Genomic DNA, 70013 nt, shown 5'->3' on the forward strand with positions numbered 1-70013 from the left:
AAACTTTAAATGATACAATAGACCAGTTAGACCTAATTGATATCTATAGGACATTTCATCCCAAAACAATGAATTTCACCTTTTTCTCAAGCGCACATGGAACCTTCTCCAGGATAGATCACATCCTGGGCCATAAAGCTAGCCTTGGTAAATTCAAAAAAATAGAAATCATTCCAAGCATCTTTTCTGACCACAATGCAGTAAGATTAGATCTCAATTACAGGAGAAAAACTATTAAAAATTCCAACATATGGAGGCTGAACAACACGCTGCTGAATAACCAACAAATCACAGAAGAAATCAAAAAAGAAATCAAAATTTGCATAGAAACGAATGAAAATGAAAACACAACAACCCAAAACCTGTGGGACACAGTAAAAGCAGTCCTAAGGGGAAAGTTCATAGCAATACAGGCACACCTCAAGAAACAAGAAAAAAGTCAAATAAATAACCTAACTCTACACCTAAGGCAACTAGAAAAGGAAGAAATGAAGAACCCCAGGGTTAGTAGAAGGAAAGAAATCTTAAAAATTAGAGCAGAAATAAATGCAAAAGAAACAAAAGAGACCATAGCAAAAATCAACAAAGCCAAAAGCTGGTTCTTTGAAAGGATAAATAAAATTGACAAACCATTAGCCAGACTCATCAAGAAACAAAGGGAGAAAAATCAAATCAATAAAATTAGAAACGAAAATGGAGAGATCACAACAGACAACACAGAAATACAAAGGATCATAAGAGACTATTATCAACAATTATATGCCAATAAAATGGACAACGAGGAAGAAATGGACAAATTCTTAGAAAAGTACAACTTTCCAAAACTCGACCAGGAAGAAATAGAAAACCTTAACAGACCCATCACAAGCACGGAAATTGAAACTGTAATCAAAAATCTTCCAGCAAACAAAAGCCCCGGTCCAGACGGCTTCACAGCTGAATTCTATCAAAAAATTTAGAGAAGAGCTAACACCTATCCTGCTCAAACTCTTCCAGAAAATTGCAGAGGAAGGTAAACTTCCAAACTCATTCTATGAGGCCACCATCACCCTAATACCAAAACCTGACAAAGATCCCACAAAAAAAGAAAACTACAGGCCAATATCACTGATGAACATAGATGCAAAAATCCTAAACAAAATTCTAGCAATCAGAATCCAACAACACATTAAAAAGATCATACACCATGACCAAGTGGGCTTTATCCCAGGGATGCAAGGATTCTTCAATATCCGCAAATCAATCAATGTAATACACCACATTAACAAATTGAAAAGCAAAAACCATATGATTATCTCAATAGATGCAGAGAAAGCCTTTGACAAAATTCAACACCCATTTATGATAAAAACTCTCCAGAAAGCAGGAATAGAAGGAACATACCTCAACATAATAAAAGCTATATATGACAAACCCACAGCAAACATTATCCTCAATGGTGAAAAATTGAAAGCATTTCCTCTAAAGTCAGGAACAAGACAAGGGTGCCCACTTTCACCATTACTATTCAACATAGTTTTGGAAGTTTTGGCCACAGCAATCAGAGCAGAAAAAGAAATAAAAGGAATCCAAATTGGAAAAGAAGAAGTAAAACTCTCACTATTTGCAGATGACATGATCCTCTACATAGAAAACCCTAAAGACTCCACCAGAAAATTACTAGAACTAATCAATGATTATAGTAAAGTTGCAGGATATAAAATCAACACACAGAAATCCCTTGCATTCCTATACACTAATAATGAGAAAACAGAAAGAGAAATTAAGGAAACAATTCCATTCACCATTGCAACGAACAGAATAAAATACTTAGGAATATATCTACCTAAAGACACTAAAGACCTATATATAGAAAACTATAAAACACTGGTGAAAGAAATCAAAGAGGACACTAATAGATGGAGAAATATACCATGTTCATGGATTGGAAAAATCAATATAGTGAAAATGAGTATACTACCCAAAGCAATTTATAGATTCAATGCAATCCCTATCAAGCTACCAACAGTATTCTTCACAGAGCTAGAACAAATAATTTCACAATTTGTATGGAAATACAAAAAACCTCGAATAGCCAAAGTGATCTTGAGAAAGAAAAATGGAACTGGAGGAATCAACCTACCTGACTTCAGGCTCTACTACAAAGCCACAGTTATCAAGACAGTATGGTACTGGCACAAAGACAGAAATATAGATCAATGGAACAAAATAGAAAGCCCAGAGATAAATCCACACACATATGGACACCTTATCTTTAACAAAGGAGGCAAGAATATACAATGGATTAAAGACAATCTCTTTAACAAGTGGTGCTGGGAAATCTGGTCAACCACTTGTAAAAGAATGAAACTAGAACACTTTCTAACACCATATACAAAAATAAACTCAAAATGGATTAAAGATCTCAACGTAAGACCAGAAACTATAAAACTCCTAGAGGAGAACTTAGGCAAAACACTCTCTGACATACATCACAGCAGGATCCTCTATGACCCACCTCCCAGAATATTGGAAATAAAAGCAAAAATAAACAAATGGGACCTAATTAAACTTAAAAGCTTCTGCACATCAAAGGAAACTATTAGCAAGGTGAAAAGACAGCCTTCAGAATGGGAGAAAATAATAGCAAATGAAGCAACCGACAAACAACTAATCTCAAAAATATACAAGCAACTCCTACAGCTCAACTCCAGAAAAATAAATGACCCAATCAAAAAATGGGCCAAAGATCTAAATAGACATTTCTCCAAAGAAGACATACAGATGGCTAACAAACACATGAAAAGATGCTCAACATCACTCATTATCAGAGAAATGCAAATCAAAACCACTATAAGGTACCATTTCACACCAGTCAGAATGGCTGCGATCCAAAAGTCTACAAATAATAAATGCTGGAGAGGGTGTGGAGAAAAGGGAACCCTCTTACACTGTTGGTGGGAATGCAAACTAGTACAGCCACTATGGAGAACAGTGTGGAGATTCCTTAAAAAACTGGAAATAGAACTGCCTTATGATCCAGCAATCCCACTGCTGGGCATACACACTGAGGAAACCAGAAGGGAAAGAGACACGTGTACCCCAATGTTCATCGCAGCACTGTTTATAATAGCCAGGACATGGAAGCAACCTAGATGTCCATCAGCAATGAATGGATAAGAAAGCAGTGGTACATATACACAATGGAATATTACTCAGCCATTAAAAAGAATACATTTGAATCAGTTCTAATGAGGTGGATGAAACTGGAGCCTATTATACAGAGTGAAGTAAGCCAGAAGGAAAAACACCAATACAGTATACTAACGCATATATATGGAATTTAGAAAGATGGTAACGATAACCCTGTGTACGAGACAGCAAAAGAGACACTGATGTATAGAACAGTCTTATGGACTCTGTGGGAGAGGGAGAGTGTGGGAAGATTTGGGAGAATGGCATTGAAACATGTAAAATATCATGTATGAAACGAGATGCCAGTCCAGGTTCAATGCACGATACTGGATGCTTGGGGCTGGTGCACTGGGACGACCCAGAGGGATGGTATGGGGAGGGAGGAGGGAGGAGGGTAAATTTAAAATTTAAGAATTGAGAAAAAAAAGAAAAAGAAAAAAAAAAAGAAATTATAATGTGATTCTAAGCCTTGTGAAAAAATAAATGAAAACTTGTTTTAATCTTCCAAAAAAAAGAAAAGTTGTATCAGTCAAGGTTGAGTGAAGGAACTAGAGGTTACTCTAGGTGTGTTAAATAGGAAGGGGTTTTACAAAGGCTGTTAGGAGCTTTTGAAATCTCTGCTGCTGCTAAGTCACTTCAGTCGTGTTCGACTCTGTGCTACCCCATAGACGGCAGCCCACCAGGCTCCCCCATCCCTGGGATTCTCCAGGCAAGAACACTGGAGTGGGTTGCCATTTCCTTCTCCAATGCATGAAAGTGAAAAGTGAAAGTGAAGTAGCTCAGTCGTTTCCGACTCTTCGCAACCCCATGGACTGCAACCTTCGAGGCTCCTCCATCCATGGGATTTTCCAGGCAAGAGTACTGAAGTGGGGTGCCGTTGCCTTCTCCATTTGAAATCTCTAGAAGGACTGAGTGAGCAGATTTCCAGCTAAGCCTGATGAAACTATTACCAGAACAATGTAGATATATTAGATGTTCCTCTGAAGCTTGTCTATAAATTTATCAGTAATTTGTTACCAAATTCTCCTTCAACAGTGTAATTTTCCTCTCCATTTAAATGCATGCTAATCAATCAGTTTCATCTTTTTCTTGGGCATAGCTTTCTGTAGCTAGTAAAAGAATTCTTTTTATTCCTGAGGTTTTGGCCCCAAACTCCTGTTTCAATGTGGACCTGTTGACCCCTGCTTAACATCTGAAAGTGACAAATTATTTCAGATTAGACATTTAAGTATATAAAACAATACTGCTTAACATCTGAAGGTGACAGGAAAACTCTGGAACTTTCTTGACCCAGGACAGAAAAGAAAGGACTGTTGGTTGCTAAGGACACTGTTTCCACTGCATTTTGACTGTCATTATGTGTAGTTTGAAGGATTGTGCTATGGAGAAAAATGTAGTTTTCCTTGATATAACAGTGATCTAAACTAAGGCTGAGCGAAATTACACTCTATTAAGCAGTGGAACTAGATTAGAACCCAGGTTTTCTGGCTGTTTCTTCTCTGGTGTCTATTTTCACTCCATAACTTACCTACACTCAAAAAATGACCGACTCATTTGTGGCAAAAATCATTAGAAATCCTACCCTAGAACAAAAACCCCTGCAGAAGTGGGACACCCGTCACTACTGTAGCCTCAGTGCTGAAGTCAATCCCTGTCCCAGAGCAGGTGCTTAATAACTGTGTATAGATGATTGAATAGGTGAACGAATGAGTGGTGTGGCTGTTTACAAGTGGGAAAGCACAACTCCTGAAATGTTAAGGAACTCGCTGAAAGCCAGTTATATTTTATAAATTATAAGACGTGTGTGAACATATGCTGTGCTCAGTGCCCAGCAAGTGCAAGACAAGGAGGGAGCTGGGGTGCGACCCTGTGAGATGCCAGCCCGCCTCCCCTGAGAGACCACAAAGGTGATGCATTTCCAGGAGAGGCTCCCCTCTCAGAGGATCACTACCAGCCACTGCCACTAGAGGGCGCATCGAGACATTTCATCAGGAAGATACAGGCAGCCCAGGAGCCTCTTTTTGTTCAGGCCTTTTGTTATCATTGGGAGTTTCATTGAAGTTTTTTACCATCCTTGCAGTCCTTCTCCCCCGGCCCCCCGCACCCCCTACCTCCGCCTCTCATTATCTCTTTTCCTATGCTGACTGTATTTTCAAGTTAAATCTTCAATTTAACAATTTTACCACATCGAAATTTCCCTTATGCCAGTTTTTATCATCCTGACATTTATGTATTTGACTTTACTAGTGAGTTCTACTTTTTAAATACTTGCAGGTCTGTGATCCAGTTTCCAACCCTGCATTGTACCTCAGTGCCATTCACAAATCGGGTATCAACTGCAGGCAGCTAAACACAAGCAGTGAATACTAATCAGAACAAGGAAGAATGGATCTGTTATGGTCTCAGCGTGAGAGAAAATGCCTCTGCTCAAGCGTGCGTCCAAGCTCCCCTTGCTTGCTGCCCTTACGGTTACATGACTGATAGTAAATGTCACTGCTGAAGGCTCCATGACTTTTTTAAGGTTCCCAAAGAAGGTGTAGAACATTAAGAAATTTAACAACTTTTGCATCTACCTGATAGCAATGTCCACAAGCTCCCCCCAGGCACCTTGAAGGCAAAAGCTGTTTATATGGCTCTCCACTGTGTCCTCGGAGCCACACAGAGTAACTGGCATATGTGTCCTTAGTCAAGATCCGATGGATGGTTAAATGAATCACCACACGCCATCTCTCTCATGGGTAGAGCATAGGCACTGAAAAACTCTCCTGGGTGGAGAAAGTCATAGTTCCTTGAATCTGCCCTGATTCAGGGCTGCTGCCTTGAAAACTCTTGGGGTGGGGTCCTGAACCAAAAATGGAGCAACTCTACTTGTGTCCAGGCTTCAAATTCTTTCGAGGGTGGAACCTGAGATGCTACAACTATTTTACAAAGCAGAATGCACCTGTCAAGGTAAATAAATGCCCTCAATGTCAAAACTGATGATACATTTCCTATTGTTCATTGCTCACATGGAGATGGGTTTATTTGTATCTGTGTGTCCCAAATTCATTTTCAGGCTGGGGTCTCCCCAAGAATGGGGAAGGTGTCCAGTTTGTCTTGCTTGGCTCAGAATTCAAAATGGGTTAAACGCTAGGTCTGAGGACCTGTCACTGCAAGCCTAAGAAGAAGAGGCTGAAGGAGAAAGGTTTACTGAGGAGGGTGCTGAAGTTCACTTGAGATTCAGCTCTAATGAGGAAAACAGTGAATGAAGACCTGAGTTTTACTCCACCTCTTTCCATCCAACTCTACCACTCACAATTCACGTGTTGTTGTTTAGCCACTGAGTTATGTCCACCTGTTTGCGACCCCCTGGACTATCGTCCGCCAGGCTCCTCTCCTTTGTCCATGGAGTTGTCCCAGGCAAGAATACTGGAGCAGGTTGCCATTTCCTTCTCCAAGAAATCTTCCTGACCTGGGGATGGAACCCAAGTCTCTTGTATCTCCTGTACTGGCAGGTGGATTCTTTACCACTGAGCCACCATTTGGAGACAAATTTATTTAACTCCTCTGAGCCTCAGTCTTTGAATTTCAAAAAGGGGGATGCTTTTCCTACCTCACAGAGCCGATGTAAGGATCAAAAGAGACCAAGTATGTGAAAGTGGCCCAGAGTGCCCATAGACATGTCATAAAGCTCAGGTCAATTACTTACATCCCTTGGGATGATTTCCTGGGTCTGCAGCAGCTGAGGGACCCACCCTAGGCTTTGGGCCCCATCCCCATACATACGTCTATTAAAGCACCTTATAAGGGAATTGTTGGTTTTCTTATCCTCAAAGGCAAGAACTATGTCATTCACTTCTGTTAGTCTGACATCCTTGTTCTCAAAAGAATCTACTGGACACTCATTAAAGGAATTTTAATTTCTTTGTATTTCTGAACAAGACCAAAACTGAAGAAATAGCACCAAAAGCAAGCATGTGTTCATTTGTTTATCCCAAAATATGTTTATTTCATCAACTCTAAAAAGACACTGAGTTAAGATACACTATTACTCATGTTCCACTAAGAAAGAAAAAACGCTGCCAACTGAAGTAGGACATACCGCCAGTGGTAAGACATGTCTCCTACTTCTTTATTTATTTGCACCTCCTTTCCAGTGTTCTATTTTAATGTCAAACTGAAATTTCAATTTAAAATGATTTGTTTTATAATTTTGAGCGCACACACAGATAATAAACCCCCCAAAATGTAGTAAAGAATTAATATGGAAAAGACAATTAGCTAAGTGTTTACTGAAGTTGTTCCACAAGTGGGGAGGAGGGTGGTATATAGATTTTGTATTTTTAGATTCAGGCATTTGTTTATAACAATTGGAAAATTTTTGTTTGCTCAAGACAACCTTGATCTAATGATAATTTCATTTAATAGTTTTTAAAGGAAAACTGTTACCTTAATAGTTTGTTTAGAAGTAGAATAGGGTATTTTTTATTTCATCAAATTTTGGTGGAGATTTTTGGTACTTTTAGCTTCAGCAGTTATGTGTGGTTACAATTTAAAATCTTAAAGCTTCTGCTGTCTCCAATATCTTACTATTTGTTGTAGGAACTTTCATTAATACTAGACAAAGGCAAATACAGCAGTTAAAGGAAAGGGCTTGAATTGAAACATTTTTTTGAATTGAAACTTTTAAGATGAGACTACTCTGTTTTTGGAACTGAGGTATAGTTGAGATACGATATTATATAAGTTTCAAGTGTACAACATAGTGATTCACAATTTTTAAAGGTTAAATCCTGTTTACAGTTATTATAACATATTGGCTATATTCCTGGTGTTGTATAATATATCCTTGTTATTTTATTTTATATATGGTAGTTTGTACCTTTTAATCACTTGCCCCTATCTTTCCTCCCCTCTCCCTTCTCCCTGCTGGTAACCACTGGTTTATTCTCTATATCTGTGAGCTTGTTTTTTTTGTTGTTGTTGTTGTTATTGTTATAGTCACTAATTTGTTTTATTTTTTAGACTCCACATATAAGTCATAGCATATGGTATTTGTCTTTCTCTGTCTGAAATTTCACTTCTTATATTGCAAGTCCATCCATGTTGTTGGAAAAGGCAAAACTTTATTCTTTTTTATGGTTGAGTAATATTCCATTGCATACATATACCACATTTTCTTTTTGCATCCGTCTGTTGATGGATACTTATGGTGCTTCCATATCTTGGCTATTGTAAATGGTGCTGCTATGGACATTGGGGTGCATATATCTTTTTGAATTAGTGTTTTGGGGTTTTTTTTCCAGATATATACCCAGGAGTGAAATTGCTGGGTCATATGACAGTTCTATTTTCAGTTTTTTGAGAAATTTCCATACTGTTTTCCACAAGAGGCTGCACTAATATACATTCCCACCTACACTGTACAAGGGTTCTGTTTTCTTCACATCCTTGCCAACATTGGTTATTTGGTTCTTTTTGATGACAACCATTTAGATTATGTTTAAAATTCTAATGTAATGGGGGAAAATGAAGAAAATGATTATTGAATGCCAACTCTTATTTCTTATATTTCTCTCAAGATCCCTATTCTCAAGGAACTAACATTCTAGTGGAAGGAGATATACAGTGAGCAATGGAAGGAGATATACAGTGAAAGTAAAACAGAGATTCAACTTGCGAACTTCTGTTGGGATGCTCCATAAAGGAAAAATGTATGGTGATGTATAGACTCTAGAGTTAGGGGTTTTAGATAAATCACAGAAAAGGTCATGACTAGATTAGAAAAATAACTATGTGTTATTAAGGTATCAAACAACACCTTCTGTAGGGAGAATGTTGAATCACTACTGCTGGACAACTTCACCAAACATTCTCGTTTGTAAAGACAGGAGACTGGGCTGGAATGTGCACTCACAGACATTTCTGTGAGTGGTGACACACCCAAACGGGCATAAATCCTGTTCAGGCACAATTCTTTAAGGGGTGTGCTTGCTCGATCTCCCTAGTCTGGGCAGCACAGTAACAGCATCTGGCAGTTGGGGTCACCTGGATTTTGTTCTTCTGCGTAACAATACCTAAAGAAAGACTCTCTTGAAATATTGGGCTTTATAAAGAAGGAAGGAGGATTAGCTGAGTGGGGCTGGACTCACACTGGATGAACTGTATGCAGTCACTACAGAGATGACACGCATAGATACGTGTAATAAATTATAGTGTCACAACAAGTATGAGTGTAATACGACGTGGAAGCCACTACCAAGCCTTGTAGGCCAGGGTCCCAGGAGTGGTCAGGGAGGGATTTCCCTGACTCTTTGAGTCTTCCTGTTTGTCCTTCGGGATGTTTCTGCAGCATCTTCACCTTGTCTTTTTCTACCTTCAGTATTATCCAGAGACCAGGTGGCCATGCATCTCTCTGTGGGCCTCCTTCCCAGCAGCACCTTGCAGAGGTGGTCACGTTCTAGAGATGGAGGCTAGATGGTAAGACGAGAGAGGTGGACTTGGCAAAGACCCTGTGCTTTTGGCAGAACTGCTGACCCAGAGGGACATGGGTGTCTTGGGGGTAATTGATATGGGCCAGTTGACTCTAAGAGTTTCCTTTACCCTGCGTATCCTTATGCCATTATCCTATGTAGTGATACAACCCCAGGATCTGTGGAAGCAGCAAAAAGAACGAAAATTGAATTTCCCTCGAGTCCACCTGGTAGTCAGTACATACTTGATGAGTGACTAGTTGGCTTCATCCTGTAGACGACTCTACATCCTTGAATGTGGTGCTCTTGAGAGAACAGAAAGCTGTATCCCTCACCTAGATGGACCGAGATGAACAGACAGAAAGGCATGGAGTGTTTGACCCATGCTGGGCCCTTAATAACTGTTTTGTTAAAATGACTGGATTTAGATACATGATCTAGACAGAAACAAGTATTTGCTTCATTTCTTTGATCAGACTTAATGAATATCTCTTATATTTGAGTTATGTGTATCTTCCTCAAATAGTTTTCACATCCAAACCTGGTAGATAGGTAAAGGTAATTTCCCTGAGGATATAACCATGGCCAGAATTAGGTGACACTCAAAGTGGACAGGCATTCTTCTGAGTGTCCCTAACATGCTTATTCTCAGGGCTGGCCACCTTCCTCATCTGGTGGTTCTGGGACTCTAGACTGGGAGGAGAGTGGAGGCCTGAGAACACACATTCACACTTCGAGGGCTCCTGTAGAGGCTGAGAGGAGTCTCATTTGCTGAAGAACCAACCGTAGGCACTGCTGGGATTCTCCTTATGGTGTACTCCAATCCATGACATGGGGATGATAAACAACTCTGGGGAGTGGATTTAACAGCTGCAGGAAATAATTTTTCTAGGGAGAAAGAAAGTGGTTTGTTTTTAGACTTTGTTCCTCTCTTAATCCTGGTGGTTGTGGTTTATAAAGACCTTCCCACTCATCTCTATGACTCCTTCCTATTTGTCACTTTCTTCAGATACTGGGACTTACTGCAAAAGATGAAGTTTCCAAAAACACTGAAGTCATGTGGCCAAAATAAACTATTTCGATCAGCGAATTTGGGGGAGGTATAGAAACACAGGTGATTCTTGTTTTCTAAACTTTTTGGGTTAAATATTTAAAAGTTAAGAAATCAGTAAGTTTAGGAATACAAACTTTCCTTCTATTTCCTGTACCCTGGGTCTTTGGAATCGTCTCTTGTTTTTAGTCTCTACAAGAGGTTAAGAGGTGCCTTGCTAGTGGTGACTCAGTGCCAGCACTCAGAGGCTGGTCTGGAGGGAGGAAAGGCTCCCCCAGCCTGGAGCGAGAGTATCTGACTTTTCATCGTGAACCACGTGATCAAAAGGCCACTTATTTGTGATTCCAATGAAGTCAAGAAGGGCCTCTATCTACTGATGAATATCGAACGTGATTCATGCATGTGTCAACTACATACGAAGGCTTTCATTCCTGTTTTCCTTTCATTCCTCAGCCATCTTTCAGAACACGCTAGTTTCACGGTGTGCTTTTGGTAGACTTAAACATGAACACCTCAACTGAATAAAGCGTTACGTTTGGCTTAATCACACAAACAGATCCTGTGCTATGAGTTTGCCTCTTGAGGCAGAGGTCCAATGCACACTGGCATCAATGACAAACAGGAATGAATGAGGTTTTAATGACCTGCGTGAGCTGGCTAATCATATAAGCCACCCCTGCTGAGATTCCAATGTGCATTTCATCCCTCAGTCAGGATGGCCCCAAAGGGCTGGGCCTTCTATGTCCAGCAGAGACCACAAGTTGAAGGCTTGGATTTTAGACCAAAGGTCAACAGGAAGTCTCAGGGCTGGCACAGAGTCCCTTTATCTCCTGTTTTAGAAACAAGGCCCCTCAGAGACAGAAAAACACCCAGAGCTCCCCTTGGAGCACTGACACCCATTGTCTCTCCAGGACAGATTAGCCCTGCTCATAAAAACCTACCCAATCTTGGTTTTTAAAAATCTGCAGAATTCCCCAGTGGGTAGCAGTTAATACAAAGTAACATAATTTCTGACATGAAGGATGTCTAAAATGCTTCCATTTTCTCCTCTTCTCTTATCCCTGCCCCACTTTCTCATCTTATAAAAATGTACAAAATTTTGCATCTGTACTTACTTAATAGTTCAAGCCTTACTCCAGCTCACATTATGTTTCAATATATTTGTGCTCCAATGGTCCTCTTTCTGTGCTCTTTTTCTCCCACCACACTTTCTTCCCCTTCCCTCCACTCTCCTTTTCCCTGTCCCTCACACCTTCCTTTCTCTCTCCGTTCTGCCCTCAGTTTTTATGCTTCTTGCTCCTTTTTCTATCTCTGTGTCTCTCTCTATCTTTGCAAAGATACATCTCTTCGCTCTCTGTAGGTTTCCTCACCTCTGACAGTTTTTTGTTTCAGCCCGCCTTGCCCACGTCATCCTCCTCAGATGCTTTCATTCCCATAATGTCCTTCACATTTCAGGGCCAAATACTTACCACTAGGAAGCCAAATCCAACAAAGAGTGCAACAGTGACAGTGGTAGCAGCCAGGGAAATGAGGATGATTTTGCTGGGCGTCAGGGGCCCCAGGGGTTTCGCTGCTGTTACTGAATCTGTTCCCTCCAGTTGAGTGTCTGGATGTTTAGTGGTGTAGTCCTCCGTGATCCCCGGGTCTGGAGTGGTGTAGTCCTCCATGGTCCCCGGGTCTGGAGTGATGTAGTCCTCCGTGATCCCCGGGTCTGGAGTGATGTAGTCCTCCGTGATCCCCGGGTCTGGTGTGGTGTAGTCCTCCGTGATCCCCGGGTCTGGAGTGGTGTAGTCCTCCATGGTCCCCAGGTCTGGAGTGATGTAGTCCTCCGTGATCCCCAGGACTGGAGTGGTGTAGTCCTCTGTGATCCCCAGGACTGGAGTGGTGTAGTCCTCCGTGATCCCCGGGTCTGGAGTGGTGTAGTCCTCCATGGTCCCTGGGTCTGGAGTGATGTAGTCCTCCGTGATCCCCGGGTCTGGAGTGATGTAGTCCTCCGTGATCCCCGGGTCTGGAGTGGTGTAGTCCTCCATGGTCCCTGGGTCTGGAGTGATGTAGTCCTCCGTGATCCCCAGGACTGGAGTGGTGTAGTCCTCTGTGATCCCCAGGACTGGAGTGGTGTAGTCCTCCATGGTCCCTGGGTCTGGAGTGATGTAGTCCTCCGTGATCCCCAGGACTGGAGTGGTGTAGTCCTCTGTGATCCCCAGGACTGGAGTGGTGTAGTCCTCCGTGATCCCCGGGTCTGGAGTGATGTAGTCCTCCGTGATCCCCGGGTCTGGAGTGGTGTAGTCCTCCATGGTCCCCGGGTCTGGAGTGATGTAGTCCTCCGTGATCCCCGGGTCTGGAGTGGTGTAGTCCTCCATGGTCCCTGGGTCTGGAGTGATGTAGTCCTCCGTGATCCCCAGGACTGGAGTGGTGTAGTCCTCCGTGATCCCCAGGTCTGGTGTGGTGTAGTCCTCCATGGTCCCCGGGTCTGGAGTGATGTAGTCCTCCGTGATCCCCGGGTCTGGAGTGGTGTAGTCCTCCATGGTCCCTGGGTCTGGAGTGATGTAGTCCTCCGTGATCCCCAGGACTGGAGTGGTGTAGTCCTCTGTGATCCCCAGGACTGGAGTGATGTAGTCCTCCGTGATCCCCGGGTCTGGAGTGGTGTAATCCTCCATGGTCCCTGGGTCTAGAGTGATGTAGTCCTCCATGATCCCCGGGTCTGGTGTGGTGTAGTCCTCTGTGATCCCCAGGTCTGGAGTGGTGTAGTCCTCCATGGTCCCTGGGTCTGGAGTGGTGTAGTCCTCCATGGTCCCCAGGTCTGGAGTGATGTAGTCCTCCGTGATCCCCAGGTCTGGTGTGGTGTAGTCCTCCATGGTCCCTGGATCTGGTGTGGTGTAGTCTTCCGTGATCCCTGGGTCTGGAGCGGTGTAGTCCTTCATGGTTTCTGGATCTGGTGTAGTGTAGTCCTCCATGGTCACTGGGTCTGGAGTGATGTAGTCCTCTGTCGTGTCTGGATCTGGTGTGGTATAGTCTTCTGTGATCCCTGGGTCTGGACTGGTGTAGTCCTCCGTGATCCCCAGGTCTGGTGTGGTATAGTCCTCCGTGGTCCCAAGGTCTGGTGTGATGTAGTCCTCCGTGATCCCCGGGTCTGGTGTGGTGTAGTCCTCTGTGGTCCCCAGGTCTGGTGTGATGTAGTCCTCCGTGATCCCCGGGTCTGGAGTGGTGTAGTCTTCCGTGATCCCTGGGTCTGGAGTGGTGTAGTCCTCCATGGTTTCTGGATCTGGTGTAGTGTAGTCCTCTGTGATCCCCAGGTCTGGAGTGGTGTAATCCTCCATGGTCCCTGGGTCTGGAGTGATGTAGTCTTCCGTGATCCCTGGGTCTGGTGTGGTGTAGTCCTCTGTGATCCCCAGGTCTGGAGTGGTGTAATCCTCCATGGTCCCTGGGTCTGGAGTGATGTAGTCTTCCGTGATCCCTGGGTCTGGTGTGGTGTAGTCCTCTGTGGTCCCCGGGTCTGGAGTGATGTAGTCCTCCGTGATCCCCGGGTCTGGAGTGGTGTAGTCCTCCGTGATTCCTGGGTCTGGAGTGGTATAGTCCTCCGTGGTCACTGGGTCTGGAGTGATGTAGTCCTCTGTCATGTCTGGGCCCTCAGTGACATGATTCTCAGTGGTCCCTGGGCCAAAAATGACAGAACTTTGGTGGTCCAGTGGTTGAGAATCTGCCTGCCAATACAGGGGACATAGGTTTGATCCCTGAAGATCCCATGTGCTGTGGGGCAGCTAAGCCCATGTGCCACAACCACTGAAACCCTGGCACTCTAGGGCCCATGCTGTGCACCAAGAGAAGCCATCGTACCACAACTAGAGCGTATCCCCCAGTCTCCACAACTAGAGAAAGCCCACACTCCGCAAAGAAGACCCAGGGCAGCCAAAAATTAAATTTAAAAATGATAGAGTTTTGTCTTGTCTTTGAGTCTCCAGGGCTGGTCTCTGGGTCTTTAGTGGAAACATTTTGGCTTGTTCCTACTCAAAAAAAAAAAAAAAAATTCTTCTAATGTGGATCATTGATGGTCCATCATCATCTGCTCTGTTTAATAGTCTCCACGGCTATCTCACCCTTACAAATAACACATCTCCCTATATAATGAGATTAGATTTATTTGAGTTAAAGATCATCTGATATTTTAGATTTAATTCTGATAAAACATGTTCCAACAGCATGCTCGACAATATGGCATATCCAGAGCTGAGTCATGTCCTTGGAGGATCTTCTCGTGCAACCTTTGATTCTGCCCTTTGTGGTTCTGGTCTCTTCCTAAATTTCACTTCTCCTATTGGTGTTTCAGCAATCTGGGTATTCTGACTCCAGGTTTGTATGTGTCTCCACTCATCCAGTTATGCCTGGGTCTCTAGTAAACAAGTGAGACAGGAACCATGATTCCTACTAGAGACAGAATTCTGGTCATGGTTTGGTATATGATTTAGAATGAAGCAGACCCTGGGTCACATCTGGGTCTGAAGTGGCAAGATTGAGGGCAGGTAATATTCAAGGTTGGAGAAGGAAATGGCAACCCACTCCAGTGTTCTTGCCTGGAGAATCCCAGGGACGGCGGAGCCTGGTGGGCTGCTGTCTCTGGGGTTGCACAGAGTCGGACACGACTGAAGTGACTTAGCAGTAGCAGCAATATTCAAGGTGGTTTGAGGTCGTGTGTGTGCGCTCAGTCGCTAAGTCATGTCTGACTCTGTGACCCTATAGACTGTAGCCTGCCAGGCTTCTCTGTCCAGAGAATTTCCCAAACAAGAATACTGGAGTGGATTGCCATTTCCTCCCCCAGGGGATCTTCCTGACCCACAGATAAAACCCGAGTCTCCTGTGTTTCCTGCATTGACAGGCAGATTCTTTACCATTGAGCCACCTGGGAAACCCCATTTTGAGGGTAGGAGGAGTTATAAGGGGCTGTGGATATGGTCTGGTTGGGGTTGACAGCAGCATTAATTTAGGTACAAGTAGATGGAAGAGATGAATCTTTCCACCTCCCACCACCCCCACCTGCAGGATATCAGAACTGGGAGATTATGCAGCCTACATGGCATACATTTTGGAGTTCTGGGTTCCTCTGCTCAAAACAATTCTCTCCTACCTCCTGCCAATTCCTCAAATTCCTCAAAAAGGGCTCAAATGTTTCATTTCTCAAGGCGAGTTGACATACAGAAACATAAAGTCTAAATAATAAAAAAATAGAGCATTTCCTTAAAAGAGGATGTGAGAAAGATAATGAGCAGACCCATTGGAACCTGCTCCTCTGACCAGGAACTGGGGGCAGGTAGCAGGGTCAGGAGCTCCCAAGGTCCTCCCACCTCTTCCACACCCTCCCTCCAGGAGGGCCCTACCTGAGTCCTAAGAGGTTCCTTCTCCAGGGGTCCCGACCCCCAGCTCTCCAGATCCTGGAGAACCTTTGCACTCTTCTCTCCTAAACAGTTCACTCACCCAATTCCAAACACCCGAAGAGAAGCAGCAGCAGGAGAAGGGAGAGAGGGGGGCCCTTTTCTTTTCTTCATCTCAAGAGAATCCACATAGGCTGGAACCCAGGATGCCTTTTCCTCCTCCCTTCTCTCTACGTTTTCTGTCTTCCTTCTCTGTAAGCGCACAGCGGGTGTGGGGTTTATATTTGCTGCTACCAAGGGAATCCAAGATGCCCGGGTCTTCCTTCCTTCTTTCAGGGAGGAACAGCCTGCTCTTTTACTGTCAATCAAAGGAATTTGATTGATGCAGAGGAGTGGCAGGGTGGAAGAGATCTGTCCTAAGTGCGAGGAGACCTTGGTGCTGCCCAGAGCCGAGTTGGGCAGTAACAGGGGATCAAGCTTGTCAGTGTGAGTGGCATCGCTTTCTGACGCAGGGCCCTAGACAGACACCATGAGTTGGTGCTCAGGGAGGGGCTTGGACTCCCTCTTCCACAGGTGGAGTGGTAAAGTTGGGGTGACCATGGAAGGTTAATGGCAGGCCTGCCTGAGGGATAGGGGATAGTGAGAAGGGAGCAGGACATCCAAGGATGTTCATAGAGCACTTGGTCCTTACCAAAAAGGAGGATCACTGATGAAGGGGGAGAAATACCCAATCTCTCTACCTAAGAACTGCCCTCATTTCTCAATCATTCATTCACAAGTCCTTTCCAATAGCTCATCTCCCACCGGCAGATGCATCTCCTTGCTCCTATAACTTGAATGCCCTCAGTCCACCAAGCTTTCCTCAGTAACTAGATGAAATTAGCTCACCTCCGAAAGTTCCAGTTGTCTTTTAATGAGAATGGCCATACTGCTTCCTTTTCTGACTCCCACCCTGCCTTGTTCAGTGTTGTCCAAAAAACTATAGCTGCCCGTCCTCATTCAGAGGCAGGAAGTTTCCTGACATTTGTGGGGCCTATCTCTTTCCCAGTGTCCTCTTACGTGGAAGAGGAACTGGGGAATTACAGGAGGGCTGTAGATTCCTCAGATTCCTCAAAAAGGGCTCAAATGTTTCATTTCAGAGGGCAGCTGATTCCCTGAAAGTCAATTTAATGAATGGTCGGTTTACCAAATTTAATTGATTACTTCAACTACTGATTTTATTTGAATGAATTAAATATTTTCAAAGAGAATACTATTTAGATGAATTAAGAAAGTATTCCTATATGTTAACTATAACTAATGAATATATTTTAAAGGACTATCATAAGGAGTCAATTCAGTTTAGTTGCTCAGTTGTGTCCAACTCTTTGCAACCCCATGGACTGCAACACGCCAGGCTTCCCTGTCCATCACCAACTCCCAGAGTTTGTACCTCTTGACTTATTTTTTAAGTCAAGAGGTACTATTTGCATTTAGTAAGACCCACCTTTTTTCATGTATAGATCTGTGAGGCTTTGTGCTTTATTTAAATTTTTTAAATTTTGAGATAATTCTAGACTTACAGGAGAGTTGCAAAAATAGTAATGAGAAATTTGAAATTAAAAGACTCCTTGGAAGAAAGGCTGTGGCAAATCTAGACAGTGTATTAAAAAACAGAGACATCATTTGCCAATTAAATGTCCTAATAGTCAAAGACATGGTTTTCTCAGTAGTCATGTACAGATGTGAGAGTTGGACCATAAAGAAGGCTGAGCGCCAAAGAATTGATGCTTTTTAACTGTGGTGCTGGAGAAGACTCTTGAGATTTCTTGCAAGGAAATCAAACTGTCAATCCTAAAGGAAATCAATCCTGAATATTCATCATTGGAAGGACTGATGCTGAAGCTGAAGAAGCTCCAGTACTTTGGCCACTGATGCGAAGAGCTGACTCACTGGAAAAGACCCTGATGCTGGGAAAGATTGAGGGCAGGAAGAGAAGTGGGAGACAGAGGATTAGATGGTTGAATGGCATCACCAACTCAATGGACATAAGTTTGAGCAAACTCCAGGAGCTGGTGAAGGACAGAGAAAGCCTGGGGTGTTGCAGTCCCTGGGGTCAAAGAGTCGGACATGACTTAGTGACTGAACAACAAATACAATGATAGAAACTAAGAAATTAATTTTTGTATAACACTACTCACTAAATTACAGAATTTATTCATATTTCACGTGTTTTTCCATTGATGTCATTTTTCTGTTCCAGGATCCAATCCAGAATTCCACATGGCATTTATTTATAGGTCTCCTTAGTCTCTTCTAATCTGTGACAGTTCCTCTGTCTTTGTCTTTCATGATGTTGACACTTTTGAAGAGAATCATCATTTTATAGGATATCCTAAAACTTTTTTATTTTTTATTAGATTATAGTTGATTTACAATGTTGCATTTGTTTCTGCTGTTCAGCAAGGTGTATCAGGTATACATATACATATACCACTCTTTTTTAGATCTTTTTCCACATAGGTCATGTCATTACAGAGTATTGAGAAGAGGTTCCTGTGCTATACAGTAGGCCATTATTAGTTATCTATTATACACACACACACACACACACACACACACACACATAGTAGTGTGTTTATGTCAATCCCAGTCTCCCAATTTATCCCCTACCTTCCTCCCTAGGAACTGTCAGTTTGTGTCTTCCTGTTAAGAAGTCTCCAGCAAAGGTCCAGGCTTTGAGAACCACAGCAAAAGCCAAGTGAAAACATGAAACAAAGGTGAGTGATTCATTGGCATGAGAAAGGGTCAGTGAATGTGTGTGATGAGCAAGTTGCACCAGAATCCTAAACGAGGCCTTGGCTTTCAGCATGGTTGGGTGCTGACACATGGATTTTTTGGCCCTGTTCTGAGACCTGGCTTTGTGGGAAGTGCCAAGAACTTGGCTCCTGGCCGCGGAGGCTGAGCCCACCCTTGCAGAAACTGGGATCACACTTCTCTGCCCAGGACGGCTGCTGGGGCTGCGAGCCCGCAGGCGAGAGAGGTGCCAACTCACACCTGTCTTTCCAGTGAAGAGCAAACCTGTGTGGCCAGGGAACCACGCAATGTGCCACCTCTGGGGGCAGCCCTGTGAGCAACACCTTCTCTGCTTCACTATCTGGGAACTTGTGCTCTGAACTCGCACAGCAACTGTTTTCTGATTGTGCAACACAAACCTGTGAAGCCCAGCACTTTCTCCCCCCACCCTTTCCTGATTCCATTCTTCCATCAGCCTGGAGACCCTCAGGGAATGGGGAAGAAAAGGGGATAAATACACAGTCTGGATTTCACTCTAGGGATTCCTGAGCTGGGAGAACATAGGAAAGGAGGGTCTTTACGAACCTTTATTCACAGCAATGTATAAACACATACCCACAGTGTCTGGTTCCACATATATTAAATGCATTTATTCAACAATTCAGTCACAGCTACAGCCTCCTTTTGTTGGAAGAATCAAGCTGGGAAGGAGGCTGAAGAAAAGTTGGGAGGAGCAGGAACAGGGGGCACTTAACCTCTCGATTCAGGTCAGCAGCCTCTCTGCCCCCGAGGACTGTGTTGCTTCTGCCTTCAGGGACGCTCAGGGCCATGCTTGTCTCCCAGTCAGCTCTCTGGCTGAAGGAGAAGACAGCTCTCCTCTGAAGTCAGTTACGGTCGCCCTGGACCCTTCTGGGACTTCATAACAGCCGTGAAGGGCATAGCAGTGGGGGCGGCAAGAGATCTACGTTGAAGAGGTTTCTTAGGCTTGGAGAGTTTCTCTAGAAGACAAGAAGCTGAGTAGTTTCAGAGTCTTGTCCCCCTCCTCCAGTGCTCGCCCCCTCCTCATATTTCTTTGGCTCCCATCTTCCCCTCATCACTTTCCCCTGAATGTCTTGGCTTTGTGACCCTCTCTTGCTGACTCTAACCTGCTGTTTCTGTCTTTCCTGATTTTCTTATCCCGTTACTCCCGCAGTCACCCTGCTGTCTCTTGCCTAGTTCCTCCCTGACTTCCCTGCTCTCTTTCCCTCAGGAAAAAAAAAAGGAGTTTCTTTTTTTTTTTCAGACACTCACGAAATAGAAGAGAAGCCCAGTGAGGAGAATCACAGCCATTGCAACCGAGGCCAGAGTAACTAGGACGACCTCCCCCGGCCTCAGGTGTCCGCTAGGGTTTTCCTCTTCCCTTGGTGGAGCGGTACTTGAGCTGGTGACATTGGAGATGGTAGCGGTTGTGACAGTTCCACTGGATAGTGTGGTCAATCCAAGGGAGGTGGTTGTAGTGTTAGCAGTAGAAGTTACGGCTTATTAACAAAGGATGGCTGGTTAGTTCCACTGGAAGTTTTGTTTGATTCTGCAACTACTACTACCACCAATGGCAATAACGTGTGTGTGTGTGTATGTGTGTGTGTGCACGTACACATGCACATGTGCTCAATCACACAGTCAGTGGCAATAATAACTATCATCTATTGAATAATGACGATGCTCCTAGTTGTGCTAAGTGCCACATATGAATTAGTACTTCAAATACTCACAATACCTCCATGAGATAGGAACTTTCAGCACTCCCATTTTATAGATAGAGAAATTGAGGTTCAGAGAAGTTAAGCCTGGTCCCAAGTTAGACAGCTAGCAGATCATGGAGCAGGAATTTAAACCAAGGCTGACTGACACTAGCTCCAGCCCTTAACCTGTGTATTCTACATCCTAGGTCACGTGACCTTGGAAGTCACATGACCTGGGGTCACAGGTATTATTCCTTCTCTAACTATTCATGATTCTCTTCAGATAAAGAACATAAAAGAGCTTGTTGAAGGGTCCATGTGTATATACACATGTATATATTGAGCTACTCTCCAAGCAGAATTGTACCTGTCTTCCAGGGGAGGAATAATCAAGGGGAGGTTTGGGAGGGGAAATAGTATGTATTTTCACTACTGTCAGGTAATTCTTATGCACACAAAAGTTTGGGAGCTGCCAGGTACGGGACCCCAAGTGACCTTGACACTTGGCCTGGCTTAGAACTTGCTGCAGGTAGCCCAAAATGATAAGATCTCCCAGGATTCTGGGAAGGGACCCAACTTCCTTACTTAGTAAGTGAGCATTAAGATGAGGCTTGTGCTTTTCCCCTCTATTTCATGGCTCTTTCCTGCCCTGTTCTGATTTTCCATCCCAACAACAACCAAGCTCTTGGCCTCCCAGCTGCATATATACCCTCACCTCATCTATGGAGAAGGAAATGGCAACCCACTCCAGTATTCTTGCCTGGAGAATCCCAGGGACGGGGGAGCCTGGTCGGCTGCCGTCTGTGGGGTCGCACAGAGTCAGACACGACTGAAGCGACTTAGCAGCAGCAGCAGCATCTATGGCTCTGTTCTCCTGCTAGGATGTGGTTTTCTTCCCCTTACTTATTCCTTTCATAGTATCATCTGGACTAGCATAAATATCACAAATTAGATTTAGAGGAAGAGTCCAAAAATTCCTTGTTAATGCCTCTGATTAGGGTTACGATCAGGGTCAAGAGAAAAAAGAGGAATTTCCTGGTGATCCAGTGCTTAGGACTCTGTGCTTTCAGTGCCAAGGGCATGGGTTCAATCTGTGGTCAGGGAACTAAAATCCTGCAAACGCAAAAGAGAGAGAGGGAGAGAGAGAGAGAGAAGCTAAGTGAGAAATTGAGATGAGAAGTTGGCCTATGGAGAGGGATAGATTTGTTTTGTTCAGGGGCATAAACAGATGAGTCAACATCATGATGGGGCAAATTCTAGAAAGAATCCAATCTGTATGAGTGTGGAACACTTACAAGCTTAATTAGAGACTAGGTGACCACTCTCAGGAATGTTGGAAATGGGTTCCTGCCTACTGCGGGTGGTCAGACATTAAGATACCTTCCAACTCCAATGCATCTGTCCTTAGGGTTGATTTATTACAGAGGAAATAGGCCAGACTTCTGGGCAGAAGAGTTGTTACTGGGAACAGAATAGAGAGCAAAGGCTAGGTTGGATGGAAGAGAATAAAGCAAAATATCTGTCCTTACTTCTTTGAGATCTAACAGGCAGAGTGTGCGTGCCAGGACTGGACAACATTTTCCCCAAACGCTATTCAGACTTCAAGATTATATCACTCACCATTTCCTATAAGTAGTAGAAGATGAAACAATAGCCAGCATTCAAGGGAAAACGCTTTTTCCTTCATCTTGAGATACTCTGACTGCCACGCCTGGAAAGGAGGTTTCCTGAGTCCCAGATGTGATTAGGCCTAGAATGGAAAGAAAAAATTCTGAGATTCTTCTTTCTGAAGAATCTCAAGGTGGATATCTGAGACTGGAGTGCTGGGAGATTGGGTCTCCAAAGAATGGGTCCTCAACCCAAGGAAAAACACCAGTAGGGGGCACCTGGGGCTGCAGACTGGATGCCTGGTCCCTTAGGATCCCTCCACAGAATGTCACCTCTTACTTTCTCTTTCGAAGAAGGTCTTTATAGTATCACTGGGGCTGGGCATGGGCTGGGTATGTGACCTGTTGTTCTTCCAGCTATGGGGAGGTAACAGAATATCTGAACTCAGAGAAGAGGGCTGTAGAGGCCAGGAGATGCATGAGAATGGAAGATGACGTGGTCCCCTTAGGCAGGGCCTGGGGAGGAGCAGGAAGTTCAAGGGGATCAAAGTGTCATGGTGGAGGGAAATCCTCCTCTGAGGCACAGATGGGGTTAAAAATCTGTTCAGGTCAAGACCTTGCTTCCTGGAGAGAAGTCCTGAGTAACCGGGGTGACTGGGCAGGGCAGGGAGTGTGAGAAGAAAGACTTGATGAACAGAACTTAGTTGGGAGGACACATAAAACGAGATTCACTGTCACTGTGAATCTCATTGTCCAGTATCATCCAGACTAACATATCCAGATGACATGTTAACTTATCCACCCAAGGAACTTCAGTTGGTTCTTCTCATCAGTGCTGCATGCCAGACAAGTGAAATGATCGAAGAAATTCCTACACTTAGGACCATGCCAGTTTGCCAGAGAGCTGAGGGCACATTACCACCTTGTTTAGACAGTAAATGAGACCAGCAGAAATGAAACAAAGACAGCTGGAAGAGGAGGATAAAACAAAGACAGTAATGGGGCTTTGACAATCCCCTGACGGGATTGATAGTGCCTTCATTCACAGTTCACAGCAAAAAAATCAGGGAAGGATTCTATGGGAGTTTTAATTTTATATTATGGGTAATCAAAGCAGGCTGTCTCCACCTTCTCCAGCCACAGAGGTTTTCTGGTAGAGGAACGATTTCAGATTCTTTTTTTAGGGAGGGCTGGTCATCTTATGAGATTTAGTTCCCAACCAGGGATCAAACCTGGGTCCTTGGAGTGAGAGTATGGAGTTCTAACCACTGGATCACTAGGGAATCCCCTCCATTTCAGATTCTTTAGATGTTTGGGTGAAAGAATATTCATTGCCTGTGAAGCTGGAGGAAACTGAGCTGACAAGCAGGAGATGTATATTCATCCCACAAATATTTAGTGATTTCCTACTATGTGTCAGACGTCGTACTCCAGTAAACAAAACAGATTTGTGTTATTTTGGAGCTTATATTTAAGATAGAAAAGAATTGTGAATGAATGAGTTTTAAAAGCAGGAAGAGAATGGGTTGTGGTAGAAAATGAGCTGTTGGGTGGGAGGAAGCAGATTCTAGGATGTCCTAGGAAAGGCCTTGGTTATTGATCTGTCCACTGTCTGTGATGGGAAGTCCCATGTGGGGATGGATGAGGAGTGTGGTCAGTAACAAGTTGGTATTGGGATCTCAGGTAAAAATCCCAGGAACATTTCTAAGTAGAAAGATGTTTTCCTCTACAACATATTGGAGTAATAGGACTTATCTTACAGCTCAGGTTTATTGATATATTAGCTGTTTTTCTTTTTTTCATCTTTCAAACTTTTTTATTTACAATAAAACTTAGCAGTCATTATGGACTTAAATGGAGCAGATGTCAGCTGTGTATTAAGCATTATACTTCATTCCTTGAAGTATAATGTGCCTCATCATCACTCAAGCTGCTTGCCACCCTCTGACTTCTGGTCCAGTCTACTCTTGTTACTCTTCACCATGTAGATGAAGTAAGTGAGGGTCTCCTTTTCATTCACAGGTGTGTTCCTGAAGTGTTGGCTGACAGTGTCTGCTAACTGGGCCTTAGTGAAGCCTGATCTGGTCTGCAATTTGTAGTGTCGTTTATAACTCGGAGAGTATTCACCTGCAGCTGGAACAGATCAACCTCAGGAATGTCTGTTTCGTGCTCAGGAGAATCTCCGCCATCGTCAGTTGTCTTCCTCTGCCTTTTATTTTGTACACTCTGGATGAAATTCTCGTGGAAATCGCAAATATACAGGTGCTAAGGCTCTCGTCGATGTCCGGCTTGAGTTTCTTCTGTGAGATGCTCTTCTGGACTCTACTTGAAGGAGGCGTTGCCCTCGGGCGGGACCCAGCGCTCGCAGTCCTAGCTGAGGAGGCAGCTCAGGCCGTAGCCCGCGGCGGCGGCGGGGGGCCCTTCACGGCAGTTCTTCTCGGTGCTAAAGCCGTTCATCTCCTGGTCCCGGGCCGGCCTCTTTGGAGGAAGGTCCCCTAGGCCACTCCGTAGCCGTGCTCCCCGCGGGGCAGGTCGCCGAGGCCCCCCCGCACAAGAGAGTCCCAGAGCCCGTCTCCAGCCGAGGCGCTGCCGGGCCCCGCTCGCGGGAGGCCCGGCCCCGCGCCGCCGCGCTCCGGTTGCTTTGGTTCCCGGCCCGCGTCTCCACCGAGCCCCTTTCTCCCTGCTCGCGGCCGGAGGGTGGTCTCCCGCGGCCTGCAGGGCTCCGCCGGGAGTCTCCCTGAGGCGCCTTCTGCCGGGGGCCCTGAACCGTTACCCTTCCGCGGGGACGTCCAGGAGGGCGTCCCAGGAAGCAGCTGCTCCCCGAAGACTCCGGGCCCGGTTGCCAGAGGGTTCTGAGGGCCCCCGCCGGCTCCAGCCTTATTTCAGCTGCGGGGCAAACTCGCCGCCGGGCAGCTCCCCCGCGGGTGGCGCGGCCTCCTTGCGCGGCGCCCGGCCTCGAACCCGCGGCACCCGGTCCCCTGCTACTCGTCTAGCCCGCCCCACCCCTGCAGCAGCTCGGTTGCGCCCTGAATCCCGGTCCCGAGGCAGTGCCTGGGCCACCCGGCCTCCGCCCGCCCAAGGCTCCGCACCTTAGCCGTTTTTCTGAGTGACATTTTTCTCATCTACTTAATAGGGATTATAATTTGAACTTCATGGGGTTGCTGTGAGGACTAAATGATGGTATATTAAAAAAAATCGTAGAAGTCACTCAGAAGCAAAATGATAGCAAAACAAAGTTAAAAAAATGACCATTTCATCTAAATACAACATGCATTAATAAACTTTTATTTCTTCAGTTCAGTTCAGTTGCTCAGTCATGTCCGACTCTTTAGAGTGGCTAGTAATTTTCTTCTTCATCACACAACGTCTGGAGGAGACACAAGAAGGGAGGAAGACTCTTCTTAAAGACAAAGTCAAGCTCTGGAGGGCACTGAAATGAACTGAATGGAGGAAAGATGGGGAAGCAGTGACCATAAGAGCTGTTACTGTGCCCATCCCAATACCCAGTCAAGCAACTTCCTTGATCCTAGAATTCTAAGTTATGAGGAGAGCCCTGGGAACATACTTACTTGACATCATTGCTAAGCCTGATGAAGCTCTGAGTCTCTTCTGAAACAACACTCTGCTCCAACACTGTAACTTTGGTTGTCAGACATAGGAAGGCTTTGGTTATTCTTGTCCTTGATACAGGCTATAATCTATGGCTATTCCCTGGGAGCATTCTGGTCTTCCATCATGACTCACTCCCTCATCATGGTTCTTTGTCTTCACCTCCATTATCCTCTTCTCCATCAAGGTTTCCTCCCTTAAAATGTCTCCCACTCCCCAGCATCTATGGCCATGCCCTCTTCAAGGACTCCACTAAGATCTGCTCTGTGGCTATCACTGGTGTGTCCTCTTCCGTGGTTTCGTTCGTGGCCCAAGCCTGTGGTTTACATCGTGGCCTCTTCAGTAGAAACCTCAGTGACTCATTTTCACAGTCACCTTCATGACTGTGACTCAATTCATGGGCCACATTGTAGCTTTCTTCATGGCCAAGGCCACAGGCCCCTCCATGACTCAGTTTATTGTTGAGGCTGCAGAACAGTGGACCCAGGCCAAAATCATGGGTATAATAAGTGTTTCTCAGAGGCAGAAGAGTATCCCTCTAAAAGAGAAAGATGTGAATATTTCTCACATTTCACAATCCACCTGGTTGGTTGACTAAAATCACAAACTCTCACTTTTTTTTCCAGGTATTTATTTTACACAAAGTGAACTTGAAATTAACAACAGTAAGCAAAGCAAAGCACAGCAAATGTATTGTAGAAGATCTAGATGAAAAAGTCAGAGGTATAAAAATGAATGGTTTATCCTTTTCCAAGGTTTTCCCACCTTGAGGATTTTTTTTTTAATTGAAATATAGTTAATTTACAATGTTGTGTCAGTTTCAAGTGTACAGCAAGTTGATTCAGTAATACATATATATATATATAATATATATTATACATATTCTTTTTCAGATTCTTTTCCGTTATAGATTACACTATATTATTATTATAGATATTGAATATAGTTCCCTGTGTTATACAGGAAGCCCTTTGTTGTTTACTTTTTTTATATATAGTATCGTGCATATATTAATCTCAAACTTCTAATAGATCTCCCTGCCCCAACTGTCTTTTTGGTAACCATAAGTCTGTGAGTCTATTTCTGTTTGGTAAATAAGTTCATTTGTGTCATTTTTTAGGTTCTATATATTTAGGATTGGCTGCTGCTGCTAAGTCACTTCAGTCGTGTCCGACTCTGTGCGACCCCATAGACGGCAGCCCACCAGGCTCCCTCGTCCCTGGGATTCTCCAGGCAAGAACACTGGAGTGAGTTGCCAGTTCCTTCTCCAAAGCATGAAAGTGAAAAGTGAAAGTGAAGTCGCTCAGTCGTGTCCGACTCTTCGCAACCCCATGGACTGCAGCCTACCAGGCCCCTCTGTCTTTTCCAGGCAAGAGTACTGGAGTGGGGTGCCATTGCCTTCTCCGTAGGATTGGCTAGTATGAATAATTTCAGCAGGCTTGGGCAATAGGGGTGGTCTTTAGTTGTCTGGTATCTGACTCTTGGTGATAGTGGTTTAGTCTCTCTGTTGTGTCCAGCTCTTGTAACCCCATGGACTGCAGCCCACCAGTCTCCTCTCTCCATGGAATATCCCAGGCAAGAATGCTGAGGTGGCTTGTTATTTCCTTCTCCAGGGGATCTTCCCAATCCAGGGATCATACCGGGGTCTCCAGCATTGGCAGGCAAATTCTTTACCACTGAGCCACCTGGGAAGCCATATAAGTGCTATCATATGATATTTGTGTTTTTCTGTCTGACTAACTTCACTGACTATGATAATCTCTAGATCCATTGATGTTGCTGCAAAGGGCATTATTTCCTTATTTTTTTTTATGGCTGAGCAACAGTCCATTGTATATATAGACCACATCTTCTTTATCCATTTATCTGTCAGTGGATATCTTCCATGTCTTTTTTGGAAGTTTTCTTCCATGTCTTGGCTATTGTAAATAGTGCTGCTATGAACATTGGGTTTCATGTATCATTTTGAATCAGAGTTTTCTCTGGATATATGCCCAAGAGTGGGATTGCAGGATCAATTGCAGGATTGTAACTCTCTTTTCAATTTTTTAAGGAACCTCCATACTGTTTTCCATTATAGCTGTACCAATTTACATTCCCACCAACAGTGGAGGAGGGTTCTCTTTTCTCCTTCATTTATTATTCGTAGACTTTTCAAAAATATATTTATTTATTTAGCTGCATTGGGCCTTACTTGCAACACATGGAATCTTCATTTCATTGTGTGGAATCTTTTCTTGTGGCACCTGGGCTTAGTTGCTCTGCAACATGTGGCATCTTAGTTCACCAGTCAGGAATTAAACCTGCATCCCCTGCATTGGCAGGCAGATTCTTAACCACTGGACCACCAGGGAAGTCTGCACCCTGGAATTTTCTGCAACCCAGGGAAATGCACCATAATAATATAGGGGCTGGAAGGTAAAGGGTGGGTGGCTGTAGAAGGGGAACTAGAAAAGTATAACTAGCTGATGCTTTGACCACAGAGAAAGAAAACCATATGGAAGTTGAAAATTGGGAAGATGATTCCCACCCGTTAAGACACTCTACTCCTGCATACTCTTTAGAAACCTTCATATACCTCCAAGAGTATGCACAGACTCCATTTAAGGATCATTGTGCTAGGCCAGCAGTGCAAAAGTGCTTAATCCCATCCACTGCCTAGACCTCTCTCTGCTTGGGTCAAACCTGCTGGGTGAGCTGGGGTTTTGTTGGGTTAAAATGTGTTTCGTTCATGTAAGTGGATCCCACGATGAAAGCTGAGTCATGATGCTTCTTAACCCTATGTACACACTCCAGTTGCTGGGAATAATGAGATGTTCACAGCATAACTATGTGAATTAGCCACAAGCTGAGTTACTCACTGTGGTGCTCTCCCTTTCATTTCCCTCTATTTTGAAGTGCCTATTGCTGTTTATCTTTGGAAGTCAAAATTTTTAGTCAGAAGTTATGCCTGCTGGATAATATTTTTACAGCTTTATTGATATATAATTTATATCGCATATAGTTTGTCTGTTTAAAATAGATATATTAATGCAGTTTGCAAAGTCAAGTGGGCCTTAGGAAGCATCACTATGAACAAAGCTAGTGGATGTGATGGAATTCCAGTTGAACTATTGCAAATCCAAAAAATGATGCTGTTAAAGTGCTGCACTCAATATGACAACAAATTTGGAAAACTCAGTGGTGGCCACAGGACTGGAAAAGGTCAGTTTTCATTCCAATCCCAAAGAAAGGCAATGACAAAGAATGTTCAAACTACTGCACAATTGTACTCATCTCACACACTAGCAAAGTAATGCTCAAAATTCTCCAACCCAGGCTTCAACAGTATGTGAAAAGCTGGGTTTAGAAAAGAGATCAAATGGCCAACATCTGTTGGATCATCAAAAAAGCATGAGAGTTCCAGAAAGATATCTACTTCTGCTTTATTGACTATGCCAAAGCCTTTGACTATGTGGATCACCACAAACCGTGGAAAATTCTTAAAGAGATGGGACTACCAGACCACCTGATCTGCCTCCTGAGAAATCTATATGCAAGTCAAGAAGCAACAGTTAGAACCGGACATGGAACTGACTGGTTCCAAATTGGGAAAGGAGTATGTCAAGGCTGTATATTGTCACCCTGCTTATTTAATTTATATGCAGAGTACATCATGAGAAATGCCGGGCTGGATGAAGCACAAGCTGGGATCAAGATTGCCGGGAGAAATATCAATAACCTCACATATGCAGATGACACCACCCTTATGGCAGAAAGTGAAGAAGAATTAAAGAGCCTCTTGATGAAAGTGAGAGACGAGAGTGAAAAAGTTGGTTTAAAGCTCAACATTCAGAAAACTAAGATCATGGCATCTGGTGCCATCACTTCATGGCAAATAGATGGGGAAACAATGGAAACAGTGACAGACTTTATTTTCTTAGGCTCCAAAATCACTGCAGATGGTGACTACAGCCATGAAATTAAAAGACACTCGCTCCTTGGAAGAAAAGCTATGACCATCTAGACAGCATATTAAAAAGCAGAGACATTACTTTGCCAACAAAGGTCCATCTGAAGTGAAGTGAATTGAAGTCGCTCAGTCGTGTCTGACTCTTTGCGATTCCATGGACTGTAGTCTACCAGGCTTCTCTGTCCATGGGATTTTCCAGGCAAGAGTACTGGAGTGGGTTGCCATTTCCTTCTCCAGGGGATCTTCCTGACCCAGGGATGGAACCCAGGTCTCCTGCATTGCAGGCAGATGCTTTACCCTCTGAGCCACCAGGGAAGCCCTAAGGTCCATCTAGTCAAAGCTATGGTTTTTCCCATTGTCATGTATGAATGTGAGAATTGGACTATAAAGAAAGTTGAGTGCTGAAAAATTGATGCTTTTGAACTGTGGTGTTGGAAAAGACTCTTGAGAGTCCCTTGGACTGCAAGGAGATCCAACCAGTCCATCCTAAAGGAAATCAGTCCTGAATATTCATTGGAAGGACTGATGCTGAAGCTGAAACTTCAATAGTTTGTCCACCTGATGCAAAGAACTGACTCATTTGAAAAGCCCCTGATGCTGGGAAAGATTGAAGGTGGGAGGAGAGGGGGACGACAGATGATGAGATGGTTGGCTGGCATCATTGACTCAATGGACATGAGTTTGAGTAAACTCCAGGAGTTGGTGATGGACAGGGAAGACTGGCGTGCTGCAGTCCATGGGTTTTCAAAGAGTTGGAAATGCTGAGCGACTGAACTGAAATGAACTGAATGGGGCTTAGTATATTTACAGTCATTAATAAGCCCTTTCGAATTGCAAACTAAATTCTTTCTTCCCTCTTGTTCTTTTACTTCCTCTTGTCTATCTCTTCCTTTTTTCTCTGTTTTTAACTTTACACTAAATGGCAACCCACTCCAGTATTCTTGACTGGAGAATCCCATGGATGGAGGAGCCTGGTGGGCTACAGTCCACAGGGTCACAAAGAGTTGGACACAACTTAGCAACTTCACTTTCACTTTCACTCATGTGTTAGTCCTGAATCAATCCTTTAAGTGTCTTCTATTTTCTGGGTGATTTTCATCTCTGATTTGTTGTGTCTAATTGAGCTACTTTTCCCACTTGATCTTCCAGATAATTAATTTTATTCTCAGCCAACTTCCTTAAATCTGTGTATTACAATTTAAATGTGAAAATGCATGTTTTGCAATTTTTAATTATTTAAATGGACTACCTTTAAATAATTCCCCAATCTCATTTATTTTTCACATTTTTCACATTATATTTTCCACAGTTCACACCAGTGGGAGGCAACTTTCTAGGGGGTTCAACTCAGATTCTCCTTCTGGTTGCTGGGTCCCTTTAGGTAAGAGGATGGTGGTGGTGGTGGTGGTAGGCCTGCGTATGGCTCATCATGGACTCATTGACTGGGATCAACTGTCTGGTGTGCTGACACTTGAGAAACCCAGTGAATGGTGGAAGGCAGAGCAGTTCCCACTGCTGTGAGTTGGGGTGAATCCACCAACAACCTGCTAGTTCTTTCCTGAGGGCTCTGTCCCAGGTGGAAGCCCTGTCACAGCCTCGTGGATTCAGAGCCACTAGCCTTTTTCAACACAGCTCTTCTCTGTCTTCCAAGACCTGTAGGATCAGGTAGCCTTCTATCCTAGACATCGAAAGGGGTATGCGCAGCCCCTGTGGAAGGGGAATTCATGAGAATCTCGGCTTTACCCCAGATGTTCCTGCCATGAGCCTCTTGGTAAAGTCAGGAAGTCTTTCCCTCAATAAAAACAGGAAGCACTTTCTCTCTGCTTCCAAAGGCAGCACTTTCAGAGTGAAAGTATCAACTAGCACCTCTACTCTGACAAGTAACCCAAGTCAGGAGCAAATGTAAATGGCCTGGATACTGCGACTTTGAGTGACGCCACCCTGCCCACAGGGTGGGCACTGGTGGCGTCACTACCTGTCGTGCTCTGGGTTCTGCATGTGCTATAATGCAGTCTCTATAAACCGCAGGCCTAATCCCATGAGCCTGTAGGATCCTGGCAGCTGCCCTCCTTTCTCATCCCTCCCAATTCAGTTTTGTCAGTCTGGGAGAGTCTTGTGGACATAGGGTTCCTGCTTAGGGCAAAAAGGATTAGAAAAAGGGGACAGATATGAATGAGGTGTCCAAATTTTACCATGGAGATTCTGAATGCCAAGTGGATTCCGGCATGGGGTTCTCTCATACAACTGGGAGATTCAATTCAGCGCGGCAGATACCCACTCATGTGCACACACAAGTTCTCTCTGTGATTTAATTTCATGTGTTTATTTCATAGCTTAAAGACCAACAGAGTCTCTTCCCAACATCTGGTAAAAGCAAGAGAGAAAGAGGAAGTGTCTTCCTCAAGCCTGGCAGAGACCCAAATGAAGCTGAGAAGGGGCTCCTGGGGACGAATGAAAGAACACTCAGATCTCTGGTCCCCCAGGCTGGCTTTCTCTCTGAGGAATGGCTCCATGGCTTCAGCAGCCGCTCAGAACCCACTGTGACTTTCTCTCATCTCCATGGTTACTGAGGATATGGGTCTGTTCCAGGACCTGGCAGGGCTCCGCCCAGGCCTGTGATGGGCTCCGTGATTCCCTCCAGGGCCCCGGCCGAGGTTGGGGCCATGGGGGCGGTAGACAGCTGTGTCAAGGACATTTCTCAGGGACAGGGAGTTTCTCTAGAAAAAGAAGGCAGAATCCTTTCAGAATTGGGTCCCCTACCCCCAGCAAGCCTTCACCAGGGACTCTTGCTGGAATCTTCTCCCCCTTTAAACCATCTCCCTCACATGGTAGCTCTTTCACCAGTCTTTACAGTCTTTATTTCTTCTTTTGCCCTCCTTTCCCCACAAGTCAATAGTTTCCTCCGCACATTGATTGGTTCCTCTGTTTCTAACTTGCTGTTTCTCTTTAGAACCTTTCTCCTGATCTTTCTTTCCTACTCACCCCTAACTTGATGGTCCTACTATTCACACTTCATTTCCTTCTGGTCCTGCTACTCCTTCCCCCAGGCACTTTCCTACGTATTAGGCACTCACCACGCAGAAGAAGAGCCCAGCAAAGAATCCCACGACCACTACAACTGAGACCAGAGTGATGAGGAAGATTTCCCATGGCTTCAGGGACCCACTGGGCTTCACATCCTCCACTGGAGTTCCAGCACTTGTGCTACTTTTGTTAGAAGTTGTGTGTGTTCCAGTTGGAAAAGATGTATCAGAGCCTCCTGTGGTTGCACTGGATCCAGTTTTGGAGGCCGTGCTGGTCCCACTGGAGGCTGTGCTGGACCCAGTATCAGAAGTTGTGCTGGCCCTTCCAGAGGTCCCACTGGATCCAGAATCAGAGGTTGTGCTGGCCCCTCCAGAGGTCCCACTGGATCCAGTACTGGAGGTTGTGCCGGTCCTTCCAGAGGTCCCACTGGATCCAGTATCAGAGGTTGTGCTGGCCCCTCCAGAGGTCCCACTGGATCCAGTATCAGAGGTTGTGCTGGCCCCTCCAGAGGTCACACTGGATCCAGTATCAGAGGTTGTGCTGGACTCTCCAGAGGTCACACTGGATCCAGTGTCAGAGGTTGTGCTGGACTCTCCAGAGGTCACACTGGATCCAGTATCAGAGGTTGTGCTGGACTCTTCAGAGGTCATGCTAGATCCAGTGTCAGAGGTTGTGCTGGACACTCCAGAGGTCACGCTGGATTCAGTACTGGAGGTGGTGCTGGATCCACTGGAGGTCCCTTGGGATCCAGCATTAGTGGCTGTGCTAGGACCACCATGGGTCGTGCCGGATGCAGTGTTCAAGGCTATACTAGTCTCACTGGAGGTTGCATTGGATCCAGTGGTGGCTGTATCGGGTTCACTGGAAGCTGGGCTGGATTCATTGTTGACAGCTGTGCTAGTATTACTGGAGGTTATGCCTAATGATAATTATAAATGATGACATATATTGAGCATATATACTTTCTGCTCAATGCCTGGTTAAATTCATTACCTGGATAATTCTATTTAATGTTTCACTACAGCCCAGTGAAATAGATATTATTATTATCAACAGCTAAGATGAAAAAACTGAGGCTTAGAAATGTTGACACTTGCCCAAGTTTATACAGCTAGTAAGTAGTAGAACAGGAATTTGAACCGAGGCTATTGAATCTGCATTTTTAACCACCAAGCTAAGTCATCCTCCACATCCACCTCTAAAACCTGGGTTACATGAACTAATTTCACTGAGAATGAGCTTATTCCATCAACTGCTGTACAATATTTAACGCAGATAAAAAGTATTATAAAGGAATTGTAGAACCCAGGTGAAATGTGTATATTGGCTAATTCACTTTTAAATTGGTATAGCTTCTTTCTTGAAAAATATTTCTGTGTTATTCAGAAAACATCTATATCAGAATTATCTGGGAAGCTTGTTAAAAATAAAGATTTCTAGGCAAACCACTCCAGACTAAATGAATCAGAATCTGAGATGAGACTAGGTATCTGGGTGATTATATATGTATTTAAGTTCCAGGAGCTCCTGAGCACAAGGCAAAGATCGAAAAAGAACAAGTTATATGTAGCTGAAATATAAAAGCTCTCCCAGGATTAAGGTCTGCAAATCAAAATCTACAGGTACAGGGAAGCATTTCCACCTTCCTGAAGGCTCAGGTGGAGTTAAGTTTGTGCCTGTTTTTGCCTCTCACTACCCTGAAGGACAAAGACACTCAGGCTCCCCACATGAAATTTATCTCATTTCTGGTTCATTTTACTACTAACTCGGACCTGAGTGCCTATCACCTCACCCCACACAGGTGTATTTTCCCCTCGGGCTTATTTGAACTAACATAGGATTAGAAAGGAAGAAAGAAAGCACTAAGTTGTGTCTGACTCTTGGGATCCCATGAACTGTAGCCTGCCAGGCTCCTCTGTCCATGGGATTCTCCAGCAAGCATACTGGAGTGGGTTGCCATTTCCTTCTCCAGGGGAACTTCCCAACCCAGGGATTGAACCCAGGTCTCCTGCATTGCAGGTAGATGCTTTACGTACTGAGCTATATAATATATGATTAGAATTTATTTCTATTTGGGGAAAGCCCCGCTCCCTGCTGAAGTCTGCAATGGAGTACAAATTGAAGTTAAGATCAGAATCATGAATAAAACTAAATAAGAAACTGAGATGAGGACTTCCTTGTGGTCCAGTGGTTGAGAGTGTGCCTGCCAAAGCAGGGGCACAGGTTTGATCCCTGGTGTGGAAGGATTCCAGGTGCCACAGGGCAACTAAGCCCACTTCCCACAACTAAACCCATGTACCGCAACTACTGAAGCCTGTGTACTCCAGAGCCCTCAAGCCACAAGAAGAGAAGCTGCCACAGTGAGAATCCAAGCACAGCAACTAGAGAGTAGCCCTCCCTTGCTGTAACTAGAGAAAGCCCGCTCACAGCAAGGAAGACCCAGCACAGCCAAAAACACATACACACATAAGGTATAATTTTAAAAAAGAAACGGAGATAAACAAGAGTAGGGGTGATATGTAAAAGAGGAAATGGATTTATCTGAGAAGTTTTGAAGAACAGAATAGGCGCATCAAAATTCTATGAGGGCTAATTTTGATTCAAAATGATGAATTCTCAGGGAGTTCCCTAGGGTCGAGTAGTTAGGATTCGGCACTTTCACTGCCAAATGGCTCAGGTTCATTCCCTGTTTGGGGAACTGAGATCCTGCAAGCCATGTGGCACAGCCAAAATAAAAATTAAAGGATTCTCTAAGAAGCCATGCTTCCTAGTTGCACAATAGAAGATGGCCCAAGGAGTGTTTAATAGAGTGTCAGAAGTGTGGAACAGAGTGGGGGTTCGTTTCAACTCTTAAATCCTTTTCTCCTTGGTCTGAGGCTGACTTAGGCTGACTGGGGAATCAGGGTTAAGGACAGGAGAAAAATTAAGTCTATAGAATATAGAAGAGGGATATTTTTAAACAAGTCAATTCTTCTTGTTACTAATGTTTAGCCCTCTAGCCATATCTCATGGATTATTGCCATTTTATAGATGCATAAACGGAGGCACAGAGCAGCTAACTAACCTAAAGTGCGTAGGTAACAGATGGAGCCATGATTCAGACATTGACAACTGGACACCAAGGCCACAGTTCTAAGCACTGTGCTTGACTGCCTCCTGGGTGATACCTTATTAGACTGAAGTGATCGGAGTGAAATGACCCTCAGTCTATGGAGGAAAACCAGAGCTGTTCCTAGTGGTGATCATCATCTCCCATGATCTCTCAAAAGTTCACAGACCACCCACCTTTAAAGAAAAGCACTCACCATGTTGTAATAGCAGGAGATGCAACAGTAAGCAATACTTAAGGCAAATGTTTCTTTTCTGCATCTTGATCTTCCTCTTCGTGGCTGGTAAACAAGGTGCTTGGATCCCAGATGTGGCCAAGACCTAGAAGACAAAGAACAGTATCTTGAGAAAGGAGAGTCCAAGGTGAAGAGATAAAGGCTGGAGCTTCCAAGAGCTTAGGTCTCCTAAGTATATGTTCTTGGAAAGAATCTTGAGCTTGAGTGGTGGGAGATGAGATCCCTGGGCTACTTAAGCTTTCTTCACACGATGTTGTTGCCTCTTTCTTTATCATGGATAAGCTGCAGGGGCCTTTATAGCTTCATATAGGTTGGGGAGGAGTTGGGAAATTGACCTGTTTTTCAACCAACTGTGAACAAGTAACAAAACAATACTGAGTCTGGGAAGGAATAGGCTGGGGGTCAAGAGGAAGGTGAGAAAGGAGAATGATGTGATCACACTAGGCAGGGCATTGGGCTGGGTTTGAGCAGGAAGTAGGATTGGATAAGAAGATCAAGATTGTCAGAGTGGAAGGGACCCACCCTTGAGGCAAAAATGGGGTCAGAAACCTGTTCCAGTTCACGACTTTGTTTCCTAGTCACGAAGTGCTGTGTGTTTACTTTTAGCATGAAAGAAACCCTAACAGACTGAGCTGAGGGGCAGGACCCCACATCTCCGAATCAAAAAAATATGAGACTTCAAAGAGAGTAGTAACTAGGGATCTGGGCTCCTGGGATACAAGCAGAAGACAGATGGTACATTGCTGAGTATGCAGTAGGCACTCAACAATGCACAATGACTGAACAGGGAAAGAGAGACCCATGGGCAATGTAGTTATCTTTGGGGTCTCTGGGGCATGGGGGATGAGGGTGGGAGAGAGTGTTAAATATGCAGGAACAAACTACTTGTCATATTCATAGCAGGCGAAGGGGTGATATAGGCCCTCCCTTTTAAACATTTTATTGAAGTATAGCTGATTTACAATGTTGTGTTAATTTCTGCTGTAAAGTGATTCAGTTACACAGATACATAGATTCTTTTTCATATCTTTTCCACTATGATTTGATATAGTTTCTTGGGCTATACAGTAAGATCTTGTTCTTTATCCATCCTATGTATAATAGCTTCTATCTGCTAATCCCAAACTCCCAATTTTTCCCTCCCCCCGCTCAAGGGCCACCTTTTGATTCTCAACCATAGGGGTTCCCTTCTTGTTTGTCTTCAGAGTAATTCATAGGAGCTTTTCTTCCCTGGGACCCTTCAAATGTTGCTTCTCATCAGACTTAATGAAGCATCTCCCAGGAGGGTATAGCATGGGAACCACATCAGGAGACCTCAACTCTGTCGGGGGAGGGAGATACATGGTCCAAGTTCCTTAGGAACTTCGAGTTGGGTGTGGACACAGATCCAGCGGGAGAAAGGACACACAGTTGGCTAAATGAGCATGACTGAAGCGATGTGAATGAGTGGAGGGTTTGAGGAGTTCATGGGGAAGACTTCTTGGGGCCAGGGCGAGGCAGTAGGATTGATGGGAGTTCCAGTGCTGTCTGCATGATCAAAGTCAGCTGTCTCCATTCCCTGTCAGTGAGGAGAAGCTTCATGGAAGAGGCAACGTCTCAGGTAGTTTATTTATAGGTGAACAGGCATCCTTGATATGTCAGACCTGCTACAAAGAAGCTGGCAAGTAGGAGGTGGCTGGAAACATGAAGGTGCTTGGAATAATTGAGTCTGAGAGCCAGAAGGGACAGAGTGTGCTGGGAAAGGCTTGCACGCAAGCCTGGATGGTTTCTGAGGCTGAGGTATGAGGTGCCAGTCAGGGACAGGCAGGCTTCTGGACCCCCAGTAATCCTGTCCTGTGGCCAGAAAGCCAATAGCACTCTAAGAAAGAAAATTTCTTCCCTCTAGAATTATTTGGAGGAGGAGGAGGTCCTAAATTCAATTCCAGATTTCACCTTTTAGACTTTTCCTAAAAGACATGCATACTTATCAGCCTAAATATAATTAATATCTTTATGTTCCTTCAAACAATATAAGGACCTTGGAACACTTTCATTCTTATTACATCTTATTATGTCTCCCAACTCATACTCTTACATTATCAAGTATGTTAAATCTATCTTGTTTGTTTTTTTTTTTAACTTCACAAGAGATTATTGCTTACACACCATAAGAACATGGTCACACAGTTGACCTTTGTTGGCAAAGTAATGTCTCTGCTTTTTAATACACTGTCTAGGTTTGTCATAGCTTTTCTCCCAAGGAGCATGTCAGTTCAGTCACTCAGTAGTGTCCGACTCTTTGTGACCCCATGGACTGCAGCACACCAGGCTTCCTGTCCATCACCAACTCTAAGAGTTTGCTCAAACTCATATCCATCAAGTAGGTGATGCCATCCAACCATCTCATCCTCTGTTGGCCCCTTCTCCTCCTGCCTTCAATCTTTCCCAGCATCAGGGTCTTTTCAAACGAGTCAGTTCTTTGCATCAAGTGGACAAGTATTGGAGTTTCAGCTTCAGCATCAATCCTTCCAATGAATTTTTCAGGACTAATTTCCTTTAGGATGAACTGGTTGGATCTCCTTGCAGTCCAAGGGACTCTCAAGAGTCTTCTCCAACACCACAGTTCAAAAGCATCAGTTCTTCAGCGCTCAGCTTTCTTTATAGTCCAACTCTCACATCCATACATGACTACTAGAAAAACCATAGCTTTGACTAGATGGACTTTTGTTGGCAAAGTAATGTCTTTGCTTTTTAATATGCTGTCTAGGTTGGTCATAGCTTTTCTTCCAAGGAGCGAGTGTCTTTTAATTTCATGGCTGCAATCACCATCTGCAGTGATTTTGGAGCCCCCCAAAAATAAAGTCTGACACTACTTCCATTGTTTCCCCATCTATTTGCCATGAAGTGATGGCACAAGATGCCATGATCTTAGTTTTCGGAATGTTGAGTTTTAAGCCAGCTTCTTCACTCTCCTCTTTCACTTTCATCAAGAAGCTCTTTAGTTCTTCACTTTCTGCCATAAGGGTGGTGTCATCTGCATATCTGAGATTATTGGTATTTCTCCTGGCAATCTTGATTCCAGCTTGTGCTTCATCCAGTCTGGCATTTCACATGATGTATTCTGCATATAAGTTAGATAAGGTGTATATATATATATATATATATATATATATATATACCATTAATTAATATAATAGTATATAGTCACACAGCTACAGTAAGCTGCAAGAGAGTCTGGGAAATATAGTCCTTTGCTGGGTGGACATGTGCTCAACTAAAACTTGAGAATTCTATTGTCAAAGATGGAAAGTGGATATTAGTAGACAGCCATAAAGCTATGACAATACCTATGATTTTTTGTGGATCTGATCCTGCTACTTGTTTTGTTTTGTTTCTTGCTGGTTTTCACTTGTGGTACCTCATTAGTGCTTTGAGATTTATAACTATAAATTTATTTTTCTTGCGTTATTACGTGTGTAAGTCCTCTGAAGCCTGAAATGAGTTCTGACCATCCACAGTAAATTTGCATGTTTTTGCTAAGCATAGGGAGGCAATCCCACTTGAAGATTCCTTTAAATTAAATCATAGGCTGGAGCTCTTTTGAATCACCAAGTTTGCATGATTTGGGGCTGCAAACCATGTAAAGTATTGTGTACAAATTATTTCTCAAAAGGTACTTCCCCATCCTTCCTTCCTCTGCGTTGAGTTTAGAGGCAGACAATTTTGCTCACATTTCCTTAGAGGAAGAGTGGGTTAGTTTTTACACTCTCCCTGAAGGTTTCAGTTTTATGTGAAGGTCTACCGAGAGAGTCCTTACTTGGGTCAGTCTGACTGAGGCTGTGCTACCAGAAGCTTAAGTTCAACTGATTGGGCAAACGTTGGCTTGAGTATTCATTCCCCTTACTCCTTGGGTTCCTACTTTAACTTTAGTCTTTCCTTTTAGTATTTCTTATTGTCCTGCTGAGTCACTGATACATCTAAGAAGAAGTTTTAGTCCACCATCTTTAGTTTTTCAGCGTATTTTAAGTCAAGGCAGGGAGGCCATTATAGAGCCAGACATTTAAGTTTTCATTGGATTGTTCTGAGAAATAAATGATGGTGTATTTAAAGGCACAGTACAGTGTTTAGTGGGGGCTTCCCTCGTGGCTCTTTACTGCTCAGGCGGTAAAGAATCTGCCTGCTAATGCAGGAGACGTGGGTTTGATCTCTGGGTCAGGAAGATCCCCTGGAGAAAGAAATGGCAACCCACTTCAGTATTCTTGCAGGGAAATTCCATGGGTGGAGAAGCTGGGCAGGCTACAGTCCATGGGGTGGCAAAAGAGTTGGATATGACTTAGCGACTAAACAACAACAATGTTTTGTACATAATAATACAGGACACAATAATAAAGGACAAAGGAAAACCATAGATATATAGATGCTAAGTGTATTTTGAGATTTTAACTGTAGCATGTGGCAGTGATTTTCTCCTTACTTGTCATATAGCATTTGGAAAAGACAAAGTGGGAGTGAGAATCTCCCCAAAAATAAAGGAGACCTGGAAGATATGAGTAGGTCAAAGATGGCTTTCTGTCTACCCAGTTTGTATGATTTGAAGCTACAAGCCCAAATGAAGAATGTCATGCAATTACAAATTTTCAGGGGAGGTTCTTAACTCCCTCCACTCAGTGTCAAGTTTAGAGACAAACATTTGTCTCAATTGCCAATATGCAAAGTGGGCGATACAATTTCATTCTATTTAACCACAACACTGAGGCTTTAACCCTTTTAGGTCTCAGCTTTCTTTAGTCTCCTGTTGGACTCCACACCTTATGTAGGTCCTGGACTTTGTTTCCTGTACCTTACATGCAAAAAAGCTGTGAGAAGGTAAGTTTAAACACAAATATGATAAATGCCTTCAATATGAAGGTTGGTTCAAAGCTTTCCTCAGCCTCTCTGAGTCTCCGCATTCTCTTGGTTGTTGATCTAAATATTACTTACTATCTACCCAGCTGATTGATAGTTTCTACCCAGATGACTGACACATTTACAAAGATTTTTTTCAATATTTTATCCAGCAATGTTTGTTGCTTTCATTAAGAGGGGTGGTTAATGCATCCTGTCCATTACCTTGCCAGAAAAGTAGAAGTTCTCAAAAGATTGTTTTGAGATTACAATTTCAAACTTGTTAAATGATAGTGCATTTAAAGTTACCTGGTACAATCCTAAGCACATAGTAAGCACTCAGTAACAAACAGGAAAAGGAGGGGAAAGAAAGAATGCTCAAACAGATGAACGAAAAACAAGTCATCTTGCCACCAGAAATACGAGTTGTTGTGTTTTTTTAAGCTGAAATAATATTATCCTTCTTCCTGCCAGTCACATTGTGTCCTGAGGAATAAAAAACAATTCCAGATTGAAAAGGGCACACGTGATTACTTGTGCATTACGAGAGCAAAGAGAAATCGTTGCACGGTTGGTCACTGTGACTTCTTAAGAGGTTCTGAACTGTGGTGAAGCTTTGGAAGTATCTTAATTTGAGCTCCTGTCCAAATATGATGAGGCTGCAGGTCTCCTCCAGAACATTCTCTGTATTTCTGGCTGTCCTGCCTCTGTGACCTCTGTCTTTTCTCTGGCTCTTGTTTTTTGTTTTTCTACCTTGCTCATGACCATCTCCATGGCCGATTCTCTGAAGACCATTGGAAGCCCATCTCGACCCATTTTATAATCACTCCCCTCTCTTCTGTAACCCCCTTCTTCTGTGATATTTCCTTTTCCAAAGCCTCCCTCATATCCAGTCTGTGTCCGTACTCCCCCTTCCTCTTAGTTTTCCTTGGTGGCCTTGTCTGTGATACACTTTATGCCCCTTGTCATGGCTCCTTCCATGTCTTTGACTTTCTCCAGGATTCATGCCATAACCACCTCCTTGGTGGTTGTTCAGTCACTCAGTCGTGTCCAACTCTTTGCAACTTTGTGGACTGCAGCATGCCAGGCTTCCCTGTCCTTCATCAATTCATGGCACTGTCCATGGCCTACCCTGTGTCTAAAGCCTATGCTCCTCCATGATCCAGTTCATTTTCTAGGCCATGGAACATTCCAGAGCCCAATCTTGAGTCAAGGTCCAGACCAATGTCAATTCTGTGGTCATGGAGGTTGTAAATGCCTCTTTTTTTATCAGGGAAATAGAAATGTCCTTCTAGGGGCTTCCCTGGTGGCAGGTAAAGAATCCACCTGCCAAAGCAAGGGACACGGGTTCGATCACTGATCCAAGAAGATCCCACATTCTGCGGCGCGTCTAAGCCCGTGCCTACAGCTGTTGAGCCTGTGCTCTAGAGCTCTAGAGCCCGGGAGCCGCAACTACTGAAGTCCGTGCATCCTGCTAGATTCTGTGCTTCACAAGAGAAGCCACTGAAATGAGAAGCCCGAGCACTGAAACTAGAGAGTAGCCCCTGATCTCCACAACTAGAGCAAAGCCCACACAGCAACAGAGACCCAGCACAGCCAAAAACAAATAAATAAAATTATTTTAAAAGTTCTTATAAAAGAGAAAATATATATATTATTAAAGTTAAATCCTTTTCTTTCAGATCATTAAAACTTGGATTGCCAAAAATCACAAATTTTCTCTTTTCATCCATTCTTGGTGTGTATCTCTCTTCCTCTTATTTATTTTTTTTCAGCATCTCTGAGAAAACAGTAACAGTGATTACTGCACTTACATATTCTCTATATGAATGCTACGATCATTGCTCTCTACCTTGGCAAATCCACAGCCAAGAGTCTCCCAGAAATAGGGAGGCTTTCATTGTGTTTATCAGCCAAGAAAGTCACATGTTGATGAGGGCAAGTAAAAACAAGAAACTTATGAGAGTTCATAAATTAGAAGTCAGAATAATACTTAGTTGGTCAGGCAGGTATTGACAGGGAGTAGACACAGAAACTACTCAGATGCTAGGAATGTTCACTATTTTGAATGGGTTGGTGGTTATTCGGGTGCGTACACATTTTTAAAATAATCAAGATGTACACTTGAGATCTGTGCACTTCTTGTAAGTTACACTTCAATTATTTTTTAAGATAAAGGAAGGCCCATTAAGAACTAAAAGTTGGAGAACCAGCTTTAAACACTGAGGCTAAGAGCACAGACTCTCCTGTGAAGCAGACTTGAGTTAGAGCCCCAGTTCTGTCACCACCTCGCCCTGTGATCTTCAACAAGCGCCTTCAGTCTCTGACTGCAGTGTCTAGCCTGTAAAATGGAATAATAAGAGTAAGCAGAATTAAGGAGAAACAATGCTTTTTTGTACTTTAGACCAGGACCTCGCACCTAGTACACAGTTAATAAAGTACTAGTTATTATTATTACATCTTTACCTTAAACAATTAGAGGATTGTTCATGGCTGGTAAGTCACATTTTGTTCTCCCCACTGGGAGGGATCAGAGAATCTGAAATAAGAAATGCAAGTATGTTGATTATAAATTATGCCAGCCATTTGTGGCTGGTGTGTGGATTTTTCATTTATTTATTGTATATTTACTCTGGCTTATCCTACATACATTGAAGTCTACTTCAGGAATACATACTGCCAAAAAAGGAAAGTATAGATATATATATATATTTAAATATTTCGTCTGCACTGGGTATTCGTTGAGGTGTACGGGCTTCTCTATAGTTGTGGCTCATGGGCTTATAATAGTTGCCCTGTGGCATGTGGGATCTTAGTTCCTCTACCAGGGATTGAACCCACATCTCCTGCATTGGAAGGTAGATTCTTAATCACTGGACCACCAGGGAAGTCCCCAGACAGTATAAATACATTAAAAAAAAATTAAACAAGAAAGATATATTACAGGGTTAAAACTAGGATGGAGAATAGAATGCAGAAACGCCTTCTGCCACTGGCATGTGGCTGTCACTCCTCTCCCACCCCCAGAGAACTGCAGGGGGCTTTAGGCCTCCAAATAGGTCAGCTCTCAAAGCTCAGAAGCCTCCTCTATACAAGAATGGGTGTTTCTGGGGCTCTGTCCTTGCTAAGGGTATTTTCTTGTTATCCTCCCTTAGTGTGTCCAACTTATTTGATGTGTGCTAAGAGGTACCCCTGGTGGCTCAGATGGTAAAGAATCTGCCTTGCAGTGCAGGAGACCCACGTTCGGAGCCTGTGTCAGGAAGATCCCCTGGAGGAGGGCATGGCAACCCACTCCAGCATTCTTGTCTGGGAAATCCCCTGGACAGAGGAGCCTGGTGGGCTACAGTCCTTGGGGGTCACAAAGAGTCAGACATGACTGAGTGACTAACACACACACACAAGAGGCACCTACAAAAGTGAATTTCTTTTCACTTAGGCAAAATAATAAAAACAGGGGAAAAGAGCCCCTTACTCTCATCCTGGGAATTAGCATGTAGGGATATCTATGATAGTGAAAAATCTGTTGGGGGCCAAATGTTCATCCCTTCTAAAGATCCTTTTTTTAGTGCATAGTTCCAGCTTTTTTTTTTTTTAACTGCTAAATGTTATTTTATTTAAAGCTTTACAGTCACACTCTTAGATGGGCATGTTCAACATGAATGGCAGCCACACTTGAGGATCTACCTGGGAGTACCAAAATGAAAATCACAGCCAGACATCACCTTAAAATTACTGGAATTCAGGACGTAGGGAAGATGTTTTGAATTTATAGTGCTTCATACTCCATTCTAGACTTACACCCAGATCTATGCTTAAAGGTCAGGTCACATCAGTTGTTAAAATATTAAAATTCTTCTCTACCAGTTGATAAATAACCACTGTACACAGCCCCCTGAGCAAAGTCCCTCCAATCAAAGACCTTCCCTCAGGACCCCAGGACTTGCCACAGTCAGACGAAAGAAATAACCCGACACAGTAGGATTCTTCTCAGGCTCTGCACCAAAACCAAGGCTTGTGCCATTCTGCCGGTAAATATTTTAAATATTGCTCCTGAAATGAGAAATGGAGAACTTGAGTGGGCTGGATTTTAGATAAGATCAATTTAAGAAATGCCCCTTTTTATATGTGCTTTGGATCTTTTACAAAATCATAGTGGAAGACGGACTCTATTATGAGTCTGCTGTCTCATTACAGGATTCATGTAATAAATTTCTTGATTTCTTTGAGAGTGCCTTTTTTCTGGAAATGCAATTTGCTTCTCAGGAAATCTCTTGTGTCTTTAGTTTGGCAGAAGGAATACATTACAGTGTAGTTGTCTTTTTGCTTTATTTTTTAGGAATTCCAGAATTAAAATTAACACTCAGTTTTAGTTCCAGCTGTTTTTTTAAAAAAGATATGCTTTCCTTTATCCTCGCCTCTGTTCACACCACATAGACCCATGCATTTACCTTTCTCTTGGGCCGCCACTTCATCTTTGTTTTCTTTTTTTCTACTTCTTGCTGTATAATCTATCATTTGTATTTTCTGTTTTGCTCCCTCTTGTGGCCTTTGTATTATGTCATGTGAGAAAGTAAAACTCTGACGGAGAAGGTAACAGTCTATCTTATAGTTCACCAGGCTGGGATAACAATGTAGATCAAACCAGATGCAAAGATCACTGAAAGTATTTTTCCCAAGGACACACTGCAGCTGTGAAGCATCAAAACAGCCCCCTTCTTTGAGTGACTTACTCACTTTCAATGATTTTGTCAATGAAAAATTTAGTTCTGTGAAATCATAGACTATCGAAAATTTGCTATTTGAATCAGTAAGAAGGAAATAGCCCATTCTTATCTGGAGAATCTAAGTCACTCTGCCATAGAGAAGCAGCCTGGAATTCCTACCCTGGGGGAGATGAGACTTTCTGAATAACATTCCAGGTCTCTTGTAATTATGTAGTTTCCAAGGAAACCAGGTCTACTTCACAGTCTCCCGTCGCTGTGGATCCTTGTACACACAGTCCTGCTTTGTTCTAAGCTTATTAAAACTGCTTCATTTAACTTGCACCCAAACTCCACGCTTTCCTCAACACTACAATGCTTCTTCCTTAGTTGATAAGAAGCTCCTTAGTCCCTCTAGTGTACAGTCTCTTTTGGTACAACAAGCCAATAAATCTGACTTAGTGAGACAAGTTTGCTCCCACTGATCTCGTGTTGATGAGGCTAGCATGCGTGAGTTGCCACACATTGCTTTCTCATTCTGAATGTCTTACTGGTCCCATTTCTATTATTCCGTTCCCATTCATGATCCATCTTCTAGGTGGGTCCCCCCATCTCCATGCACAGTAATTCACCAGACAAAACTCAGTCCTGCGTTAGTCCAACTCAGCCACGGCTGCAGCCAGAGAAATGAGGGTGATGCCTCAGGCTGCAAATATCCACTCGGTTGAAGCACATGTGTTGGCATGTGGTTCACACTAACTTATGCTTGTGCCCGTGCTGACAGGGCTTGTTTCATGGGAGATGGTGCTGGTTCCAGGACTGGTGGTTGGCTCATGGGGATATCCTGTCCTGGTGGTCCTAGTACCTGGCACTGTGGTGGTGGATGATGCTCCAATAATGGATGTGCCCAGGCCAGAGGTATATGGGGCATCAGGGCTATCCCAGGGATGGTATTGCTGGTAGCAGGAGATGTGGAGTTCACTCCAGGAGCGGGGGTGACAGAAATGGGGGTATCTGGGTTTTGTTGCAGGGATCCTAGTGCCTGGGAAATAGATTACCGAACATGATGGACTTGTAGTGGAGAAAATTAATGGAGAGGCAGGTGTCCTTAGAGCAGAGGGGTTGACTCTAACACAACTGTGGTGCTGGTTTGAGGGGAGGTGTTGCGGTGGGAAGAGAGACAGTAGAAAGTGATTCTCCCGAGGCCACAGTCCCCAGAATGGAGACGAGTGTCTTTCAGAAGAGGAGGTAGAATACATGCATGGATGGTACTGCGGATGGTGGAGGCAGAAGATTGAGGAAATGTGACCATGGCTGATGGAGAAGTGGGAGATCTATTCAATTATGGAAGTGGCCACCCACAGAGAAGAGGGTGTGCAGGAACAGGGTCTGATACTCTTGTGATCTAGTCACTGGGTATAAGGATAGTGCTGGAGGAAGAGATGACAGAATAAGATTTACCCATGGATGAGGCAATGGTCATGACTTGGAGCAGAGGTGATATAAACTGAACACATTCGTGGTGATCAACAAAGTCGAGCTGAGTGTGCTCCAAATAGATGTGGAAGAACCTGATCCTCATGAAGAAGATGGTGACCCCAGGGGCCGGGGCAGGAGGAGAGGGGACTCAGACAAGGGGGGAGGACCTGATATAGAAGAGGCATTAGAGATGGTGGTGTCCACAGCAATGTTGTGTTTAGATGGGAAGTGGCTATGCTGATAGAACAGTCTCAGTCACTGGAATAGCAGAAGGTGTCGGAACAAAGTGGGTAGAATCAGTTCCATTATGAGTGCTGATGGCAAGTGCAGAGATGGGTTTTTTTAACAGCAAGTGCCGGAGTATGAAAAAAAACTAGTTTTGGTCTTGGACTAGAGCAAGGTTGGCAAACTCTTCCTGTAAAGAGCTAGATGGTAGATTTTTAAGCCATTTGGTCACAGTTTCTGTCACAATTATGCAAAGTAGCTGGAAAGCAGCTATAAATGTAAACAAATAGGCATGGCTGTGTTCCAGCACTTTATTTGGAAAGACAAATAACAAGCAAGATTTGACTTGTGAAGTATCCTTCACATCCCCTGGACTAATACCAATACTCAGTATTTTGAGATGGCCACAGTAGTTTCAGAGGCCTGGGTGGGCACAGACTCCACAGGGGTTCCTGAGGCTATGGTAGAAGCCATGGTGGGTGGTCTCAAAGCCTGTGGTGGTTTCATTGGTGGAGACTGTGATGGGCACAGATGCCACCATGGAAGCTGTGGTGGTCTCAGTGGGCACTGTGGTAGCTGTGGCGGGGGCAGAGGTTTTAGTGGAGACTGCTGCGGTATCACCCCACTCCAGTACTCTTGCCTGGAAAATCCCATGGACAGAGGAACCTGGTAGGCTGCAGTCCATGGGGTCGCTAGGAGTCAGACACAACTGAGCGACTTCGCTTTCACTTTTCACTTTCATGTATTGGAGAAGGAAATGGCAACCCACTCCAGTGTTCTTGCCTGGAGAATCCCAGGGACGGGGGAGCCTGGTGGGAGGCCGTCTCTGGGGTCACACAGAGTCGGACACGACTGAAGCGACTTAGCAGCTGCGGTATCAGAGGCTGTGTAAGCAGCCGTCCACCTCTCAGGATTGGGGGCGGAGGCCATGGTGCTCTCAGATGTTGTGGTCCTGATGGTGGAGGCTGTGGTGGACACGGATGTTGTTGCTGAGGCCCGGTAGTCTTAGAGACTTTGGAGGAGGCCTGGGTGGATTCAGAGATCAGAATAGAGGGTGCAGGAACTTTCCCGGTGGTCCAGTGGTTAAGACTCTAGCGCTTTCAGCACAAAAGGCTGGGGTTCGATCCCTGGTCAGGGAACTAAGATCCCATAGCTTTCCCGCACAGCCAAAAACCAAATAGGGCGTGTCGTGGGCACAGACGTTACGTGGAGGTTGTGGGGCTCTCAGCGACTGTGGCTGAGGCCAGGAGAGGGGACTCGCCTGAAACAGCCCCCTACCGCCTTTTTCCTCGTCAGAGGGGCTTCAGGGCGGTTGGAGGGCATCCGCCGGAGCCCGCCAGGCCGGGCGTTCCGCTGGGGGAAGCGAGGGTGGTGAGTCCGCAGCCGGGGACTGTCGCCCTCTGGTGTCGCCCTCCGCCGTATGGTGAGCCGGATTCGGGCTGACGCTGAGCCGGATTCGGGCTGACGCTGAGCTGTTAGGGAGCGAGTTCCGCAGCCGCAGGTCAAGTGTGGCCTCCAGGGACGGAGGGCCGCGTCCCCGCCTGGGGAACCCGGCGCCCCGGCTGCTCTCGCACCCGGAGCCCCCTCCAGCCCTTGGGGTCTTGGGCGCCCTCGGCCAGGGCAGTGCTCTCCTCTCCCCCGGAACTGGGGCCCCGGGAGCGGGGGCAGCGATAAGCCTGTGAGCGGGGAGCCGATTCCCTGGCTTGCCACTCACTCCTTAAGTAATTTTCCCTAACCCGAGCCCAGCTCCAGAGCTTGTTAACGGATTTGTCCTTCGATTTCCAAGTGATCATTATCCTGGGAGAGACAAGTGAGAAGGGAGACCTTCAAGGCCGCACCCTGGGGCCCATAGTCCCCGTTTGCTTTGGGGAGATGAAGAACCATCCCCACTCCCCCAAAGACGGGCCCTTTGACCCCGAGTGCTCCATTTTGGTGCCGTGAGGGGCAGGCATTGGTCGGGTTGGCTGTTTTGCTCTGTTTTGTTTAAGTTCTTTGATTAGGGTCCGGGCTGGGAAAATTCAGTGTTTAAGAGTCTGGGGTTAGGGGGTATCTGCTTTCCTCCCAGGGCGAGTGACCTCCTGTCCTGGCAGCTGTCACATGATCAGTCACCATCTGTCAAGAGTCTGGAAACCCGGCTGCCTCCTCCTTTCTTCCTACAGCATCCCAGCCTTCTCTGGAAACCAGGCGTCCCTCTCTGCCTCCAGGCTCTCTCCAGGCACATATGTTGGGGCCCCCTCTGCACCTGGCTTGCCTGCTTTTCAGAACCCACGTTAGGGATCTGCAGCAGGAGATGCAGAGAGCTCCTCAGGCCTGAGGGCCCTCCCAGCCCAGAGCTGGGTCCTGGCAGATGATCCAGTGATAGGAAAATCCAGACCAGGAGTGGTGTCCATGATGGCCTTCCAGCCTCTTGCAAAGGGGGTTGCCAAAAAGCTGCCCACGACCCTGCTGCTTGATTCTGGACGGAGTCAAGGTTGGAAGGCCTTTGGCAAACCTAGAGAGCCTTTCTCTTGCCTTTCTCTCTCACTCTTGCCTTATCCTCTTCTAGCAAGGGTGAGACCCAAGGCTACATGGATGACCTGCAGATGTTCTGTCGGGACCTACGTCTGGACACAGAATGATTTTAGAGCAGGGCTGCTGTCTTAACGAGTACTGGACATGGCAGATGTGCATAAATTTGGGCTTAATTAATTGGAGTCTTGTTTTATTTTGTGTAGTACTGCCTTGTGATAACTCTTATTGAATTAATTCCTACTTTCCTGTTTTGGTGTCTCAAATGAGAGCAATGTCTTATACTTTTTTGTAGTCCTCAACAGAATGTATAATAGGTACTTAGAAATACTTGCTTACTAACCCATTTTCTCCTCCTTTTGTCACCATTCAAATGAGCCAAGCATGAATTCAGGCTGGCTCTTCTCGAAATCCAGGAATAAGCCATTTTAGGAGCAATGGAGATTCGGCCTTCTCTTCCTCACCCTCCAAAGAATCCCTGACTTCTAGCCACTCCTGCTCAAGGTTCTCTGCAAGGTCACAGCTAAAGCCAGGAACATGTCAGGACTTTCTCCCAACTGATAGTCCAGTAATTATTATGCTTTATTTTATAACTATTTTACACTTTATTATAGAAAGAACAATGGATAGAAAGAAGCTATCTGTCATCAGCTGACTCTCCTTCTGCCCAATCAGTAATAGAGGAAAGAACTTTAATAAATTGGAGAGAAAAACCCAGATGAAATGTCTGTAAGGAGAAAAATCAGAATCAGGGGTGAAGGTGTGAGGAGAGAGGATAGGGGCAGTAGAGAAGATGGGTGACGTCTACAGGAAAAAGCCAAGACTTTGGGGCTTTAGGGGAAGACACAAGAAAAATAAATGATGAGTGGGGAACACTGTCAAGGAAGGCCTGGGGTGGAGATCCATGGAAGAGACTGCAGGCCAAACAAAAATCCCTCCCTGCATGCCCACTCACAACCCAGCAACAGGATGCCCACTGTAGACATTTAGAAAAACTAAGGGATTCAGAAGGAAGAGGGCCAAGCCATCTAGGTGGGAGATATCATTCTGTGGGATGATCTTTCCTGGAATTTTTCTGAGAATGTAGAGGGTGGAGAAAGAAATCCTCTTTTCTTCTCATTTCTTTTAAATATTTTTTTATTAAAAAAAAAAAAAAATCAAGGGCCCTAGGAACTGAGAGACAAAGCTGTCCACACAGAAACTCTAAGTGAGAGGTGGAAATAATATAGGTTGGTCCTGAAACCCACAGGCTCTGTCTTTTGACTCCCCCTGCCTATAATCCTGACCCGGTCAGGTCTGGAGCATTGCTTTCTAAGGCTCCCCCACTGTGCTGCCCCCTCCCAGGACTCCCCAACTGTGCTGCCCCCTCCAAGGACTCGGAGTCCTATATTGATCTCCACCCCATACATCCATCCCAAACTCATATCCTTTTTGCTTATCATCTCACGCCTTGGCTGGTTTAAATAAGAGCACAGCAGTTGAAATGTTAGCGTGTTAACTCTCAGTACTTTGCCCTTCTTGGAGTCCAGGAAATAGGAACTGTGGGTCTCACTTGTGGGACTCACAATTGTGGGTCCCTGTTATGGGTCTCATCCAGGAAAGGGATAGGTCATGGAAAATCTAGGGGTGAGCGACTTCTGAATGATCATCGTGGGCCAGGTGTCTGGGATGGGCCGAGAGTCTGTTGCTCCATCAAGTAAACTGGGTAGGAATTGGAGCCCCCGACATTCTCTGAGTCATTATTCTCAGTGTTCTGGGTCAGTGCACAGCGTGTTCCAGCCAAGTAGGAGGCCTGTGATTGGGAGGAGAAAAGAGGAGTGAGTACCATCTGCCATGCCATTTGCCTTTATCAACACCCATATCTCAGGTCCTCAATTCTGTTCTCCCTGACCTTGGACCTTTGACTTGCTCCTTTCCCAAGATTCCATTCAAATCCTAATCCTTATTCCAGTCCCACATTCAGTATAGAGTTCCAGACTTCATTTCCAGTTTCCTCTTCTGTCCTATTTTCTTTATCCGAATGTCGCCTATTCTTACCCCCAGACTCTGTCTCCAACCCCTACATTTTCCCTGCTTCACAGCTTTTTTTTCTCAGTCACTGCTTGCTTCCCAATTCCATTTTTCATGTCCCATGCATCTATTTTTTTTCTCCATAGTTTCCACCACCACATTCCCTCTATTATCTTTTCCCACACCATGCCGCTTTTCCTTGACTTATCATTCCCTCCAGTTCTGATCCATATATCATCTCAACTCCCTGTTCCATGGATTCACCCTCCCTGGCCATTACTCTCCCTTACCAGGACAATTAGGCTGATGAACACCAGAAGGAGAATCACACTCAACAGGATCACGACCACTATGGCCCATGCGGGGAAGGAATCACTCCCTTCCGTTTCTCCCTTATGGACAACTCCTTGTGAGTCATTGTTGTCGTGGGCGTCTGACACGGGTGTAGAGGAACCAGTGCGTAAACACCGGGGAGCCTTGTTACTGGTACAAGGAGATCTAGTGCTGATAGATGCATTTCCTGTGACTTTCACTGTAGATCTTATGTTCTCTGTGGCTGCTGTGTTTTTTGCTGTGAGTTTTATTGACGTTTTTATGATCTCAGTGACCGACGTGGTCTTTTCTTGATGTCTAGTAGATTTTGCTGAACCTCCTGTGGTCTTATAATGGGTCCATGTGGTCTTTCCTTCATGTTTTGTGGGCGTTTCTGGGGTTCCTGTGGTGTTCTCATGGCCCAGTGTGGTATTTCCTCTGTAGGTTTCAGTGGGCCTCTCATGGTTTGATGTGGTCTTTCCTTCGTGTCCTGTGGACTTTTCTGAGGCTCCAGTGGCCCTCTCATTGTCCCCTGTGGTCTTTGCTTCATGTTCTGTGGACTTTACTGGGGTTCCTGTGGTCCACTCATGGCCCCCTGTGGTTGATTGCTTGTGGTCACTCCCTTTTCCTAGGTTTTGTGTTGTCTTTTCAGTAGTCTTGTTTGAGGTGCTACTTGGTGTTACAACTTTGGCTGTTTTGCTTGTCACTGTTGATCTGCTTGTTGTGCTCTTAAGACAAGTGGTATTCTTTCTGTTGGGTACTGGAGTTGTATGTGTTTCCCTATCTGTATTAGTGGTGTCATTAGGTTCAGAAGCATGTTTGTTCTTGATAGTTGGCCCTATTCTTTGTTTGCTGGAGGTCTGTTCAGAAGCAGGAGGAGCAACTTGGGTTGTGGAGCTTTGGTGAGCCAGCTTGGAGCGGTGCGTGGTAGTGCATTGGTGCTTTGGCTTATGGGTTTCTGTAGATATCAGGGCGTCTGAAGAGCTGTATTCTGAATGAAAAGCAGTGTGGTTAGACAAGGTAATGGAACCAAGGACTGGAGCCAGAAATATTGAGGATTCGCCAGTTTTCCGGCGTTCTTGAAGTGTGGCAGCACCTGTGAAGGGAGAGAGGCAAATAAGAAACTTCCTCCATGCTCTTCCCTGTTTCCCTTTTTATGTCATCTGTAGGGCTCCCTTTGTTATCCCAGCTATGTCTCCCCAGCCAGTCTCTTTGGAATACCCTGCTATCTCATTCCCGTTCTCACCTCCACTCTCTGGACCTCTGGTGTGGCATTTCAGCAGGAATGCCGCCTCTCTCCTCTCCACCTCTGCTCCTCACTCCTCAAGTTTGATCTTCCTAGCTTTATGGCCTTTTTCCTCATCTTTCTCAGCAAATAAGCTCCAACTTCATCTCAGTGCTCAAAAAATTCTTTGTTAGTTACTCTTTCCTGCTACCTTCAACGTGACATGCCAGTTGTTTGTGTGACTGTTAACCTCTGCCCGGGTTTCCCACATGGCACAGTGGTAAAGAACCCCCCTGCCAATGCAGGAGATGCAAGAGACACGAGTTCAATCCCTGGGTCGGGAAGATCCCCTGGAGGGGGAAATGGCAACCCACTCCAGTATTCTTGCCTGGAAAATTCCATGGACAGAGAAGCCTGGTGGGCTACAGTCCAGGAGTTGAGTAGAGTTGGACACAACTGAGCGACTGAGCTTACAACCTCTACCCCTGTCCAGTTTATCACATTGTAAGATTTTGAGAGGAATTATTGACTGGTATTTTGCTTTGCAAGTGTTGCACTAGAGATTATATACTTATGGAATAGAGTTGTCTTTCCATGGCAGAGCTGAGCGGAAAGGGAATACATGTCCTAATCTCCATCTTTCCATAATAGTCCAGCTCCATTCAAGATGTAAGTGTGTGAGAGACTAAGGAAGACCTCTAGCAAAACCTCCCACAGTAAGTAGACACTGGTGACTCACGAGAATATAAAAAGAGGGACAGAGGGTGGGTAGAGGAGCAGGTTGGGAAACTTTCATTTTGATGATGAAGGTTGATCTGGATCCCAGGAAGCAGAAGAGAGGACTCAACCCTTATGGTTCCCCACTGGCTCCCCCTTCTCACACACCTGAAGCCCTCTGAGACAGATGAAGGTGGCCCTTTTGAAAGAGAAAGAGATTTACCTGGGGGTCCTAGGAGGTGTGAGTGAGGCCGCTGGATTGGCAGGGACCGAATATGTTTAAGGACAGGGTGTGAACCCCATCAGTGAACAGATATGGGCCTTAACTCCATGGAAGAACAACCAGTGGAGGCAGAAGAGATGTCTCTGATATCTAACCAGGAGAGTAAGGGCCAGGAGAGCACTGAGGAGTGAGACATAGCGTCGTTACATAACTGACATTTCCAGGCTCTGTTAGCTCAAGGTGGCGACCAGAACCTGGATGCACTCCCAATCACAGGAAACCACAATCCACACACCCGCCTGCTGACTGCTTAGGAGGGCTGACGGTTGAGGAACTCAGTCCTTGAAAGAAATATGGGTGGGCAAGAAGGGGTCAAGAGTGGGAAGGAAGCCCAAGTCCCTTGATGGGATTTGAGGTTGTGGGGAGAGAGGAGGGCTGAACAATCAGGCCCTCACTTCACTGGCTGGAGTCATTCTCTGACTTTCTTGGCAACAATACTGATCATGCGTGTGTATGTGTGTGCTCAGTCACCCAATCGTGTCCAACTCTTTGTGACCCCATGGACTGTAGCTGGCCAGGTTCCTCTATCCTTGGGATTCTCCAGGCAAGAATACTAGAGTGAGTTACCATGCCCTCTTCCAGGGGATCTTCCTGACCCAGGGATCGAACCCATGTCTCCTGTGGTTCCTACATTGGCAGGAGGGTTCTTTACCACTGAGGCACAAGGGAAACCCATGGCTATCGTTTACTGGGGCCCTTCTTGGGGCCAGGCACTCTGCCAGTTGCCTCATAGCCATTCTTTCTGGGTTGTCTTCTAAGGTAATTGATCTCCCAGCTCCCCACAAGGCATCTCAGAAACTGTCAATGTCCCTGTTTTACAGCAAAGAAACTCGAGTCTCTTGGAGAAATGATGACTTGCACACAATGGTGACTTGGCCACAGCAATGGCCAACCTTTCTGGAACACTTACTGAGAGACAGGCAGGTCTTATGAAGGAGGACATGTATTAACGCATTTACTTTTCACAGCAACCTTTTGAGATTGAGAATTTATTATCCTTTCCTTTTTATAGATGAGGAAGCAAGGCTAAGAGAGGTTAAGCAATCTCCCCAAAGACACTCAGCAGATAAGAGGTTGAGCCAGAACTGAAACACATATTCTGGGTTCCCGGGCCCAGACTTTTACTGGTAAAGACCACACTCAGTTCAGTTCAGTCGCTCAGTCATGTCCAACTCTTTGTGACCCCATGGACTGCAGCATGCCAGGCCTCCCTGTCCATCACTAACTCCTGCAGTTTACTCAAACTCATGTTCATTGAGTCGGTGATATAGCCCATAAGTCAGCCCAGCCTCTTGGGGAAGAAAGAACACTGACATTGGTGGGACCCCTGAAGGATGCTGTTCACATACTTGTTCATTTAATCTTCACCATGAACTTGTGAGGCAAGTATATGATCTTATTTTACAGGTGAAAAAAGGGAGTTCAAAGAGGGTGAGTAATTGGCAAAGATAGGCTTTTCACTACACCCCAGATGCTTTTAAATGTGATAAGGGATGACTAAAATATCCATGGAGTGAAGAAATAGGCAGACAGGCAGTTCAGAATGGCCAATTCCACTGGCCTTATTAAGGAGTCAGAGGACAGGATGGAGTCCAGGCACTATCCCTCACTAGCTTTACACCTTCACTCAGGCCACTTAAATGCTCTGACGGCTCAGGTCCTGAACAGTAAATAACGATGTCAACCTACCAGTTTAGTGTGAAGACTATAGGAAGTATGGAGCACTGAAGGTGCTGAAGTGTAGAAGACTCTTTGAAGTAGTAGTCTTTGAAACAATCTCAGACTTTCTTGTTTTTCTCTTGGTAGTAAGGGAAGCCGAGCCTGTGGCCTTGCCCTCCAGCCTTCTGCAGCCCCAGATGTCTCTTCTACCTGCCCTGGTTTCTACACCTCTGTGCCTACCTTGACCACACCTTCAAAATGGCAGCCCTCCACGTTCCTGAGCTGCTTCCTGTTTTATCAACAGAGCACTCATCACTTTCTAACATATAGTAAGTGCAGTTTACTCCCCCAGTGGCAGGGACTTTATGTGTTTTATTCATCCCTATGTCTCTAGTCTAGAACAATGTCTGGGCCATAGGAGGCACTTCATAAATATTTGTTGAATAGATAAATGAGGGAATTTTTTAAGACTGATGAAAACTTTTCAGAAGCCATGCCAATAGCTTTTCATTATGCATATTGAGTAAAAAAAAAAAACAACAACAACATAATTGTGACCTCCGAAAGTTGGGAGACTAAGGTTTAACTTCTGCTGGGTTAAGTAATGGAGCCCTGAGATGAAAAGATGTGGAAAGAAGACCTCTCACTCACCAGTTTTGGGATACCGGTTATTTAACCACAGGAGTCACATAGCCAATAACTAGACCTAGAAAACTAGATCTTAGAATTCCAGATCTACATCACATAGCCGTGGAACCATTGATTATAAAATCTGGAGCTGAAGCTCAATGTAACCCATGGTCCTGAGTCTTGAGGAAAATCAGTGACTAAACCTCAGGGTGGAGATGACCATGTCTTCTGCCCAGTAGATCTACCATTGGTAGCAACTTGCTTTTCCTAGGAAGTTTTCACCATGAGATATTCATTTCACTGACTATAAAAATGATCTGAAGAGAACTGTTTTGGTCACTGAGGTATAGACAAAGAGGAAAACTTGGCTTTAGCACAAGACACTGGAGGTAGATACTCAGCCTGGATAAAAGAATTAAAACAAATCTTACAATATCAAAACTGTGCATACAGTTCCAAAGGTCTGTTATATCTGCTTCTTTCACTAGTTTGAAAAGAATATGGACATCCTACTAAGTAACTTGTGCCATAGGGCCTCTGTCATAACAGCCTCACCCAAAAGAGTGTTTCTGATGTTTCTTGATGTCCCACCCCTCAAAAATGGCTTACTCCATTTGCTTGCTTGTTAAAGTGTCTATATAGTTTAAGCGCAACATGGGACCTAAAACACAGACATAGTAAAGAGATGAAAGAGAAATACACTCAAATATTTGGCTGGGCAACTGGGGTTTATTAGAAGAGATTTTCTTTTCCTATTTTTTCCCATTTTCCAGTTTCTAGGATGAGAATATATTATTTTTGTAATAGAAATTAAATCAAATGACACTTACTGTAGGAAAATGTCTTTTTTAGATTCTCCCCAGGACCTCAGCCCCATCTGTGCTTTCTGCAGTGATGATTTAATCTAGATTCTGCACCTGTGGTTCTGTGGTTGCATGATGCAGACTCTGGGGTTCTAGGATCTAGTTATCTGCAGCTGAGTATTGATTGGTCCTGTGGGTAAATGACAGGGCGTACCCCAGAGCTATGGGCTAAAGGTCTTCATCCGCTCCTCTTGACACTCTTCCCTCCCCACCCTGGCCTCACTCTCTGCTGGACACAGTCATGTCCTGGCCCTGACTCACACTCCACTTCCACCCTGACTCCCTCCCAACCTCACCCCAGCTTCAAGCCCTCCCCACCCATCACCACCTTGTTCCACTCTGCAGGATCCGAGCACCTAGGGGCCCTTCCTTCCCCACCATCCCCTCGGTCCCAGCCAGCCAAGCTCTAACGTGGCCGTCTCCCAGACCAAAACCCACGGAGCCCGTGTCCTGCTCCAGAATTCAGATTTCAAGTTTGCCTTGCACCTGTCCTATGCCCTAGAGCGGGGGTCCCCAACCTCTGGGATCTAAAGCCTGATGATCTGAGGAGGAGCTGATGTAATAATAATAGAAATGAAGTGCATAATAAATATAATGAGCTTGAATCATCCCCAAACCATCCCCCCTCACCATCCGGTCTGTGGAAAAATTTTCTTCCACAAAACTGGTCCCTGGTGCCAAAGAAGTTGGGGACCACTGCCCTAGAGTAAATCTCCCTCAAAAGTGAATGTAAGAAAAAAAAATAAGTGAATGTGTGCGGAGCTGATTCGAGACTCATTCCCTCCTGTCTTTGCAGGATCCTTTCCCTGGGCAGAAGCGTGACGGAGGGCTGGAGAGTGGCAGGTCAGCCAGCCAGCCTAACGGGAAGGGGAAGAGAAGGTGGGTGAGACTGGGGTGGTGGCTCAGGGCGGCTCTGGTGCCTCTGAGGTAGGGGTGGGTGGGAGGGGCGGGGAAGGGCCTCCAATCACAGCGCTGCTGAGACCTGGTGGAGACACTGAGAGATTCCTTGGCCCCTGCCCCTGCTGTCCACCATCAGCCCCATCACCTGCCCCCAGCCCCTCCAGCCTCAACGTGACCCTGAGCTCAGGGAAGGATAAACGTCACCTTCAGTCAAACACTATTGGAAGGAAAAGCAGCTGCCTTCCCTGACCTAGAGTGTCCATACTTAGGCCTTTCTGGGCCCTGGTTTGGGATCATCAAGGCTATTACCGTGAATGACTCTATGCAATATGTAGAGAGTCCCTCTGAACCTGTTTCTGCCAATTGTCTACCTTGTAAAGACCCTCCTCTGAATTGCCCAGGCCCCTCCCAAAGCCCCCTATGTTTGGGCATCTCCACTCCCCAGTTTCAGTCCCAGAACTGTCTCTTAATTAAGTGAACTGATTTTGCAATTTCACTTTACCTGGTGAGATCTATTTGGCTTGTCAAACTTTTCTTTTTAATTTTTATTGGAATATAGTTGATTTACAATGTATTAGTTTCAGGTGTACAACTCAGATATATCTCCACTCTTCTATTTTTTTTTAGATTCTTTTCCCATACCGGCCATCATCACACTTTTCTATATTCACTTTCTTCCCAAAGCCCTGGGATGTTTCCCAACTGTAAAATGGGGATAAAACCACACACCGTATTGAGTTGTCATGAGGATTAAGTAAATAAATGTAGATGAAATGCCTAGAATGACACTTGGTGTGTGGTAACCAGTTGGCCTGGTGCATCCTCCCATTTTACAGAAGCCCAGACTAAGCACCTGGGCCGGAGCCAGGGCTGGAAGGCAGGTCGGTGCAGAACAAGGAAAGAAATGCTCTTTATGCACCCTGAGGACAGCGGCGGGGGTGGTGTGGCGGGATCCCCGCTTGCCTCTGTGATGTTAGACAAGCATTTTACCTCTCTGAGTCTCACTTTCCTCACTATAAAATGGGATATCATTAATCACCTCAGGAGATTGGAGGACATGAAACGAGATGAAGTACTTTGAGCATCCGTGAATTCCTTGCACAAAGCAGATGCTCAGGGAGTGTCAGATCCCCACTGCTGCCCACCCAGGACTGCCAGCAGCCAGTGTCTTCATCCAGATGGGAAGAAGCCCCACTTTGGTGTCTGCAGCCTCACAGGCCACGTTTTAGCAGAGCGAAGCAGAGCATAGGCTGTATTTCATCTCCAACATGCCCCTCAGCTGGCAAATTTGAGCCGTGTACACCCTAGACAACTGCATGCAGCAGCTCGGAACCCACCCGTCTTCCCACCACATATTCACTTGCTGTTCATTTCTGCGATTGGTCAACCATAGGCATGCTAAGAAACAACTCCTCTCTGTTTTCTATGCCCCTGTGTGATGGTGACCCCTCGCCTCTGAGGGCATCTTACCTGCCTCCAGAGAGGTGAGAAGGAAAAGGAAGAAGCACTGGAGGCCAAAGACGGAACGGATGCAGTGGGCTGGCTGGGCCATGTCGGAGCTGGATGGCTGCTTGAGGCCGTAGGTTGGGGTCCCCTCAGCTTATATGGGCCCAGCTTTGACGTCACGGGGGCTGGGGCTCCTCAGGCTGAAATCTTAAACAAATGGAACCGCCCCGCCTTGCGGGGGTGCCCTGATAACGGGAGACCACAGCAGCTTTGTCATGTAGCAGGGAACGTGTGTGTCTACCCAAGGGGTGGGATCTGGGGGCAGGGAAAAGCAACTGGGAGGGACCAACTCCTGCCCCAGCCCCAGCAGAGGTTGTGGGGGTTGGGTGGGTGGCGTCCGGGGTTCTGGGCTGGTGGGGAGCAGACGGTGGCTTCTAGAAAGACTGAGATCTGGCTGGGGCGGGAGGGGGAGGGGGACAGTTGGATGCCTGGGTTTTGGGAAGAGATTCAAATTCTGATTCTTCTTCAGCTGCACCCTCTGCTTTCCACTTCTCTTACGTCAGCCCAGCTCTCCACACCCCTTACTCACACACACCCCTTACTCACACACGTTCACTCTTTTTGCCCTGGGTGGAGCTGCCCATGAGTATGAGGTGAAAGAGCAGAGACGGGGAAAGCCCTCCAGTGTCTGGCTCCTGCAAAGACAGGTGCTTCCAGGTGTCCAGAGATGACACACCAGGTGGGGACAGGTGGAGACGGAGACAAAGGCAGACATGGAACCCCAGGGACTGACGTATCCCTCAGCAGGGGTGGCGGCCAGTCCGTCTAGGACCTCCCTGGAGTCTCCCTCTCCCCTTGGTCCTGATTCCCTGCCTGAAGCAAACATTAGCTCAGAGGTTGTCAAAGTTCATATACTGCGCTCCCAGGAGACAGTGCCTGGGGCTGGTGTAGGGGGAGGGCAGGCTCCCTGGGATTCTAAGGAGAGAGGAAGCTGTGGGTCCGGGGGTCTCAAGTCACCACCCCTATTGCTCACTTAATTTGTTTACGGTGGGTCTCCTCTACTGGGGAGTCAGCAGCCGGCCAGGTCTTTGCCATGATTGCTGCTGCAGCCCCAGCACCAGAGTGAGGGCCTGGCACACGGGACGCAGTCAATCGTGTTGACTCGGCTGAACGGAGTGGAAGCCAGGGCTGGCTCCTACCTCTAGGGGTGAGTGGAGCAGGCAGAGGGGGTGGAGACGGCCTGACCTGGAGGGCACGGTGCCAGGGCCCTGGGGCCACGGGGCTCATGGGAGGACTAGAGGGCCGAACTTGTGAATCCATCTAGTACTGGGCATGATTGGTCCCTAAGACCTAGGCAGGGCTGGAGTGGAAGGGAAGAGGAGAGGCCAGCTGCTCATTAACATGATTAGGCAAGTAATTAGGCTCCATGGAATCAGACCAAAGCCTGACTGCTCAGAACTGGGTAGCCTGCCTCCCAGGCAATGCGTCCTGTAGGGTAGGGAGACTGAGGCAGAGGTAGACCTCCTCTGCCTCTCCATCTGGACCCAGGAGGGACTGAAAATCCCCCTTTCCACTAATCTGGCCCCACCCCCACACTTTCCTCCAGGGACCCAGGTCTCTAGGAGAGAAGTTCTCAACAAGGAGAGGCAACTCTGTCCCCTGGGGACATTTCGCCATGTCTAGAGACAACCTTGTCCCACCTTGGAGGGGGTTGCTCCTGGCACCCAGCGGGTAGAGGCCAGAGGGGGTCCTGGCCATCCTGCAAGGCACAGGACAGCCCCACAGCAAAGAACTCTCCAGCTCACATCAGTGGTGCTCAGGTTGAGACTCTCTGCCTTCACTGTGTAAATAAATATTCCCCATTCTTCTTTAGCCACAACGTCCCCCAGAGGACACACGCATCAGAGGTGGAGGAACTTAGAGGTATGTGCAGGCTCTTGATGTCAGAAGAGGTTGTTGTGTCTGAGCTGTAATAGTTAGGTTGTGTGTGCACGATGGCTCAGTCATGTCCGACTCTTTTGCGACCCTGTGGACTGCAACCCACCAGGATCCTCTGTCTATGGGATTCTCCAGGCAAGAATACTGGAGTGGGTTGCCATTTCCTCCTCCAGGGGATATTCCTGACCCAGGGATCAAACCCGTGTCTTTTGCATCTCCTGTGTTGGCAGGAGATTCTATACCACTGCACAACCTGGGCTGAGAGGGTCACAAAACAACCCTACCAGCTACTGATGTCTGAGCTGTTCTAGGTACAGAGAAATGTGCTGAGCACTTTACCTTGTTGTAACCTATGAGGTTAGCAATGTCAGCCTCATTTTATAGCTTGAGAACAAACAAGCTTGGTTCAGGGAAATGATTTAAATGCCCAAGGTCACATATCTGGTAAGAGGCAGAGACCAGACCTGGTCGGTGCCTGCCCGACGGCAAAGCACTTGGATAATTACACAGTGGCTGGGAGACCAGGGGAGCACTACTGTTTTATTTAGCAAGAGTTGTGTCCACCACCCACCTGGAGTGGTCTAAGCAGGGGGCGTCACAGAGCAGGGTTCCTCACCTGTACTGAGGTGAGAGAATTGAAGGTCTCAAGAGGGTCAGGAGCCAGCCCAAGGGGGCTCCTTATAGAAAGGGGGACCCCCATCCTGTTCCCCAGGGGTCCCAAGCAGTGTCCTCAGCTAAGTTCTCTGATAGTTGGGGAAGAGAATGGGAACAGGAAGAAAGAATGAGGAGAGGAGGTTCCCACTGCCCAGATCGGGATGCCATAAAGGCTGGAAGACCCCTGGAGACCATGGTGCCCTGGTCCTTCCTTCTACAGATGAGAAAACTGCATCAGAGTCTTGAGTGACTTGAATGAGTCTGCTCAGGGAAGGAAGGAGGAAGGCCATCGGGAGAGGGGCATAGGCGATCCCAGTTGTGCCCCTTCACTTGACGGAGTAGTGCTGGCTGGTGGGTTCGTGGTGGCAGCCATAAGGGGTCACAGAGCCACAACCACACCCCATATTCATCTCCTTCCGGAACTCGCAGGCCTATGAGATGAGGGATGGATAGGAAGGGTTAACTAAGCTGCCCAGCCCTCAGCTCTCCCCATGGACTGCGGCCTCCCTCAACAACTCAGGTTCTCAGAGCTCCTCTTTCTGCAAAAACAGTAAGGATAATGAACCAGACTAATTTGCTGAGCACTTACTATGTGCCAGGGCTTCCCAGGTGGCTCAGAGGTTAAGGCATCTGCCTGCAATGCAGGAGACCTGGGTTCGATCCCTGAGTTGGGAAGATTCCCTGGAGAAGGAAATGGCAACCCACTCCAGTATTCTTGCCTGGAGAATCCCATAGATAGAGGAGCTCGGTGGGCTACAGTCCAGGGGGTCGCAAAGAGTTGGACACGACTGAGTGACTTCACTTCACTTACTGTGTGCCAAGCACCTAAGCAGTTTACATGTGTAAGCTCATTTTACCCCCCAACAGCCCTTTGAGCTGGATACTATCAATATCCTTCTCATTTTATCCAGGACTCAATTACCTCATCCGTAGAATAAGAGACAATAATATTGCTTGTATCACAGGGTTGCTGTGAGCTAAGATATGTACAATACCTGGCACAGAATAAGTGCTATTTAAGTGTCAGTTATTACTTAAATGGAGTAATACAGAACACAGAGAGGCTGAGTAACTTGCACAAGGTCACACAGCTGTAATGACAGAGCCAGAATTCAAAACCCAAGTTATAATGTAATTCCATGAAGTTGACTCTTCACTGCCTAGAGCTAAATGTAGTGCCTCCATGGGCTGGTCAGCCTACAGTGTTCCCCTGCCTCTCTTTCAGTGGCCCCAACCCCACATCCCTGCCCAATCGATGTTTCCTCTCAGCCACCCAGACTGCGGTCCCTTTCCCCCTTCCTCCCTCCCTAAGTGTGGTAAGCTGTCATTTTCCCCTGAAGCCCCTGTCCTTCTGGGGCACCAGGGCCAGCCCCACTGGCCTCAGAGACCCACACATTTGGACCACAGCTTCACTCACCTTTTTGATACCATACAGTAGACTGACAATTGCTGCTACCAAAGAGAGAGTGATCAACACGATGGCCCAGTCGGGGACAGAGCCCTTCTCTTGTGGCTTCGGGCCTGAGGACCAGAGAGGGGCTGTGACCGAGGCAGGTGGGACCTCAATCCCCCGACTCCCCACTGCCCTCTGTAACTTTGCATCTTTCCTTCTGTGACTCTGATGTCTACGTGACTCTGAGACCACATTGCTCGGTGTCTTGTCATCTTGGGAATAGAATTTCAGCGGAGGGGGTTTCAAAGGGCTTCACTCCAAACTGCACTCACTTCTTCCCTTACACCTGTGGACGCATCTGTCAGTCTCTGAAGTCCTCACTGACATCCACGCCTCTCCGTCTTTCTGAACCATCCTCCATATCCCAGGCTGTTGTTGGGCCTCTCTCATCTGCCATGCCTCTGCACTCTGACAGTCCCGCCCTGCCAGTAGTTCCCTCATCTTATTCAGAGGCTGCCCCCTCTGCCCTCCTCACGACCCCACCCTGACTCTGATCTTTAAGGGGAGTCAGAGCCAATCCTCTTGTTTTCCCTTTGCTCGTTTCCTGCCCTCAGACTGCCTGGTGGGGAGATTTGGATTGAACGGGAGGGAGGAAGGAGACAGAGGGAGGAGGACAGGATCTCGGGAGGGGATATTTGTTGCCCTGCAAAGACAGGTTGGGCCACAAGGAATATAGTCGGAAACCTTTTGGGGAAGCAATCAGGTAACAGCCATCCAGCTTCTGGTGTGACCAGAGGCTTGAGGGGTACTGAAACCCTTTGAAGAACTGGAGATGTTCTTAGGTGTACTCAAAACACAGTAGAAAGCAAGCCTTAAGCCTGTCCCTACAATGGCAACCCACTCCAGTATTCTTGCCTGGAGAATTCCATGGACAGAGGAGCCTGGTGGGCTACGGTCCATGGGGTTGCAGAGTCAGACATGACTGAATGATGAACACTTTCACACTTTCACACTCCTCTCCAGGAGCTGGGGTGCCTGCCGGTCAGTGACCCAATGCAAACAAGAGCGCCTTACTGGTCGGGACGCTGAGCCCAGAGGAGGCGGTGGCCGCTCCAGCTGTGGTGGCTGCGGAACCGCCTGAGACAGCCCCACCTGCTGTGGAAGCCCCAGGCATGGGTAAAGCAGTTCCAAGGACTGTTGTTGGGGAGACAGATCCTAGAAGGGCAGAGGGGAAAACGGGTGGATATCTGAGCGAGAACAGAAGCAGAAATTCCATCCAGTGCCCTCTCAGTTGAAACCCTGGCAAGTGTTTGGTAAATGAAAATAAAAGGACTGAGAAAAGCTAAGACAGTCTTAAAAACAGAAGTGGAAGGCTTATACTACCATACCCTAAGACTGGCTGCAAAGCTGCAGACATTAAGGACTGTGGCCCCGGAGTAAGAACAGACAGAAGAGCCCAGAAATAGCCTTGGTCACTTTACTTTCAATAAAGGGACTCACACATTTCAATGGTGGGGAGAGAGGGAGAGTCTTTGAAATGAGTGGTTCCAGGGCAACTGGTTATCTGTAAGAGGAGAAAAGGGATCTTGACCTCTCCCTTACTCCATACACAGAAATTAATCTGAGATGTGTCATAGGCTTAAATTTGAAAGCTAAGATTCTTAGATTCAAAGATTCTAAATTTGAAAGTAAAGCTTCTGGAAGAATGCATCAGAGAATATTTTCATGACCTTGAATTAGGCAAAAAAAATGTCTTAGGCTGGATATAAAAACACTAACTACAAGAGAAAAAGTTGATAAGTTGAAAAGCAGAAGGAGGGCCTTTGTATAGCCACCAAAGCCAGGACTGCTTCAGTGAGGCTCTGGGAGCTAACAATTTATTCATGGCTGAGCACAGGAAGCCCCCACCCAGAGCTGCAGGCAAAGCTAAAGAGCTCTTCAGAGATGCACTGAGCAACAGAAGTGTCACCTGGCAACGCTGATGCTGCTCCTGATGGGCTGCCAGAAATGGCTGGACTTAAAGTCTGAGGATTACTGGGCAAAGCCCCAGGTGTTGAAGAAACTGTAGAGAAACTCACAGAGACAGTGGGGAGACCAGCAGAGACAGTAGGGAGACCTGCAGAAACATCCCCAGAGACAGTGGGGAGACCTGCAGAGACAGTAGGGAGACCTGCAGAGATATCCCCAGAGACAGTGGGGAGACCAGCAGAGACAGTAGGGAGACGTGCAGAGATAGTAGGAAGGCCAGCAGAGACATCCCCAGAGACAGTGGGGAGACCTGCAGAGACAGTAGGGAGACCAGCAGAGACATCCCCAGAGACAGTGGGGAGACCAGCAGAGACAGGAGGGAGACCTGCAGAGACACCCCCAGAGACAGTGGGGAGACCAGCAGAGACATCCCCAGAGACAGTGGGGAGACCAGCAGAGACAGTAAGGAGACCAGCAGAGACAGTGGGGAGACCTGCAGAGATAGTAGGAAGACCAGCAGAGACATCCCCAGAGACAGTGGGGAGACCAGCAGAGACAGTGGGGAGACCTGCAGAGACATCCCCAGGGACAGTGGGGAGACCTGCAGAGACAGTAGGGAGACCAGCAGAGATAGTAGGAAGACCAGCAGAGACATCCCCAGAGACAGTGGGGAGACCAGCAGAGACATCCCCAGAGATGGTGGGGAGACCTGCATCGATGGTGGGGAGACCAGCAGAGACGGTGGGGAGACCTCCAGAGTTAGCTGTCCCCGATGGGATCAGCTGAGCTGTTGGCAGAAGAAAAATGAGAAGATGGAGTTAGAAGAGCTGGCCCTCTCCCTGGACCTCGAGTCCACATCTTGCCCCTAAAGCCCCCGTGCTCACCACAGCCAGCGAAGGCCTGCAGGCCCAGGAGCAGCACCAGTGCAGCAGCCATGGTGCCGCTGAGATGCGCTTCCAGGACCGTCTCCCTGGCTCTTTAAAGGCTTTAAGGCCCTATTAGGAGCCTCAGGAGAGCCAGGTGTGCCAGGGCCTCCATCAACACTGGGATCTTCATTCCCAGGGAGAGGCCACCCAGCTGTCCCCAGGGGATTAACCTATCCCAGCTTGGTTCCAGGAAGCACTGGGCGAGGGGGAGAGTGAGTAAGAGCCTGAGGATTCTCCTTCCAGGCTCTCAGGCTCTTTCCGGGTTCGGGATCTAACCCCCAGGTCAGAGTCAGTCCCTATTCTGGACCTTCTCTGAAGGGGGAGAGACCCAGGTCTCCTATCCCAAGGTCCTTGTGCGCCTAGAAATATGACCATGGAGGGGTGAGGTATATGGGTCCCTTGGGGACGCAGGGGATAAAGAATGACTGACACAGCCTGAGGACCTCATCTGATTCTCAGGAGAGACCATGGCAGGGCAGGAGGGTGAACACCTGAACCATCCCTCCTTCACAGTGGCTGCAGCCCACAGAACTTTCCATTCCTTTGGCGGAGAAGGGGTAATGAGAGGAGAGGGGCACCAGGCAAGACAATCGTCTGTTCAGGGGCAGAGGGATGAGCAAGTTCAGAACCCAGCTGTGAATCCACTGTGCTGGAATCTACCACTTCCAAGCTGTGCACTCTCGGGCGAGTCGTGTGACCTATCAAAGTCTTCACCCCTAAAACTGGGGTAAGGCAGTACCTACTTCAGAGGGCCATAATAAGGATGAAAGGAAATAATGTTTCTAAGGTGCCCAGCACACAGCAGCCTCAGCTATGATGACATGAAAAGATGAGCGCCCGCTGGGAAAGACAGAAGCACGCTCCCACTCTCCTCTTAGGAGGACTCAGATCCCCCAAAGCGCCTCTCTGAGTTCCCGCTTCCTCCCCACCACTGCTCCTGCCTCCTATGTGTGCTGAGCCTTTTGTCCATGAATTCCTCCCAATCTGGGCTTCCGGCTGTCCAGCACACGTCTGAGAGCCCCTGGGTTGCTCATTATTTACATTTATGGTATAGACAGTGTCTCTATAGGCAGTATTTATGGTATAGACAGTCTCTGCATCTTAGTGGTCCTGCTTTTGGCTTTTCTCCCTGACTCTGCCCTGTATCCTCTCTGTCTCCATCCGTCTACTCAGGGGCCCACTGGTGTGGGGGAAAAGGGAGAGAAGACGCATAGGGAGGCAACTAAGACGATAAAAGAGCATGTGCCCTTGTGTATTCTAGAGGGTTTACACGACTAGTTTGTCAATCCGTTGAGCTTATCCCTGTGTCTGGCATCATGACAGCCTGGTCTATCTCTAATCTCTCTGCCACTGACTTACTATGTGACCTTAATAAGTCATTTACCCTCTCTGAGCCCTAGTTTCCTATTTTTTTAAGAAAGAGGGTAGGGACTTCCCTGGTGGTCCAGAGGCTAAGACCGCACTCCCAAGGCAGGGGGCCTGGAGTTTGATGCCTAGTCAGGGAACTAGATCCCATATGCCGCAACTAAGACCCAGTGCAGTCAAATAAAATAAATAAATAAGAAAGAAAGAAGGTAAACTAGACAGATTTCCAAATTCCCTCTCCATCCTGTCGTTGGTTTGCCATTCTGAGCGATTTGGGAAAGGGCTTTGGCTGGGAGGATGAAGGGATTTCTTTTGCGTGAGCGCTCAAGGCAGGACGTGATGGGGATATTTGATGAAACTGCATCTCCACCCAAGTTGCTAGGATATGTTAGAGAGACTAAAACAAAATATTCAAAGATGAAAGTCCCCCCCACCCAGAAAGTCATTGCGGCTGAGGGAGCAGGACACGAGTTTGGGGAGAACTCGGTGTAATCTACCCCTCCCTTTTGGGCCCACATTCCTGAGCCCTTGGGTGGCACAGCTGATAGAAATTAATCGCAGTTAATAATTAATCCCTAAAGAGCAATGAGAGGCCCAGGCGTGGGTGGGGCCCAGACACCAGCACAAAGGGACACCTCCCCAACTTCCCTTCCTGGGGCACCCACTCCCTCTCAAGCTTTGAGATGTCGGGGAGAAGTGGGACACAGGATTGAGGAAAGGGGACCACCCTCCCTTTCCCCAACAGCCCAGTGAATGGCCCTCTCCTGGGTCCTCAGAGTCTTATTGAGAGAACTGGAAAATCCAGTTGCCCAGCCACCCTCCCATCACCCCACACGCACCATTGCTCAGGACTGAGTGGGGAGCAGGAAGGCAGGCCGGTGAGGAGAGGCCAGCGGGCCTTCAGACATCTCTTCCAGCATCTGAGAAGCGAGGGGGTAGAGTCGCGATGGGGGCTGGGCTGCCCCTCGTCCTCCTCCTGACCCTCGTCGGCAGCTCACAGGGGGCAGGTGAGTCTGGAGGGCTACACACCTGGCCCCCAAGACGAGAAGTGGGTGAGAGAGACATGGAGGCACCCTAGTCCTGAGGTCCTGAGGGCTCAGGGCTGAACTGCAGCAAGAGGGTCTGGAAGGGATGAAAGACCTTGGGTTGGGGTGGGGCAGGAGGGGCGCCCGCACCCCTGAGGGAGCCTGTTCCTGGCAGCTGGGTCCTCAGCTGTGCATCTGGATCCCTAGGGCCAGGAATGACTTTGCAACTGAAGTTGAAGAACTCCCTTCTGGCAAATTCCTCCTACAATTCCAGCTTCCTGGACTTTCTCCAGAAGGTAGTCCTTTGGGAGGGAAACAGAGGGGGCTGTGTGAACTTGGAGTGTGTTTCTGCGTTGGTCTGGGCGGCTGGCCCCTCCAGGTGTGAGTGAGAGCCATCTTACACTTCGCCCTCTGGCCCTTTGTATCCCTCAGTTCTGCCTCCTCCTCCACCTCCCCTTGGGGACCAACGTCACCCTGCATCAAGCAGGGTCCTCACAGCACGTCACCTGCAGAGTCTGAGAGCAGTCGAAGCCTGTGCCCTTCTCAGCTGGGGCATCCAGTCCCCGGAGAGCAGGTGCCATGCCCCGACCCTGTCTTCCAACAGGCCCTCACCCTGCTCAGTGGCAGTAAATATGCTGAATTCAGTGACCTGACTTTGTGGGTTCATGAGCGGAGGGGATGGCAGGAAAAGGGAACTGGATACTCAAGTCTCTGACTCTCCCTTGTTAAGCAGAGGGTTTCCCCGGTGGATGTGTTCTCTCCTAGCACCGTGCCAAAGGCCTACTTGGGGACACACACACACACACACACACACACATGCACTTCAAGTTGAGTTCCTCAGAGCACCTGGGA

General features: G+C 46.2%; 3 protein-coding genes, 1 long non-coding RNA gene and 1 pseudogene across 4 annotated transcripts; 1 reads left to right on the plus strand and 4 right to left on the minus strand.

Annotated features, from left to right (window-relative positions):
* Nucleotides 1–19415: 19415 nt before the first annotated feature.
* LOC113881561 lies at nucleotides 19416–26049 on the minus strand. The gene is made up of 4 exons (XR_003508064.1): nucleotides 25713–26049; nucleotides 22157–22286; nucleotides 20106–20332; nucleotides 19416–19813 (listed from the first exon to the last, which is right to left on the minus strand). It is a non-coding gene; the product is annotated as an uncharacterized LOC113881561 (long non-coding RNA).
* On the minus strand, nucleotides 24064–24772 carry LOC113881560 (annotated as a pseudogene).
* A 5968-nt stretch (nucleotides 26050–32017) lies between the features above and the next one.
* MUC21 (mucin 21, cell surface associated) lies at nucleotides 32018–36325 on the minus strand. Its single transcript, XM_027524898.1, has 3 exons — nucleotides 36034–36325; nucleotides 32779–33647; nucleotides 32018–32421 (listed from the first exon to the last, which is right to left on the minus strand). The coding sequence occupies exons 1-3, from the start codon at nucleotides 36095–36097 to the stop codon at nucleotides 32233–32235; spliced, it is 1122 nt and encodes a 373-aa protein (XP_027380699.1). The 5' UTR covers nucleotides 36098–36325; the 3' UTR covers nucleotides 32018–32232.
* A 14647-nt stretch (nucleotides 36326–50972) lies between these two features.
* Nucleotides 50973–60083, minus strand: MUCL3 (mucin like 3). The gene is made up of 3 exons (XM_027525005.1): nucleotides 59917–60083; nucleotides 52148–53265; nucleotides 50973–51639 (listed from the first exon to the last, which is right to left on the minus strand). Exons 1-3 carry the CDS (start codon nucleotides 59996–59998, stop codon nucleotides 51493–51495), a joined length of 1347 nt encoding a protein of 448 aa, XP_027380806.1. The 5' UTR covers nucleotides 59999–60083; the 3' UTR covers nucleotides 50973–51492.
* Nucleotides 60084–68757: 8674 nt separating this feature from the next.
* On the plus strand, nucleotides 68758–69809 carry SFTA2 (surfactant associated 2). Its single transcript, XM_027525089.1, has 3 exons — nucleotides 68758–69143; nucleotides 69369–69457; nucleotides 69594–69809. The coding sequence occupies exons 1-3, from the start codon at nucleotides 69083–69085 to the stop codon at nucleotides 69678–69680; spliced, it is 237 nt and encodes a 78-aa protein (XP_027380890.1). The 5' UTR covers nucleotides 68758–69082; the 3' UTR covers nucleotides 69681–69809.
* The last annotated feature ends 204 nt before the right edge of the window (nucleotides 69810–70013 follow it).

The sequence above is a fragment of the Bos indicus x Bos taurus genome, chromosome 23 (assembly GCF_003369695.1).
Source record: "Bos indicus x Bos taurus breed Angus x Brahman F1 hybrid chromosome 23, Bos_hybrid_MaternalHap_v2.0, whole genome shotgun sequence".
NCBI lineage: Eukaryota > Metazoa > Chordata > Mammalia > Artiodactyla > Bovidae > Bos > Bos indicus x Bos taurus.

What these genes read in the sequence shown, in the direction of transcription:
- MUC21 (XM_027524898.1), bottom strand. Translation starts at nt 36,097, where the DNA reads ATGCAGAAAAGAAACATTTGCCTTAAGTATTGCTTACTGTTGCATCTC. An exon ending in TCTCCTGCTATTACAACATG is followed by an intron (nt 33,648 to 36,033) that starts GTGAGTGCTTTT and finishes AATTATCATTAG; the next exon opens with GCATAACCTCCAGTAATACT. An exon ending in CTGGGCTCTTCTTCTGCGTG is followed by an intron (nt 32,422 to 32,778) that starts GTGAGTGCCTAA and finishes TTCTTTTTCTAG; the next exon opens with AGAAACTCCCTGTCCCTGAG.
- MUCL3 (XM_027525005.1), bottom strand. Translation starts at nt 59,998, where the DNA reads ATGGCCCAGCCAGCCCACTGCATCCGTTCCGTCTTTGGCCTCCAGTGC. An exon ending in TCTCACCTCTCTGGAGGCAG is followed by an intron (nt 53,266 to 59,916) that starts GTAAGATGCCCT and finishes CTCCCTTCACAG; the next exon opens with GTGCTGCCACACTTCAAGAA. An exon ending in TCATCAGCCTAATTGTCCTG is followed by an intron (nt 51,640 to 52,147) that starts GTAAGGGAGAGT and finishes TCCCAATCACAG; the next exon opens with GCCTCCTACTTGGCTGGAAC.
- SFTA2 (XM_027525089.1), top strand. Translation starts at nt 69,083, where the DNA reads ATGGGGGCTGGGCTGCCCCTCGTCCTCCTCCTGACCCTCGTCGGCAGC. An exon ending in CGGCAGCTCACAGGGGGCAG is followed by an intron (nt 69,144 to 69,368) that starts GTGAGTCTGGAG and finishes CTGGATCCCTAG; the next exon opens with GGCCAGGAATGACTTTGCAA. An exon ending in TCCTGGACTTTCTCCAGAAG is followed by an intron (nt 69,458 to 69,593) that starts GTAGTCCTTTGG and finishes TGTATCCCTCAG; the next exon opens with TTCTGCCTCCTCCTCCACCT.